This window comes from Barbus barbus (genome assembly GCF_936440315.1).
Source record: "Barbus barbus genome assembly, chromosome: 5".
Classification (NCBI taxonomy): Eukaryota; Metazoa; Chordata; class Actinopteri; order Cypriniformes; family Cyprinidae; genus Barbus; species Barbus barbus.
The window spans coordinates 38,055,613-38,126,637 of record NC_136733.1 but is presented as its reverse complement, the minus strand read 5'-3'; the positions used below and the strand labels follow the sequence as shown (position 1 = coordinate 38,126,637).

At 37.8% G+C, this 71,025-nt stretch overlaps 5 protein-coding genes and 1 pseudogene across 6 annotated transcripts in view; 3 read left to right on the top strand and 3 right to left on the bottom strand.

Moving 5' to 3' along the window:
• The window catches only part of LOC306869625 (forkhead box protein N4), a 5,723-nt gene extending 3,168 nt beyond the window's left edge, over positions 1–2,555 (bottom strand). The window contains exons 1-4 of the mRNA XM_079416437.1: positions 1,825–2,555; positions 1,018–1,106; positions 484–647; positions 70–161 (exon numbers count right to left, since the gene is read on the bottom strand). Coding sequence (XP_079272563.1) covers positions 70–161; positions 484–647; positions 1,018–1,103 — 342 coding nt within the window. The 5' untranslated portion in view covers positions 1,104–1,106; positions 1,825–2,555. The remainder of the gene's footprint in view (positions 1–69; positions 162–483; positions 648–1,017; positions 1,107–1,824) is intronic.
• An 8,495-nt stretch (positions 2,556–11,050) lies between these two features.
• Positions 11,051–22,047, top strand: LOC306870098 (unconventional myosin-Ih-like; annotated as a pseudogene). The gene is made up of 31 exons (XR_013785823.1): positions 11,051–11,287; positions 11,373–11,488; positions 11,595–11,793; positions 11,873–11,953; positions 12,036–12,215; positions 12,494–12,592; positions 12,682–12,795; positions 12,875–12,946; positions 13,035–13,154; positions 13,370–13,437; positions 14,182–14,287; positions 14,390–14,470; positions 14,585–14,676; positions 15,379–15,473; positions 15,580–15,626; positions 15,800–15,880; positions 16,312–16,417; positions 16,523–16,640; positions 16,748–16,861; positions 16,963–17,039; positions 17,122–17,190; positions 17,367–17,451; positions 17,638–17,800; positions 18,624–18,707; positions 18,811–18,904; positions 18,983–19,038; positions 19,145–19,280; positions 21,213–21,283; positions 21,381–21,478; positions 21,559–21,658; positions 21,733–22,047. The product of XR_013785823.1 is annotated as an unconventional myosin-Ih-like (transcript).
• Positions 22,048–22,091: 44 nt separating this feature from the next.
• LOC306870097 (BTB/POZ domain-containing adapter for CUL3-mediated RhoA degradation protein 3) lies at positions 22,092–26,836 on the bottom strand. The gene is made up of 7 exons (XM_079417168.1): positions 26,737–26,836; positions 25,735–25,948; positions 25,447–25,616; positions 24,412–24,498; positions 24,272–24,324; positions 23,987–24,182; positions 22,092–23,721 (listed from the first exon to the last, which is right to left on the bottom strand). Exons 1-7 carry the CDS (start codon positions 26,737–26,739, stop codon positions 23,503–23,505), a joined length of 942 nt encoding a protein of 313 aa, XP_079273294.1. The 5' UTR covers positions 26,740–26,836; the 3' UTR covers positions 22,092–23,502.
• Positions 26,837–27,460: 624 nt separating this feature from the next.
• Positions 27,461–41,430, top strand: LOC306869370 (ubiquitin-protein ligase E3B-like). Its single transcript, XM_079416122.1, has 27 exons — positions 27,461–27,555; positions 28,957–29,047; positions 29,259–29,433; positions 29,996–30,113; positions 30,223–30,282; positions 30,385–30,489; positions 30,647–30,743; positions 30,834–30,919; positions 31,199–31,281; positions 31,403–31,508; positions 31,627–31,747; positions 31,917–32,094; positions 32,219–32,388; positions 33,529–33,696; positions 33,984–34,155; positions 34,330–34,448; positions 34,634–34,748; positions 34,929–35,028; positions 35,210–35,329; positions 35,514–35,690; positions 35,782–36,030; positions 37,071–37,136; positions 37,254–37,312; positions 37,606–37,788; positions 38,308–38,419; positions 38,504–38,596; positions 38,692–41,430. Exons 3-27 carry the CDS (start codon positions 29,273–29,275, stop codon positions 38,881–38,883), a joined length of 3,210 nt encoding a protein of 1,069 aa, XP_079272248.1. The 5' UTR covers positions 27,461–27,555; positions 28,957–29,047; positions 29,259–29,272; the 3' UTR covers positions 38,884–41,430.
• Positions 41,431–46,452: 5,022 nt separating this feature from the next.
• On the bottom strand, positions 46,453–48,871 carry LOC306870060 (corrinoid adenosyltransferase MMAB-like). The gene is made up of 9 exons (XM_079417099.1): positions 48,658–48,871; positions 48,519–48,583; positions 48,310–48,403; positions 48,164–48,215; positions 47,489–47,561; positions 47,305–47,402; positions 47,004–47,068; positions 46,845–46,904; positions 46,453–46,715 (listed from the first exon to the last, which is right to left on the bottom strand). The coding sequence occupies exons 1-9, from the start codon at positions 48,759–48,761 to the stop codon at positions 46,631–46,633; spliced, it is 696 nt and encodes a 231-aa protein (XP_079273225.1). The 5' UTR covers positions 48,762–48,871; the 3' UTR covers positions 46,453–46,630.
• Positions 48,872–48,975: 104 nt separating this feature from the next.
• mvk (mevalonate kinase) lies at positions 48,976–58,471 on the top strand. Its single transcript, XM_079416157.1, has 10 exons — positions 48,976–49,206; positions 49,729–49,876; positions 50,023–50,161; positions 50,269–50,424; positions 51,241–51,344; positions 51,429–51,474; positions 51,637–51,727; positions 52,403–52,522; positions 54,410–54,563; positions 56,613–58,471. Exons 1-10 carry the CDS (start codon positions 49,123–49,125, stop codon positions 56,762–56,764), a joined length of 1,194 nt encoding a protein of 397 aa, XP_079272283.1. The 5' UTR covers positions 48,976–49,122; the 3' UTR covers positions 56,765–58,471.
• Positions 58,472–71,025: the final 12,554 nt, after the last annotated feature.

Here is a 71,025-nt window from a genome sequence, read left to right as displayed (position 1 = left end):
ATGGTTGTTAAGTTCTGAATTGATTGTATACGTAATATGAAATTGTTTGAAATCTGAAACGTCACTCACACTACTGATGGCCAGAGGACTGTGCTGCATTTCACTCTGTAGATGAATCGCTGATCCTGCTCCTACTGGTACCGTCATGCTATTCAGCTGAGCTGAAAGTTTCAGCAAAGTGTTCAGGCACAGCTTTCTAAAAAATCCTTTTTTTAATATTTATAAAAAACTGGGTCAAAGAATAATCTAAAGATTTGGTAAACACAAATCCTTAGAATGAAAGCATAATGGCAAGTATGCTAAAGACATATTTAACAAATAAATATGGATGCGAATAAACAACAGCCTTTAATTAAAGGCAAAGATGGCCAGTTTGACATCTGAGACGTTGTCAGACGAATTCATATTTTTCTTTCTTTTTTTTTTGACTGCCATTTTTAACTCAATCCATTCTAACCATACACGGTCTATAAAGCTCCTGACCTGTCTGCCGCTCCAGCAGGCTGTTCTGAGCAGAACTGGCAAAATCAGGTCGTCCAGATCCTGTCTGCTGCAGTCGGGGAACATCCACAGAGGTGAGCCAGGACAGGGACTGAAGATCACCGGGCAGCTCGTCCTTCAGCTGCGAAGGGTCAGTAGTCAGGAGTCTACAAAAACACAGTATAGCTCTCAGTACAAAAGCACAAATATTAAAGCCACTTCTCCTTGGTGACCCGTGGGGGCCCCCGCCAAGGTCCTCAATCCCTCCGTGTACCGACAGCGGGCGTGTAAACAGAGCTGATGCTTTCTGACAGATCCATTCAGAGCAAAGATGATGTATTCTCTCGCTCCTTTCTTTTTTCACAAACCCCAATTCCCTGCCTCTCAAAACACACCTTTATTTTACAGAATAGGGAAGGTGGAGATTGTATTAAGATTAGCAGCGCTGCTCCTCTTCCAGAAATTATCTTTTTATTCTCTAATCTGCTCAAGGTTCAAAAGCAGTGGGTTCAGCCATCAAAGTAAATCACCCCCTACCTGTAGTCTTGTGCGGAGGTGTGGTGACTTTGTACAGGGTTTTCATGAATTCCTGACATCCTGCTTGTAATTCCACTTTCAATCATCTTCTGGCAGATAAAATGCAAGTAAATGAACCATGCAAAGCAGAGAAAACAATGAATTTTAGAAATGTGCATTCAGTCCCGTGAAAGCGCAAACACACTTTATTTTAAGGTGTCCTTGTTACAGTGTAACTATATATTTAAGTACTGAGTAATATTAATTAGCTACATGTATTTGCTCTATGGTTAGGACTATGTTTGGCTTAGGGTTACTTGCATGTTATTATGCATCATTAATTTTTATTATAATAGTAAGTGCATGTAACATGCATAACAAGGACACCTTAAAATAAAGTGTTACCAAAAAAGCAATCGGACATGAGAATACGTTAATTTACAAATATTAATAAAGTAGGAAATCACCAACAAAAACCTGAGACACAATAACTGGGTAAACAAGAAAAAAAAAAGATCATGTAATTTTTTTTTACAATCCAGTGTTGACATGATATTTGCTTTGACGACTAAATTAAGATCATGAGACATCATCAGTCACCGTTACCTGTCAGTCTGCTCGCACGTCTCAACATTTCATAAAAGTAATGCTTAATTCAACTAAAAAGCGTTAAGTATTTCTTAATCTTTTTGCAGTTGTCTTCAAAACACCAGCTATTAAATAAAGTCAGATATTTAAGTCACACACGCATAATATGTGCAGGTGCGCATCCTCTTGGCTTATTTAAACATAACAATAATAAAAAGCATGCAATAAACCGCATCTTACCTGTTAATGCTGCAGTTGTTCTGCGGTATAGAAAGTCTTGGATAAAGAGACGGAGGAAAGCTCTACTGTTGGTCGGGGCACTTGTTGTCCCGCAAGAAAAAACCGTTTTTTAAATTTCCCTCGTCTGTGCGGTTCTCTCTTGACGGTCATGCGCACTGGTCCGAGCTCTGACTGACAGCTGTTGCCTTGCCTCCACAGTCACCTAAATTATCTGCCAGAGCATCTCACCTGGTTTCCAATGCCTTTATTTAATCAAAACTTTCTATCCTCAAAGATGTGCGTTTTTTCTCTGTGTTATTGCGCAGTAGTCCACAGGTGCGCAACTTCTTTTCCCCCAAAAAATAGAAACGAAAAAGCAGAGTTTAGACAAAATCCACTGTTTCTACTGGAAGCTTTGTTTGACAAATGGATTCCTATAAACTATGTAACGTTGCTCGAGACCTGTAACAAATTGAGCAGTGATTTCCATGTTCCTCTGTAGCCACAGGCAACACAAAATAACACAAATAAGAGTTCCTGATGTTGTTCACCTATTTATAAGTAGACGCATTATTTGTATACAGGTCTAAATAAAGACACATCCTCTCCGTGCGGGTCTGTGAGAGATTCTGTCCTGATAAGAGCAGTAGTGCAGTGTTCTGATCTTGATTTAACCGCCTTTGAAGCCGCGTCGTTTGCTACAATGCAGCGCGAAAAGCGCACTGAGTGGCGCGCGGGGCTTCACAGACTCCACACTCCTAAGAGCAAGCAGCAGAGAAGGCTCTCATGTGAAATAAATAGGAAAGACAGCCGATAATGATAGTGACGGCACACAAAGTGTGTTTAAAATCCGTTTACTGTCACATATTTGGACACTTTGTAGGCTATTAGTTACTTAATCTATGCTGAGTACAACAAATGAACATTCTATTATTTCATACTGCTGGTATTATTGTTGTAATTAATAAATACAAGAGTGCATAGTGGAGAGTGCATGGTGCATGCCACCCATATTCAATAAATTGATCATTTTCTATTTATCTTTAAACATAAATTTTTGAATTTCGAAATATAGGTTTCAAATCCTGTGGGGAGTGAACCGGCCGGTGAAGTTAATTGACTTGAACCACATGGGACACAACCCGAAGTCACAATGGCACCAATCAATGCGCATTTGCAACGGACAAAAAGACGCTCCTACAGAAGCGCGCTGGGTCCTAAAGCACGTGCGCGCTGTGCTTCTTTCAGCCTCAGCCACTTGCAAAGTTTATAATGTTAAGGCAAAGATAATGTAAACACAGCCTACTATATAAAACATGCCAGTTGGATTAATTTACCTGTCATGCAAAATAATTTTAGATTAAACAGGACGCTCCCAGACGCATTTATTTTACTGAAATTAATAGGCTACTTTTCTTTAGTTGCTGTTTTAATGTTACTAGTCAAGTTGTTTAGTTAGGCTTAATGTTTATAGCATTGTTTTAGTGTGTATTACCCTAATGGTATTTTGTCTCTTTGTTATTAGACAAGAAAGGCCAGTTTTGAGAGTTATTCTATTTTATGTCGTTTTTATGTGTGTTTATTTTAAGAAGCAAAGCTGATTTAGTGACCGAAATCAGTTAGATTATCATTATTCCTTAAACTAGATTTTCTACTTCTTAATAGCCTATGCTACATACATGCAACTTGACGTATGACGTTATATAATAAAAATGTATTTACTTTTGTGGGTAGAAACTCTCTAAGCGCTTTAGGAAACTTCCTCTTTATATTGTTGACAAAAACTGTCATCTTGCATTTATATGAAGCTTTTCACCAACTTTAGGATTGTCTTTTGACAGACAGGGCTATACAATTGGCAAACAGAAGTCACAACTCTGTTTTGCACTTCAGATAGAGCTTTTGATTTCTGATATTGTTTTAACTCAATCACTAGTAGAGTGAGGTCGTTCTTTGTCTGTTCTCACCTCTCACTTGGTTCTTTCTGTGTCTTAGACTAATGAAACCTGACCTTTTTAGGACTGCGGTCTCTGAGACTGAACCCAGGGCCACACTGGACCACAGCAGAGTAAGCCTAATTGTCTCAAGAAGATCTGACTTTGATGGGTCAGAGGGTTCATTAGGAAACCTTAAAGAAGGTTTAATGACCACATGGTCTGCTGAGACAAATATGAAAAATGTTAGCAACAGGTTTTGCACCCAAAAAAGAAAACAAGATGACAAGGAATACAAGTTTTAAAAAAATCTAATATAAACATTGTGTTTTTAGGTGAGTTTGATATTTGATACGATAATACTAAGGGGGGAATTTTAAAACTCTCAGAATGAAATGGAAATCAATTAAATCTTCTTAGCTGTATAGCAGACTATTGCATATGTATTAATAAGATGATATATAAATGATAACTCTGCAGTTTTTAGTTTTATTAATATAATGGTGATTGAGAGATGTTCCTCAAAGCCCTGATATCACAGACATTTGATACTCACATTTTTGGCATTATTTTTATGAAAATTATAAATGGATAATTAAGTAAACTTAATTTTCTTCAGTACAGCAAGTGTTCATTTGAAAAATCACTACATTACAGTTATACTAAAAGGTATTTTACCTGCTAACAAAATGTATAAACCGTTAATCAAATGACACATGGCATGTAGTAGGTTGTGTACTAAGTTTTTCAGGGACTTTAGAAATTTGCATATTAAATATGATACATTAAGCTTTATATGGCTAAACTACCTGAATAAGGAGAGATGAGGAAAGACTTTAAAACACTTTAGGTAATGTTTCAAAATTCAATACGTTTGCTCGTGTTAAACATGTGATTAAGCTTTACAACCTAATTCATAACATTAATTTAACTTAATCTGTATGGCAACATCACTGACTAGCAAAAATGCAATAGCCCTACATAGAAAACATTTGTAACTCTCAAATCAATTGACCGAGCCCCCTTGTGTTAGTGGTCACCTCCTATTCTTCTGTTTCTTTTCTGACCTTCAAAGTTCCAGTTCAAACACCACGTCTTGGGGGTCACCTCTTGACACTAGTCTTGACCTTTGGTCATATCAGCAGGTCATGGCTGATCTAAACTCTGACAGGGAGAGTGAATGAAAGTTTTCTTCTCTCTGCTATTCATTCAACACCTCCAAAAACGACTTGTGTCGTCCCACTTGGCTTATGTCAAAACGGTTGTCTTTTGGTTGATTTGTTTGAAGATGCCTTGGGTAACCTGTGTGAAAAAGTAGTTAAGGAATGCGCCCAATGGCACATGGAGAGTATCTTTAAACTGAAAAGACACTACAAATCAATTTTTCATAAGTAAGTCTGGAAGCTTTAATTGTATATTCATTAATTACCCACAACGCAAATGAAAATGAATCCAATGAATAAACTAAAGAATATGATAACTACTGTAATGGAGAATGCTAAGCTTTTCTATTTATTGTTTTTTTTTCTAGCTCTTACTGCTCATCAAGAATCCCACAGTAAAAGAACCGATGAAACATAGCTAATACTAAGAAAAGAGCCCATGAAAACGAGAGAGCGAGGTGGGATTTTCGGTGGGAACGCGGCAAAGCCGGTGTTATAATACACCCTTATTCTCCGCTTGGAATCTCTAATGGGAAAATCAAGTGCTGTGACTCCTGTATAATAGGATTTGCCGGGTCTCGTGCTGCATCAGGGCCCAGTGGGCAGCACAAAGCCTGTTAAGGCTGGACAAGCATTACTAGAAAGAGGGGGGCGGAGGGGAGGGAGGGAGGGAGGGGGGCAGAACGGGCCTGTGGTGTAAGGGGTGAAGGTAGCCTTGACAACAGAGGTTGTGAATGGGACAACTTTTAATATGACTGTGTGTAGTCCTACCTTTTACAATGCAATGGACTTGTTGTTTGCAATAGATACAGAACTATAAGTCCATTTGATGAGAGCAAGCAAGTTTAAAGTCATATTCTGTTCTCAATGTAAATGTATAGTTCACTCTTCTGTGGAACACAGAAACAATTCACAATATCTTATTTGTGACCCTGGCCCACAAAACCAGTCATAAGGGGCAATTTTTCAAAATTGAGATTTATACATTTACTGAATAAATAAGCTTTCCACTTTCCACTTTTTTGGCCGAGATACAACTATTTGAAAATCTGGAATCTGAGGGTGCAAAAAAATCGAAATATTGAGAAAATCACCTTTAAAGCTGTCCAAATGAAGTCCATAGCGATGCATATTACTAATCAAAAATTAAGTTTTAATATATTCAGAATAGGAAATTTACAAAATATCTTCCTGGAATATGATATTTACTTAATATCTTAATTATTTTTGGCATAAAAGAACAATCTATAATTTTGACTATCTGGTAATAAATTAAATAATTAATTTATTACCAGAAAAGTTAATCTCCACTTGTCCCTCTTTTTCTTTAAAAGTGTATAAATCTGGTTTACAGTGAGGCATTTACATTGGAAGTAAATGGGGCTGATGCATTATTGTTAATATACTCACTGTTTCACTAGTATAGACATAAACATTAGCATGGTTTTAGTGTGAAATTCATATATAATTTCTGTGTAAAGTTATATCCAATTTTACAATTGTATTGCCATGAGAGCAGAATGCCATAAACCGCTTTACAAATCAAATAAAGTTTCGACAGAATAATTATTGTAATAAGCATTTTTATAAAATTACAATCTTCGCAGTTCTGCGTTTAAATTCTTACAAATTAGGCCCATTCGCTTCCGTTGTAAGTGTATCACTGTAACTTCTGTCTAAATTTATTAATTCATTCATTTGTTCATGAAATGTGGGATAAGTTGCTAATGATTGAGCTTATCTGTATTGTACAGTGATTATTCGTTTAGTAAGGGGCAAGTTCATAACCTGCTCATAATAGATAATAAAAGCTGACAAGAAAATTCAAGTGCACTCCAGTGGAAACTGGCCTCACATGTCACCTTGTTGAAATTAGCAAGAGTGACACTGAACATCACATGCTTGTCAAGCTTGACACAGTATATCTCACACACTTGAGATTCAAGGCAAGTGCTGTAGGAAACTCAATCTTTTCTGCTGGATTATTTGGGTCATTAGCGGAGCGAAAAGAGACACCAGTCAGTCGTCTCATGCATGAGTCAGATAACAAAGACAAAGGAAAATAAGGTTGGGCTTCATAGTCATCACTGTGTAAGACCTCTTCCAGTCTAGTCCATCCAAGAACCACATGCAGTGACCATTCATAGGCCCTGCTACATTTCAGGACAAGCTGTGATTGAATGGCTAACATATGCTGGTTGAATCCTGAGCCATCTGGCTTCAAGTGGCCAAGAGTTTGGAGGAGTGCATGCCGTCTGCCCCGATGACAACTTTATTGAGCATCTCTCTCAAACTCTGATTGAGTGTACAGTGGTTAATTAGCCATTAATCTATTTCCCTAATCAAAGATCAGAAACAGGAGCTGCTCTGTTGTAATGTTTGGTTTTACCGTAGCGAAGGTAAAGGACTGGGGGAAGGGTTGATATCCACGGATTGTGTTTCTGTATCTTTGTGTTACACCCAGCGCAGTGGTAGACACCTAGGTAAGCACTGAATAAGATCTCTGGTTCTCTGAACCCCCTCCTGACTGGGCCATAAATCATTAAATACCCAGGTCTTGCAACCAGAACATGGGTCATTACTGCGAAGAGCGCAGCAATAATAGATGGGCATCCTCTCTGCGTTTCAGCCACCTTAGTTTGAACTGCTCGCAAGCCGTGTTAGAAAAACGGAACGTTTGATGAGTTTTTGGAGAAAATTTTAAGTCAAGATTGTTTTTTTAGATCCAAAGTGGAATTTTGAGGTTTTCCATGGCAGATTTTGGGATGGTAGGATTTGCTTGGCTCTAGCTGGACGGTTAAAGGACTATTTAGGACAGCGTTGGTCTGGATGTGAGCAGTTCCCATATTTTGATCAGCAGCTGACCAAAGATGCAGGTATGATCTGTTTGCATGTATCTAGAGATATTTGAATGAACATATTTATATTGTACTGAACATAAGTTCTAACATGCTATTATCTTTACAATCAGCCAGCAATGTTCTGCAACAAAGAAAACGATGGCATAGAAATAATAGCGATGATGAAAAGCAAATATCAAAAGAAAGATCAAAAGAAGCAATACTTTCAGAATTCAAAGTGATCATTAATGTGCTCTTTTCAGTTTCTGCTTCTGCTTTTTTCTGTCACAGTTGGTGGTGAAAGCTTTGGTGTAGAGCAATATCCAATATGTCACCCAGCTGATTAATCACAAGCTGTAAACTTGTCAAAACTTCAGGTTCCTTTACTCTGAGAAAGAGAGATGTAACAAGACCTCAACGTTCACTTTAGGAGAGTGCTATTGCCCATTATGTCTAGTCTTTCCTATTCTTGGCCAGGCCTTCTGAGGAGTAGGATGTCTTTGCTGTATCTTTCTCTCTCTTCCTCCATTCTCCCTTCTCTCCTTCCCTCCCTCTCTGATTTGGTGGAGGTCATCTCAACTCAGCCGCGACTGACATTTTAGACCAGGCTGAAGGACCATCTCTTAATTAAAAGACAATATCTTTTATAATAAAGAGGGGAACTAGTGCACCTGATGTGACATAAGGGTGACCAGCCTTGTGACTTAAATGTTTTGTGTCTTTATGTCTATTTTATTCTCTTTAGAAGAGAGACTAAATCTCCCAATTACTGCTCTCTTGACTGAAGAAACTGACCTCTTAACTTTGGGGCTCAATGTTGTTTTTATATTTCTTGCAGGCTATGCAATTATTAAAATGTGGTTGACCATAATAGTTTTGTCTAAGGTGTGACTGCTTACAGTGTTTACTTGGTTTAGAAATTGGTTGGCAAATATCTATGAAATCCTGAAATTAATTATATTTTCATATTTAATATCTATTTATTTATTTTTGCATGGGAACTGTAAGTCATTTAGCATCCCATGATTCACCTTGTGCAGTTGACTAATCTGGAATCTAGGCAAAGAGAAAAAAAAATACAAGTTTTGATTACTTTAACATTTTTCCATACTTTTATTTGTTTTTTGTTTTTTTTGGAATGGGTGAGTGTGTCCAAACTTCTGACTGTATATGTGAACCATACAGGTTCCTCAGATCTATGAGAGTAACATCTTTGCGAGAAGAGGAACAGGCTTTTCCTGTGCCGATGTACATGCGTCTTATCACACTGAAAGTGTCACACTATAAACATTAGCATCCCCTCTGTCCATTGTTCCTCATGTGACATTGAGTTCAGCTTGTTCCCATGTGGGGACAGAAACTAGAGAGGGGGAGTCTCCACAATAACGCCGAGATTGAGATTGGTTCTGACATCTCAAATGGGGGATCTTCAATGATATTGTTCACCTGCCCCTTTGGCTTAAAGCAGGGCAAGAGGGGGAGGGGCTTGTTTTGGGGTTGGCGGCGAGGACATGAAATAGTGGGAAGCGTGAAGTTGATGTGAGGAGGTGGGTGATGATTCACGACTTGCATGCGGTGGGATGAAAATTTTATTGGCGGACAGGTGGACGAAAATCACGTCCCCCTCCCAAACACAGCACTCTTGATTACGGTGTTCATATAACTGTGCTGTTCAGAACAATCCTCCATTGTGTGCCCCAAGGGCATGCTAAATGAGTGTCTCAGCAAGCAGCGGGACACAGACCGTTACAGCACAATTTAGTCTGTCCTGTTGTCTCAAGAAGGCCTCATTTCAGAAGCTCTCAGATCAGACAAATATAAGCAACCCCTCCCTCTCTCCCTTCCTCTGTCCCTCCTTCATATCTCCCTCTTTCTCTCTCCCTCTTCTGCTCCTTTGCCCTCTCCCCCTCTACATCCAACCAGCCCGCACCAGCCCAAATAGGCCAAATCTCATCTATTGTCCTGGGACTGCCCAGTGTGAAATTTGGTGTGACATTAAATGTTTTCTAATGAATAAATTTTGAAAGGATATGCAGAGAGAATATGTGTAATGGAATGTAGACTGCATTTTAAAAGCTTCTTCATTGTCCATCGTCTTTGGAATTTACAGGACAAAAAAACTGGCCTCTTTCAGAGCTAATGAGGTTTATGGGGGTGAAAGGGGGGCAGACGAGATTTTGGGGGCTTCTAGTCGTTAGAATATACTTTTTTCCCCCTTTTCTGTTACTAATTCGCTATATGAAAGTCGAATATCCTGTGTTCTAAAAAAAAAAAAAAAAAAAGTAAAGAGGACAAATTACAGCAAATTCTGAAGAAAAGTAAGAACCACTGGCAATCCTAAAAATATCTAGCAAGTAAAAATATGCAATTTTAAGGAATGGATTAATGCGTAATAAGTTTCTTTCACATATTGCAAAATTCTCTGTTCTCCTTATTAATACGCAATGACAGACACTGCACTAAGGAAGTAACTAGAGCAAATTCTGATAATTTGGTTTGAGGATTGTGGTTTTTGCAGAAAATAGTTCAATTGCTCAATTTCGGGCTAAATCCCTTCCTGAGTTGCTTAAAAGCTTAAGAAACCAAAGACTTCTATGTATTAACATTATATACTTTAAGTTTTTTTTTGTACAGTATCGAGAATAAATTGACATTTATACACTGCTAGATATTGGAATTGATTAAACCCGCTTTACTATTGATGTTGGCTTTGATTAAACCTATATCTCAGGAAATATTTCAGTGGAGTGAAAACAAGCACTCTTGCCTTTTGAAAGTATCTCCCAGAGCCAAGTTGGAAGATATGGCTGGCCGTATTTAAGATGTACTGAATGCTATCTGATATGGTCGGTGGAATAAATCCAATCACAACATGCTATTTGAACAGGTTTCTTAGCAAAAGCAAAGCTGTCAATCATAGGGACAGGAACGTGGTCTACTCATTGCAGATGATATCTCATTACAAAAGCCTCTACAATAGAGAGCAGCATTATAAAGTACTTAGTTAAACATCAGCAGGGGATTATGCGGTTGGATGATTGTGACTCAATCAGAGACCTTAGACCCCGATTTTCAGTCTCAGTCTCAACAAATCTATTAATGAAATAAAATCTATTAATGAAAATTTGAAGAGTCACTAGATGGCTCAGTTTTACTGCCGATTTTTATTGCTGAAGAAATGCAGCATCTATTAACCCTGCCATTTCTTCATCCAATTGCCAATATTTATTTTGAAATGAATCACTGATATTGATATTCAGGCCTGTTTTGCTGCTTTAAAAGCTAAGTTTCTGAACTCTGTGGCTGCAGAATGACACAATCCTATAGACTCTGGTCAGTGTAAACAAATTGCATTGGGTCATGGTCAGTGTTGTGCTTGTCTGATTGGCAGAAAGGAAAGGTTAAACTGGGTCAGTTGAACTTGGAGGGAGCCCTGATTGCCAGAGACCGAGTTGGCATCCAGGACTTTGTGCTTCTTGATGCCCACAACAGTGAGACAGCCTTCCTGGACAATCTGAAGAAGCGTTTCACAGGGGATTTGATATATGTGAGTCAGACATCAAAAACAAAGGTTACTTTGCTTTTTACATTGTGATTAAATTCATGACATCTCAGCATCTCTATACTCTCAGACTTACATAGGTACTCTACTGATATCTGTAAACCCATACAAAGAGTTGGACATCTACACCAAGAAACAAATGGACCTTTACATGGGGGTGAACTTCTTTGAGCTGCCTCCTCACATGTAAGTGTTTAACTTACCTTCATTGCCAAACTGGTTTGGTTACTGGTTTTGTTACTTGACATTTGTAAATAACCCCCCTAAAAAACACACATTTTGTCCTCCTCAGATATGCATTAGCAGATAATGTCTACCACACCATGCTATCAGAAGCCAACAACAACTTTATTTTGATATCTGGGGAGAGTGGAGCAGGTAAAACTGAGGCCTCCAAGAAGATCTTGCAGTACTATGCGGTTAGCTGCCCTAGTTCCACCTTACTGGACACTGTGAGAGACCGCATGCTCATGTCCAACCCTGTACTAGAGGTCTGTCCAACAATTATATTCTCAGAATGTGTCTGACAATTCACTATATATGCTTTACATTCATTGCATGTGCTTTTAGGCCTTTGGAAATGCAAAAACAATGAAAAATGACAACTCCAGCCGTTTTGGGAAGTATATGGACATCCAGTTTGATTGTCAGGTATCGACAAATACCTTACTACCTTCATCCCATTAAATAATATTGCATGTTAAAAAAGATTCACGCTTGTTTTAATGCGTAGGGAGATGCTGTTGGTGGCCATATCCTCAGCTATCTGCTGGAAAAGTCTAGAGTGGTTCACCAAAACCATGGTGAGAGAAACTTTCATATTTTCTACCAGCTGGTGGAGGGAGGAGAGGAAGACCTACTGAGGCACCTGGGCTTGGAGAAGGACACTAAACATTATAGTTATTTAGTGCAGGTATGATTTCCAATTTTAAATCTGATGTGCAATAAAAAGGGCTGTACGAGCCCTGTAACTCCTTAATGGCTCTGGACTATTATGTGTCATACTATGTCTATGTGTACTATTCATCATTTAAATATCCGGTATATTATTACACACTCCCCCAATTAACACGATAACGATATTTCATTGTTTAAATATCACAGTTGTTGCCAATGCTGGTATAAAGCGACACCCCCAAATAAGAAGTGAAATCTATGTAGAATCAGACTCTCCAGTGTTTTTTGTCTTAGGGAGAATGTTCGAATGTGAGCTCCATTAATGACAAGAATGACTGGAAAACTGTTAAAAATGCATTATCGGTCATTGACTTTGATGCTAGTGACATTGAGGTAAGGAGAAGCACAATTGTTGTGTATAAATGTTCTGATCTGCAAGTACTTTGATCATAAACAGATATATTTTATCTTTAATATCTCAGCACCTCTTTGGGATTATAGCTAGTGTGCTCCATCTGGGGAACGTGCACTTTGATGGAGACCCCAAAGGTTATGCTATTCTAAACTCTAATGCAGCACTGCGCTGGGTATCCAAGGTCAGTTTATTTATTGTATACATTTTCTTAATTATGTTAACAATGACATACTCTTAAGCTCCTTTGTGTTTATTTTTAGCTGTTAGGGATCCATGTACAGGTCCTTCAAGAAGCTCTGACATTCAGGAAGATTGAAGCCAAATCAGAGGAGGTAAAATAATTTTGTAATGTGATGATGTACTGTCTTTTTATCCAAAATGATTCTTGAAGCAGGTGACAGCTGTCTTTCTGGCCTCCAGGTTCTGAGTCCATTTACTGTTGATCATGCTATCTATGCCAGAGATGCCCTGGCGAAAGCCATCTATGGCCGTGCCTTCACATGGCTAGTCAACAGGATCAATGAATCTCTGGAGAATAAAGTAAGAGGACAACAGGAAAAAAAAGTTCAAATAATTACCATTTGAGGCTAATGTTACATTGCAAATCTCCTGGTATAATTCATTTGAAAGTCACTGGATGTGGTTTGGTCCATTTTAAAGAGATTGAAATATTGTTGCTTTTTACTAAATTCTACTAGACAGATTTAGAGGAACTATCATGGAAGTCAAAATGACTTGCCTTTTTTTTCTCTTAGGATTCTCAGAGGAAGACAGTCATTGGATTGTTAGACATCTATGGATTTGAGGTATTCTCTGTTAACAGGTATGTGTTTGGAAATAAATGGGACAGACAGATAGATGAAAGACAGATTGATAGATAGATAGACAATATTGCCAAAAGTATTGGGACACCCCCTTCTTATGAACGGGTTTGATTACTTTAGCAATTTCCATGAGTAAAAATCTTAATGTTTAAGCATATAATGATATTCTAGATTTCTATTCTAACCTGACAAGGATATTCTAACCTGTGTATAAGTAAGGCAAGGTTCAAAAAGAAAAGACTGATTCAGTCAGTCTGGAAGAACTTGACTGGTCTGCAGAAAGCCAAGTCCTGATCCCATCCTCTGGTATGACTTTAAATGCAGACATTGAGCCAAAAACTCATCACCAAACACCAATGACTAGTATATATGGGTCCAGTTATTTTAGTCATATAGGTCATTCTTCCACACTGACTGGATAATTTCAGTTTGAACCTTGCCTTATACACAGAGGCACTGTCATGTTAGAATAGAAAAGGGTATTTTCCAAACTGTTGGAAACAAAAATTAGAAAAATAAAATATCATTATATGCTTACACATTAATATTTGAACTCATGGAAATGATTAAAGTAGTCAAACTTGTTCATTAGAATGGGTGTCCCAATACTTTTGGCAATTTAGTGTATTATTATTATTATTAATATTATTATTATTTAGTCATTTAGCAGACGCTGTTATCCAGTGACTTAGTGTAGATAGATAGATAATTTGTGTGCATGATCTTATTAATATTTTGCTTAGTTTTGAGCAGTTTTGCATTAACTACTGCAATGAGAAGCTACAGCAGCTCTTCATTCAGTTGACTCTGAAGTCTGAACAGGAGGAATATGAGGCAGAAGAAATTGAGGTGAGCTAAAACAAATCGATCATTCATCATCCAAACATTATTATAGAATGATATACTGAGCTTGAATAAGAGAATGAGGGTCATGCTCTGTCACTGTTTTAGTGGGAGCCGGTGCATTTCTTCAACAATAAAATCATCTGTGATCTGGTGGAAGAGAAGCACAGAGGAATCATCTCTGTGTTGGTATGGAATAATAGTGTAACATACTGAAGATAGATATAATTTACTTCTCTGAAACTTTTTGAAATAAAAGATTGCTTGTTGGAGCATTTGCTTAAGAGAAATTTTGGTATTCAGGATGAGGAGTGTATGAGGCCGGGTGATGCCTCGGATCTCACTTTTCTTGAAAAGCTTGAAGAGAAAATGGGCAATCATCCCCACTTTGTAACGTGAGTTTGTGTTTTATCATTACCTCAATATAGTATGTGGCACTAAACAAGAGTTCTTCTGCTTTAATTAATTCAGTAGTGCTAGAAACTATCAGCAGCTTGGTTCTTCACTACAAGCCTCTGATGAGGAAGAATCAGCCAGGCTTTGTCGTAGTTGAAACTGAAGCATTCACCCCCTGGTTTGGCCACATTGTCTCTCTTAAGCCTTTCATTGACTGACACCTGATGAAAGTGCACAGCAGTGTGAGAGACGGAGAGATTGTGATGTTGTGTTACTCACTCTTTATCCGGGTCAAATACAAATGAAGTACCTGAATTACTGAGTGAGTGCCAAGGACCACGTTATTGTACTTAGCAGGTAGACCGTAGCACTAGCAATGCCAAGGTTGTAGGAAAACCTGCATCCATAAAACTTGCAAAATACATGAGAAGAATTAAATTAACTACACATTTATTGCATTGTATTTATTATCAGTACAGAAAATAAATATACAAACACTATTTATTATTTTAACGGATGTGCAATTTAAGCATAAGTCAATTTTACGCAGTGTGGAGTCTCTGCTATATTTCTCTATCCACCTGAAACTTGGATGGAATAAAAAGGATGAAGACTTCCGCACTTCATTCAGACATTTTTAGTGACTTGATTTTAATTCTGTCTAATGAGAGCAATTTCCTTTACTGTTCTATGAACTGAAGGCATAAACTGGCTGATAAGAAGACCCGCAAGTCTCTGGAGAGAGGCGATTTTCGTCTTCTTCATTATGCAGGGGAGGTGACCTACTGCGTTGTGGGTAAGAGAAGACACGCATAAACACATTTCAGATGTCAGTAAACCTCGGAAACATGTTTTCCGGCTTTCACAACCTTTTATTTTTTATGATCTATTCTTTTCAACAGGGTTCATTGACAAAAACAATGATCTGTTGTACAAGAACATCAAAGATGTAAGTGCACACGGTGTACAATAAAGGATAATGCTGGTCAGGGTGGATGAAAGGAAAATGGCTCATATTATTTGCATTCTCTTATTTTTGGCCCTACAAGATTAATGGCAGTAATGTGTTGTGCACGCATGTGTGTTTCCTTATATGTGCATTTGTTTGTGTGTAACCAATAGGTGGTGCGTCTGTCAAAGAACCCTATAATACAGGAGTGCTTTCCAGCCACTGAGGGAGACAGCAGGAGAAGACCTGAGACAGTGAGTCCACTTGCTGTGCCAAAAATACTGAATTACTATACACTAAGCTAGTAAGGATGGTAATTTTTTTTAAAGATGAAATGGAAGTTGTACACATTGTATTGTTAGTAGCCATATGTCCTATTCATATATGATTTATACTTTTATTTTGGATGTGATTAATCGTTTCGAAAGCCCTAAAATAAAGACATAGGAAACTCAGTTCCAGATTGGATTCTGCTAATTTTGTATGTGATCAAGGAATTATTTCCAATACACACAATATTGCTGTACTGTATGAGTACTGTAGCCTACTATTTTGAATCAAGACAGCTGAAACAAACAAATGAAATATTAATTTTTAAAAATATAAATAAATGCTTCTTTGACAGCTCACATCATATCTAAGTAATGGACATAATCTCCTTCAATCTGAATTGTGAAATCTGTAGGTGGCTACTCAGTTTAAGAACAGTCTTCTGCGGCTGACGGAGATTCTGACCGCTAAGGAAGCGTGGTATGTGCGCTGCCTCAAGTCCAATGACAATAAACAGTCAGGTGAGAAACTTGTGCATGTGAATGCTAAGAACTCGTGTGCACATTGAATTTGTTATTTCTGGTAAAGTAGAATGATGTTCTTTTACTCTGTTTGTCCTCTCACAGGCAAGTTCGATGAAATTCTGGTCAGGCACCAGGTGAAATATCTGGGGTTAATGGAGCACCTCAGGGTCCGACGAGCTGGATTTGCTTATCGACGTAGATATGAGGTTTTTCTACAAAGGTACAGTAATACCATTTAATACCATCACATACTCAAATATGAAAGCTGTTTGACTTTTACACTTAATAGACTTAAAATGCTCATATAAAATGCTCAACATTCCTAAGGTACAAAGCTCTTTGTCCTGCCACTTGGCCCCACTGGAGAGGCGTACCTGCAGAGGGGGTGGAAAAACTTGTGCTACATCTAGGCTACAAGCCTGATGAGTATAAAATGGGCAGGTGAGCCCTTTCAGGCCTTCACAATTTAATACTGAAAAATTAAGATCTGTTTTGTCATCACACAATTCTGAACTACCCTTCATATTCTGTCATATTCAAAGGACAAAGATATTCATACGATATGCCAGGACACTTTTTGCCACAGAAGATGCCTTTGAAATCTGCAAACATGAACTGGGTAAGCAACAAGAATTCAAAAGAAACATTTCAATTTTTTTCCCCCCTTTTATTATAAGCATTTGTTAATGTTGCTTTTACAGCTACAAAATTACAGGCCAAATACAAAGGTTACAAAGCCAAAGGAGAGTTTCGAAAACAGAAAGAAGCTGGTAAGTAACAGTATTTATTGACTTAATAGTTTAACTGATATTTATAGTATATTACAGAATATTATGACACTTCATTGCAACATAAAGTATATTTAATATAGCATACATATATGCGCTCTATGCATTTTTCAGTGATTCAGCCTTTTTCATTTTTTTTTTTTTTTGCCAACATTTAGCTACAAAAATTGAGACGTGCTGGAGAGGAGCGCAGGCACGCAAAGAGAGAGATCGCAGAGCCTGGGCTGTCAAAATCATTAAACAGTAATATTACTTAATAAAATATTTGTTTAAAAAAAAAAAAAAAAAAAAAATATATATATATATATATATATATATATATATATATATATATATATATATATATATATCAAAACATTTTATTGACCAGGTGGGGTGAACTATACCTTTAAGGGATGAGATGAAATGAAATTATTTTTATCCTTGCAGGTTTATTAAGGGTTACATCACACGTCGAGAGGCAAAAACTACTGACAACTCTGAATACCTGGCCTTTGTTCGACAGAGCTACCTAAATAGACTGAAAGTCAACTTACCGAAGACTGTCCTGGACAAGACCACATGGCTGACACCTCCTCCAGTCATGACAGAGGTTTTCAGAAATTCTCTGTTACTAAAATCATGAAACAGATACATAGAGAATAAAAAATCAATAAAAAACAACACATTTAACAAAAAAAAAAAGTAAATCAATAAAAAGATTAAATGAATCATATATTAAATAAGATCTATATTAAAATGAAGAGGCATACTAAAAACATAAGAGAAGAGAGAAATAAAATAAAAAAGTGGAGTGCGATCAGTAACAATGCTCAATCAAAGAATGCACAGCTAAACAGATTCGTTAAAGGGATAGTTCACCCAAAAATGAAAACTCTGTCATTAATTACTCACTCTCATCTTGTTCCAAACCCGTAAAGACCTTTGTTCATCTTCGGAACACAAATTCAAATATTTTTGATGAAATCCAAGAGCTTTCTGTTCCTGAACAGACAGCAACACAACTGACACGTTAAAGGCCCAGAAAGGTAGTAAGGACATTGTTAAAATAGTCCATATAACATCAATGGTTCAACCATTTTATGAAGCAACGCGAATACTTTTTGTGCGCAAACAAAACAAAAATAGAACAAAGATGAACGAAGGTCTGGAAGAACATGAGGGTGGTGAGTAATTAATTATTTTTTTTTTTCTTTTTTCAGATTTTTGGGTGAACTATCCCTTTAATCACTTCAGCCACACTTAAAACTATGAATTCCATTGCATTAAAAGTCGCATCACAATTAGTGCCATTTGACCTAATCTTCAATTTCAAGAGCTTTATTGTCTGAATACTGTTTGAGGCCACTGTATTCAAACGTTCATGTGTAGTATTATTTTAAACTGGGATGTCTTTGGTGCTGTTGTGATTGTAGACCTCGGAGATTCTGCGCCAGCTGAACACACGAATGATGGTGAGGAAGTATGTGCGGGGAATTACACCACAGAAAAAAGCACAGGTCACTATCACTGTTGTCACAGGCTTTTGAGTCTTTAAAATAGAGTTTCAGCTAATTTCGCCATCTTATTTTGGTTAATAATGACGAAAATGTCTTTTCACAGCTTCAACAAAAAGTAGTAACCAGTGCCATCTTTAATGGAAAGAAGGACAGCTACGCTTCAAGCATTGCTGTTCCTTTTGTGGATACTAGAATCAGTCAGTAGTTTACATAAACAACAATTAGTTTTGCACAGATCCTTTTGTGTGTCTTATGTACTTTCTTTAATTTACTAGATGAACAAGACATCGATATGAGGGTCCTTCAGACTATACGACAAGAACGTATCAAGGTAAATCAGAATCTTTCTAATGTATGAAGTCCAACTGTCAATCATGCAGAATAGTATAATAACGTTTTTTCTACATGTCACCTAAATACACTTTCTCTCGCTGCAGTACAGCGTTCCTGTGGTGAAGTATGACAGAAATGGATTTAAACCCAGACCAAGGAAACTTATTCTGACTCAGGCTGCTGTATATTTGGTAGAAGAGGCTAAGATCAAGCAGAGAGTGGACTATGTTTCTCTAAAAGGTGGGTTTCAAAGAGTAGATAGATATATGTAGTCCCTGTAGCATTCCTTAATATTCTCACCAGGGTGGTCTCCTCAAAGGTATAACTTTGTACCATATTTACCCCTAAATGGTGCATATTAGTACCTTAAGGGCCTACAATGTACTCCTAAGGTACCAATATGCACCCATTAGAGGTAGATAAGATACAAAGGTGTACTTTAGAGGGCATGTTGTACCCCTAAAAGTAAAATGTTCGTGTATTGAGAACAACTACAACTTTTCCCTATTGAGAACATTCTGGGGTCAGTAAGATTTTTGTTTTTTGATAAAAGTCTCTTATACTCACCAAATATATATATATATAAATATATAAAAGAAAATACAGAGAAACTATTACATATTGAAATAACTATATAAACAACTATAACTACAACCCGAATTCCGGAAATGTTGGGAAGTTTTTTTTTTTTATTTGAATAAAATGAAAACTAAGACTTTCAAATCACATGAGCCAACATTTTATTCACAATATAACATGGATGACATTACAAATGATTAAACTGAGAAATTTTACACTTTTATCCACTAAATGAGCTCATTTCAAATTTGATGCCTGCTACAGGTCTCAAAAAAGGCAACAAAGGGCTGAAAAAGCAAGAAATTTTGAAAAGATTCAGCTGGGAGAACATCTAGCAACTAATTAAGTTAATTGACATCAGGTCTGTAACATGATTAGCTATAAAAGGGATGTCTTAGAGAGGCAGAGTCTCTCAGAAGTAAACATGGATAGCGGCTCTCCAATCTGTGAAAGAGTGCGTAAAAAGATTGTGGTATACTTTAAAAGCAACGTTCCTCAACTTCAAATTGCAAAAGCTTTGCAAATCTTATCATCTACAGTGCATAACATCATCAAAAGTTTCAGAGAAAATGGAGAAATCTCTGTGCGTGACCTTTGTTGGATGCCCATGGTCTTCGGGCCCTCAGACGATGAAACTCATCGGCATGATTCTGTCATTGACCTTACTAAATGGGCCCAGGAATACTTCCAGAAACCACTGTCGGTAAACACAATCCACCGTGCCATCTGCAGATGCCGACTAAATCTCTATCATGCAAAAAGGAAGCACATGTGAACATGGTCCATAAGCGCCGTCGTGTCTTGTAGGCCAAGGCTGATTTAAAATGGACTGTTTCAAAGTGGAAAAGTGTTCCATGGTCAGACGAGTCCGAATTTGACATTTTTGTTGGAAATGACAGACACCGTGTCCTCTGAGCTAAAGAAGAGGGAGACCTTCCAGCGTGTTATCAGCATTCAGGTCAAAAGCCAGCATCTTTGATGGTATGGTGGTGCATAAATGCATACGGTATGGGCGGTTTGCATGTTTTGGAAGGCACTATGAATGCTGAAAGTTATATAAAGGTTTTAGAGTAACATATGCTCCCCTCCAGACGACGTGTATTTAACAGTAATTAGTTTGGGATGGCACGGCCCGTGAGTGTGGCACGGCCCCTGTAAACATGCCCCCGTCCCAACTATTTTGAGAACTGTAACATGCATCAAATTTGAAATGAGCTCATTTTGTGCATAAAATTGACAAATTTCTCAGTTTAAATATTTGTTGTTATCTATGTTCTATTGTGAATAAAATATTGGCACATGTGATTTGAAAGTCTTTTAGTTTTCATTTTACCTTCCTCCGTTTTCTCTGATTCTCTGAGTTCAAACGAACAGCTTTTTTTTTCTTTTTTCTTTCTGCAATAGAAATCTTTTGTAGCATTATAAAATTAAGATCAATTTAATCCATCCTTGCTAAAATAGAACTATTGATTTCTTTTTTTTTTTTATCTTACTGACCCCAAACTTTTGAATCATGTGCATATGTTTTATTGTAACATTTATTTGCAAAGCAGAGAGAACCAAGTCCACAATGAATCTATCTTGTGCACACAGGTGTTTCTGTCAGTAATCTGGGTGACTCTGTCATGATCCTCCACGTTGCTTTGAATGATCCAAAACAGAAGGTGAGCAAACCAGGCTTCATGCTCATGTAAATTCTAGACTTTCATGATACACAAATCCATGTATTTGCAAGTGCTAATGTAGTTTACTGTATCGAAGGGGGACTTGGTACTTCAGTGTGACCACCTGTTTGAAGCTTTGACCAAACTGGCTATGATTGCAAACAAGCAGAGTAACATCAAGGTTGTTCAGGGAAGGTAAAAAGGCCAACATCACTTATTTTCCACCATGTAATGTTCATTTGCACACAGCGTGTTAACATTTGATCTTCTCACAGCGTCAAGTTTGAGATCCAGGCAGGCAAGGAGGGTGGTGTGGATTTCAGCACTGGTCAAGAACCTATGATTTATAAAGGAAAAAATGGTCACCTGATGGTGGTAAGTGATTATTTCCATATTTCAGCTTAATTTAACATTATTGCTCCAGTACTTAGAAGCTTTCATTATCAAAGGTGGCTCCACGGGTCAAGTCTCGATGATCTAAAGGAGGGGACCAAGTCTGTGTATATTTCATGAGGGAAACCCTTATGGAAGAAGATATCTTTCTCCATCCCGCAAACTGTGACACACACACTTAATACACTCTAACAGCTCAGTATATGGAGATTCAAAGCAGCACTCTGTGTACTAATGGAAAACTTATTTAAAAAAAATATATATTTTGTTGTTTTGATAAATTCTGCCGTTACAGTTCTTGACATTTCTTGTAAACAGTTTTATTTGGTCATGTTCTTGCTTTGTTGAGCCATATTTATAACATTGTTTTATACCAATGCATACAAATCACAAAAAATAAAATGCAAAGCAAATGCGCAGTTTGATCTACAAAATTTGTAGAAACCTTTATTTGTGATAACGTGTGAATAAATAATTGGTATGCAAAACATTTTTATTCATGTGCACGTCTGTACAAACTTCTCTATAGTATTACAGATTTCTTTTTTTAAATACACCTTTAATAAAACTAGTAATCACAAACCATCTGTGACGCTGCAGCAGAGGAGAGCCCATACTCTCGTACTTCCTGGAGTTTCTTTGACGTGGTCTGGTCTCTGATTACACACTCATAGTTGGTGTCCATTTCCCAATTACAGATATACATCCGAACGCTTCTGACTACATCTCAGTTTCATTGCTTGAATGAGATCACTTACAAAACCCAGAAGCATAATTAACTTGATGGAATTTAATACAGCGCAGTGGAAAGGTATTTAATAGCATAATCTATTTTACTGATTGTAGATACAAGGGGACAGAAAACTTGACAATTACTGCTTTTAAAAAGTGCCTCTTGTACATGGGTGAAAACCCCATACTACACTGCCCTCTATTGGCCAAACTCATACAGACCGGTCATAAAATCCAGCACATACACACAATCCTCAAGTGACAAAGTGCATAAATGTTTTTGCGCACGCATAATAAAATGAAAATTGACAGATTAAGAATTTGTATGACACTCTTCTCGGAGTGTAAAAATATGAGAGTTAAGGATTGAATTCTTCTTTTAAGGCAATAAGAATATCCTCCTACAATTCACTGATCACTTGACTGTCAAACCACACTGACATATTCAAGATCGGTTAAACTTCCTGAATGTCAGTAAGACACACTATCAGCACTGTGAAATCCTGGCTCTAACACTTCAGAGCGACAAAAACTAAACTCAAAAGCCACAAAAATCCAACGTCTATCACACAATACACAACAACAAAAAAAAACAATTAATCTATAAGGCACCAGGAACCCTACAGTCTTCACTCGAACAGAATAATGTCAAATACAAAAATACTACGGCAGACAACTAAATTTTGAAAATATCCATTTGCTGCAAACCTACAAGTAAATGACAGTTTAGCTGATTGATATATTCATTGGAATTTGCTTTATGAATAGCAAATAGAGCAACATGTTCAGGAAATGTCATGAACGCAGTAAAACTAACCATCTGTTGTGCACTTCTGCTCACATTTACACCATCATAGTATCTTTTTAGTGAGGTCCTCAAACATGCACAACTGACGTTTGAGGTCAATGCTGCACTGCCCTATATGCCACATTCATGTAACATTATCAATACTAGCGATTCTGGGAGTATCCCTTCGTCTCTCTAAGGAAGTAGACTCGGGATAAACTTAACTGACGTGTCTGTGTGCAAACAGAGGGGCGTAACCGAAGCGCTGGTAGTTTTTAAGGCACTGAAAAGAGGAGAAACTGCAGGGTCACTGGTGATGGTGAGTGCGGTCATCAGGGCGCTTGATGTGGATCCTCCGCACTCTTTCAATGCGCTCCCTCTCTTCGTCCTCGTCGATGTGGTGGGAACGTCCTGCGGCACCCCCTGTGGCCTCCAGCAGTGCATTGTCAGGTCCGCGGCCATCTTGAGACTCATAGAGCAAGATGTTGAGGGTCTCTTCATAGATGCGAGCCTCTGGGAACTCAACCTGTGATGGAGGGAATAAAAAAAAAAGTGAGTCAAATTTATCTTTAAGATAGTTAGGTCAATTTGAGACTTTAAAACAAAGTAAAGAAAATCCAAAAAATAAATTACACAGAACAATACAGCAATATGCTCTCACAATGAGGAGTTATGTTTCAATACAAGGTTTGAATATACAACTTCCAACAAATATTCAATACTTATTTTAATTTGCACACAAACTTGCTCTTCCTCAGTGCCAATCATGTGACGGACAGATGACCCTTTACCTTTGTCTGCTTCTTCTCAGTGGCGTAGACTATTGACGTGCAGCACACCTCTGCAATCTTCCTGCCCTGGCCGTAAAAGGACCAGCAACAAATCTCATCCCCAATCACATCCTTGATGAAAAGCACTCGGCCATTGAACCTCAGAGACAGCTTGTCAAACAGCTCAATGTTCTTCAACATGTTATCATCAGAGTTGCTAAAAAGAGAAAGAGCAATCCGATCAGGTAAAAGCTCAACTGTAAGCTTCTCAACAACCCAAACTTTATAAGAAATTAAACTCTCTACCTTGTATATGAATATTTATTGTTGCTCCTGTTGTACAGCAGTTTGACTGTAGGCTGCAAATACACAGACAAATCAAGAGTCTGTTCTCGATGAAAGCGAATAGCAATTCCTTTAAGACTGACATGATAAAGCATTTGTACCTTATTAGCAGTAGAGATGAGCCTCTGTTCCTCCTTAGATGATGTCACCAGTGGAACTTTACAGAATGGTTCATACGCATCTTTGTTCTGAAAACATTTGTAAACCAGAAATGTAGAATGTAAGTCTAAATAAAAAAATTATTTAATATTGTAACATATATGCTTACTTAAAAGGATAGCCAAAAATGGAAATTCTGCCATCATTTACTCCCCCTCATGTCTTTCCAAACTCATAAGACTTTCATTCTCCTTAAGAACACAAATTAAGATATTTTGAATGAAACCAAAAATTTGATGCTTCAAAAAGTTATAAAACAATTGGGTGATTTTATCCAAGTCTTCTGAAATATTCCAAATATATCCAAGTCTTCTGATATTACGCTATAATATTTAGGCATATATATGCCTATTTTACACAACCATTTATATTTTCATTAACTCACAAATGCAAACACAAACATTTAACTGAACTGTCTGAAAATTGCAAATTCTATATCCTGTAGACATCCACAACACTAAAAATAGACTTTCGTTTTTTAAAATAATACATAAAAAAATTGCACATGGGATCATAGATCACTGGCTTGTGCAATGAGACATGCTTTGATGACGGTTAAAAAAAGTCTTACAGTGTTCACTCTAAAATGTGCACATGTAGTATCCCCATTAGGACATACACACAACAAAATGAGGTACTCCGGTTATGGAAAAACAGAAGAAAAAAAAATTTGACAAAACTCTTGACTGCTCTATGACAATTATATATTTTTATAAAAGTCAGATAGATAGATTTTGTATTTCGAATCTATAAATCTAGATTTTTCACGCATTGCATCGATACATTGAATCGTCATTTGATTGATGCATTGTTATACCTCTAATAAATGGAGCAACATAAATATCTCAGGTTTCATAAAAACATTTTCATTTGCATTTTGTAGATGAACAAAAATGGGTTTGAAACGAGAGCTAAATGACAGAATTTTTATTTTTGCACAAACTATCCATTTAAATGTGTTGTAGCCGATACTCTACCTGTAATGCCGCCTGACACTCATCCACCAGGCCCTGCACCAGATAATACTTTGCCTCTGCCAGTAACTCCTCCGTCTCCCTCCGGCTCTCAGGTAATGGGACGACTCCGTCTCTCAAGTAGTTCAGGATGGTCCCAAAGTGCTTTCCGCACCTGTCAATCAGAATCCAGCCTGGAGAAAGATCAGAGATGAAAAGGGTGACTTGGACACTGCAGATGCACATGTCTGTATCGATATGAGTCATAATATTACATTAACTCTTCTGCAGTAGCTATTACAGTACATCTACCTTCACTATCAGTAAGGACCTCCATGCGGCCACTGAACATGGCCTTCAGCATGGTGTCCTGCTTGGTCAGGGTCTGCATGGTGGTGTAGTACAGCGCTCCTCCAACATTCAGCTTCACATATTTGGAACTGGGACTGGACCCCTTGAAGGAGGTGGTCCGTGTTGTAGCTGCCGGCACAGCCGAGCTCACCACACTTTCTCCTGACATCTCTTCCTGAAAATCAGGAAAGAAAAGTATGAAAATGCAGGACTTTCATTAAATATATAATACATGCGTGTTTGTGTGTATATATATATATATATATATATATATATATATATATATATATATTACACACACAAAATATCACTTTTGGACAATTTCATGTACAGTATTTATGTAAAGTTCTTGTACAGTCTCAGATTATGTGCGTTTATACAACTATTAACAGTATATGTATAGTCAGATGGTTAACTGTTGTATAGGTTTATAATTGTTTTTCTTATACTTCTATTGTTGTATGTTTATATTTATGTTTAACTAGTAGACATATTCCAATATTATGTCCACACATAGCAGAATGACAATAAAGCTCTACTTGAATGAACCACATTAACAAACTGGTAGATTGTAAAACTTTAAATCGTGATATTAACTCATCTGTCCTTCAATGAGAAACTCGTTCACAACACAATGAGACTGATTTAATGACCTCATGTCAAAACCTGCGGTGATCTTTTCTCTTAAACCCAGTTTTGTTTTGCGTATATAACGTTACATGATTAGTAACTGACTACGAAAAAAACTATTTAAATTTAAAGTTAGTTAAATAAGAAATGGACAACTAGAGGAGCTAATGCGCTAAACTAGCACACCAACTTGTTCTCTCAATTTCTTTAAGGATATAAACACGAATTTACTAGTAAAAAAGCTAATTACACGGCACAATAATTAATAATTAAAATATACACCAACAGAAGCATACAAATTAGATGAAACATCAGACAAATGTCGTTATTTACCATAGAAATTCCCCGATTCTTTCGGGCCTCTTGGAACGGGAATTAGATCACTCACTTCCGGTCGCGACCCATACTCGTGCACGAGGCTTCAGGCAACGCGCTTATTGGCTGTTTGGGGCACATTCATGAACGCGCTTTTTATTACAGTACATGGGAAGTAACTCCACCTGTCCAATATCCTGACTCCTGTCATTTAATTGTAACTATACACTAATTTGTGAGTGTTGGGGGTTTTATATTTAACAAATATTTAACAACGAACTTTGTGTCTGATATTAGTCTTCCGAAATTAGATTAGATTAGATTTCCGACATAAGTGCATTAGTAGAGAACAGTTCACAGGCACTTTTTAGGTGCCATAATAATAATTTTTTTTTTATGTTTAGGATATACTGCGTCTCCAAATATCTTTAAAACAACATATCACAACAACTAAAAAGAACAAAATAATTTGAGACAAATTTAGCAAAATATACTTTGACATTTAAAAAAAAAAAAAAAAGTTGTTTGTTGCATGTCTCCAATATATGTTTACATGTGCATCAACCGAAGACGAGCTGTATAATAGTTCCGCTTGGTACAAAATCCCAGCTCCCCCAAACCTCAAATTAAAATTGTTCAGTGTAATATTGCTTCAAAAATTAAACGATATCAACGTACAATTAAAAAAAAAAGTACGATCTAAATATCTTGTGTGAATGCGGAACGAAGATGTTCCTCCGGAAGGATTAGGAGGTTACACCGGTCATGGATTAGAGCTGCGGCGTCTGGGTCGCTCTTTTGTTTACATCAGTTTTCTTATTATTCTCAAACGCTCAGGTAAATGAAACCTTCGAGAAAACCCTAAAGACTTTCTTTACTTTTCATCTGAAACACATTTATCAAGTGACAACATTTCCCAAGCGTTGCCAGCTCTGTGTTAGTATTTGCTAGCATGATAGCTAGTGTGAATGTTATTGTCTCTGAAGGTACAATTAATTCACAGAGCACTGTTTTTATTTTGTGTAAGTGTTCTACAAATTTAAACCAGATGTTAAATGTTAATTTAGCTTCCGTGGAGGTGGAAATATTTGTCCGTAGCAAGATTATTTTGATAGCGGCTGGTTCTGAAATAGATAACTCACCATCAGAGTATATGAGTGCGTGATATAACTGCATATTTAGCAAGAATTCACATGTTGAACATATTCAGCTAGCTAATTTAGAAAAAGATCACTCAAATCAGAATGTGAAAGCTATGATGACTGCAGTGGAAGTTATATTTCTCCTGTTCCTTCTGACTATTTTCTACTTTTTTCATCAACTGCATGATATAAACTCGCAATTGCTAGTTAAAAAGTCATAATTATGAGATATAAACTCGCAATTCTGATAACATACCAGTCCCCCCCTCCTCAAAACAGGGTTTAGACCAAACCAGGATTAGGCTCTTGTTCAATTAGGAAATGTAAGTAATTTTTTTGGTGCATCTTCAGACAAAACAAAGGCAGTGATATATTTTAGGATCAGTCAATGAAAGTTTGTTTCAGTTAAAACAGCTCAGATTTACACTTTAGACTGGGACTAGGCTTAAGCCTTGTCTGTGAAACCAGGGGCAAAACTCAGAAAAAAGTTTATATCTCACAATTCTGAGAAAGAAAAAAAAAAAAGTCGCAATAGGCTTTTTAAATTTTTTATTCAGTGGCAGAAACATAGAGCTGTGATATTTCAAACGTACTGAAATACTTTAGAGTAGACGCGGAGTGGTGTTTCAGATATCAGTGAGCACAGAGAGGAGTGATTATTGAATGGAGGGGATATTGTTGATCCTCCCCACGCTCACATACTCTGATCGGACACCGCCACACAAATGTGGCTTTTTGTTAATGACTGTCACAGGATTTAACACAGAGTAACAGCTCACTACCAGTTACAAAATACACTGTAACAGTCAGTCACGGGCTTGCATTTTTCATCAATTAATTTCTTAAATTATGCTTCTATGTTCATAATGCTGCCAGAAACTCTTGGTCTTGATTTCATTTTCTGCTATGTGATCTGTTGATGTGTCTAAAGCTGTCTTTTATTTTAAAAAGCCAGTAATTCCAGAGTAATTTTAATACAACAACATTTGACTGTTGTGCCTAAATCAATGGATCATTTGTGCTGTTTTAAAGAAGGGCTATTGATTTTCTTACATTAATAAAATGTCTCAAAGAAAATTACTCTTCTGTTCTGTAGAGTCCAATGGACAACAAAAAGTGTGAATATGTGATAGTATTCATGTGACCTGTGGAAGCAGAAGAATTACCAGTCACTACATTAGGGCAAGGTAATTTGTGTGTGTGTGTGTGTGTGTTTATGTAAGATAGATTTGAAATTGTAATTGAGAGACATTCATTTTCTTAATTATCTATCATTGTTTGAAAATAATTTTGAATCCACTTTGTTTGTACTCGCATGCATAGCTTCTACTTTGGGTTTGCTCTCAGGTGTGATTTTTGTTCATGGCTATAACACTTTTTATGATGTTTAACCCACAGTTTGGAGTGAAAACATGTTCACCGCTACCCAAATATCCAAATCCCATTTCCTGGATAAAGCCAGGATAGCACGGGAGGAAAGGAAAGGTTATAAAGAGAAAGAGAAAGCTGCCACACAAATCCAGGCTCTGGTCAGAAGATTTCTCTGCCGTTGCAGACTGCAAAGAGAAATCAGGTTTGGGCTGAAATGAACCATTCTTTGCAATAGTTAAAACTATTCAGTCAAAGGTCTTTGTTGGCTAGATATAAAAAAGTAAACATTAGGACTAAATTGTATTAAAATACTTAGTTTTTTGCACATTGATATCTTGAATAATGATAACCCTATTTAAAAAACAACATAGCTGTTTGTTTGAGCCAATGTTATTTTAGTACTATTAGTATACTATTTTAATTTTACTAATATTTTGAATGTGGTTTTTAAATTTTCAGATTTCATTTTAACTTTAGATACATTTTTGTGTGCTTTTGTCATTTTTATAAATTTTTCTTTTTTTAATCTTTCTAAAGAATTTAAATTTTTTTATTTCAGTTTTAATTTTATGCTATTCACAGTAGTTGCTGTTTGAAAATGTATTGTCAGCATAGTATGCACCAAGGGTTTGAGAGTAACGCAATTTCAATAATTTGTATGTATGTGCTGTACATGTGACAGAACTGACAATAAAGCAGACTTTGGCTTTGATAGTGATGTACCCTGACACAGATTTATCACTTTTTCACGTTTTCTGTTTCAGGAAAGAGGTCGATGACTTCATTGCAGTCAGCGATGCAGGTTCAACAAAAAGAAATGCATTGTCCATCTTCAAAATTGCTAGAAAATTATTATTTATACTGAGCAAGGAGGATAAGTTGGTGAGCATCACTTAATGTTAAGATTTTTATAGGAAGAGGATTTGATTAGTTACTTTTTTAATACTGTGTATTATCATTGATTGCATTTTTTTTATTTTTGCTTACACAGAGGTTTGAGAAGCTGTGTAGAATCATACTAAGTAGCATGGATGTGGAGAATGAACCTAAAGTACGTTTTTAACCAAGCAATGACTGAAACATAATTTATCATATCGTACATTATAATAGTTCAGCAATTATGCATTGTTGTGACAAGCTGTTATTTTTCTAGGTATGGTATGTATCCCTGGCCCTTTCAAAAGATCTCACCATTCCCTGGCTGAAACAAATCAAAGATGTGCTCTGGGTCTCTTGTGAATTTCTGAAAAAACTGAAGGTATTTCCTTGTGATAATCTTAGCTAATACACATCTGATCTGTTTGTTGAATATCTTTTTAAATGACTCTGTGTGAGTTTTTCAGTTATCTGTACATACAGGTCAGGAAGTGCTTCTTGAAGAATGCTTATTACCTGCTTTCCGTTTCTCTCTGCAGCCTGACATACTGCAAGATAATAAAATGGTGACGCTGTATCTGACCATGCTGATAACCTTCACTGACACATCGACATGGAAAATCATCCGAGGGAAGGGTTCGTATCACGTGTGATCAGAGCTGGTGAGATGATTTACAGGCTAAAATACTTAGAATCCTACCTAAAGCTCCTCTCTATTTTCTTAAGGAGAGGCCCTCAAGCCTGCTTTAAACAGAATTTGTGAGAACATCATGGGACATCTCAATCAGAAGGGCTTCTACTCTGTTCTTCAGGTACTGCTCATCCAATCAGAATCTTGTCACAGACTGGTATTATATAATTTGAATACATTTTAGTATGTTGTTAACACTGTAATTTCTCTCAAACACATAAAAAAGTGTTTTTTATTTGATGTGAAAAGCATAAAATAAATGATATTTGAATGTGATTTATGAACTGTTAGTAAAACAGTAGCATTCATTTCTTACTGTGATCAATGTTGGGATAAGTTGCTTCTTATTATTTTTGTGAAAAAATATACGTTTTTGGTGCAACATCTTTGTTGTTTGCAGATTCTACTTACAAATGGATTGGCAAGATCCAGACCTTCCCTTTCCAAAGGAACCCTCACGGCCATTTTTACGCTGTCACTCAGGTCGGTTGCCATGAGAACTGGCTTTGCTCTCTGAGACATCTCACAGTCTGATTACATCAGTAGCTCTATTTCTGTGAAGTGACCGATAATGTGATGAGCTTTTGATTCCGGTGTGTTTCAGGCCTGTTATCGCTGCACATTTCTCAGACAACCTGCTGAGGTCTTTCCTTCTCCACATCATGTCTGTTCCCGCATTCATCTCGCACCTCAACACGCTCACTCCAGATGTAAGAAATAAACACATGCAGATAGACAATAACACCTCATTTGCACTCACATCTTACAAAGTCAAAACAAAAATTGTGAGAATATGATTTCACCTGTATGAATTTGTGCTCTTTGCAGTGTATAGTCACCATCAAAACCCATGACCTTTTCCGCAAGTTTGTCTTGTTTTTAAGTCGAGAGGAGCAGTGCTTGGATATCTGTGTTTGTCTGGAGGGAAGCCACAGTCTGTGCTTACTGGGTAAGCATGTGTGTTTTAAACACACACTTCATGGAGTGTGTATTCGATTCGCAGAACAATGGTGGACTGGTGAACGGAATAAATTTTTAGGGTGCAAGGGGCCATTTTCATTCTTAGTTTATAATTTCTCGATCATTTATCTCATCGTCTCTCTATGTTTTGTTTCCAGGTAACCTCATTCAGCTGGGATACTTTAATGTAAAAGTTCTAGAGCAGGAAGCAGGTCACTTTGTCAGGGATCTGACAGATATGTTGTCATACTGTCAGAGATACGTGTCTCAGAAGAAATCCAATCTCACTCACTGGCACCCAGTGTTGGGCTGGTTCTCCCAGACTGTTGACTATGGGTATGTCAATGTTATATTGACAAAATACACCAATTGATTATACTTTCTGGATTTCTCTGTTGTGTCATCCTATTAAGCATTCTTTCTCCTTCACTCCCTTGTTTTCTTTTTTCTGCCTCTTCAGGCTTAATGAGTCTATGCCGTTGGTAACAAAGCAGTTACAGTGTCTGTGGGGAGTTCCAGTGATCTGCACTCTCTTCTGTGATGTTCTCAGCAAAAAGCTTGAAACTCAAGATCCCACTCCACCTCCCCCTCCTCCGCCAAGCTCATTACAGAATAATCTGCCTGTCAAAAGTGAGAAACACCTATTTTTAAACTAGTTCCTAAACTTTTCTATTGTTACAGGATGCATACAACAAATGTTATTTGGTAGATGATTGCATATGAACTCTGTCTTTAATGGTTATAAGAAGCCCATTTGTAAAAAAAACCAATCTGCCCTATTTAAGACCACTTTTTAAACTAATACTTAACTATCAGTTGCCTCAAGCAGTGGTGCTCAATCACATGGGCCAGGACCAACTAGGGGGCCTCTGCACACTTCCAAAGGGTCACAAGATGGCTTAACATTATTTGAAATAAGAGAATACAAGGTTTAAAACTAAAGCTAAAACAGCTTAAAGTCAATCCTGTTTCTTCATATTTTAATGAATTCCATTAAAAATGGTAAAAAAAAAAAAAGTGTATTTGTATTTGAAAAGTTAATGCAAATTCTGTCAAGCTCTATAATGTTTTTGTTGGGTGGAAATTACTGTTTGGAAATAAAAATATTTTATAAACCTTATCACAAACTAGACAAGTCATGTAAATTCATTGTTAATAAAAAAAAAAAGTAAACCATGAAGACCATTCAGTTATTACGGTGACGCATTGCTGCCACACGAGATCAAATGAGATATGTAGTTTTAACAACGATAGATAATATCTCCTATAATGGGAAATACATAATTTTTATGACAAAATATTTTGTTGTTTTTTAGAAAAAAATTTTTACCAAAAAACAAACAAACATTGTTTTAACAATATAACATCTTGTTATTATGAGAAAATATTGTTTTAATGTCGTTTTAATGATATTTGTGTGGCAGCAATGCATTACTGTAAGTTATTGTGATTATGGAAATTAATTATTTATAGTTATTTTATTAAAATATTTGTTAGATATTGTTTATACTGGTTTCTGTGAACAATAACAGTAGTATCAGAAATATCTTGAGGGGCCTTCAAATATTGTCTTTAAAAATTTGGGCCCTTGGAGTCAAAAAGGTTGGTCTAAACAGGGCCACACTGCTGTCTCTGAGTCTGTTTTAAGTGCTCTTTCCCTGGTTAAAACAAGGATACAAAGTTGTAAAACTGTACTGTGTCATAAGTCATAAGCTCTCTCTTCATCCTGTTTTCACTGAGGAACTCTTGTTAAACTGTCTCCACGTATAGATCTGTTCAAGCGAGCGTTCCAGAAGTCTGCATCTGTGCGGAACATCCTGAAACCAGTCGGAGGGAGGCGTGTGGACTCGGCTGAGGTCCAGAAGGTGTGCAGTATTTGTGTGCTGTATCAGACGGCCCTCACCACACTCACGCAGATCCGCCTGCAGATTCTCACAGGTACATGCGTTTCATATGAAACCATTTATGATGTCTATGCTGTTTACACACCTATGAATGCACATTCACACAAGCTTCAGTAATGTTTTATCCTCATCCTTGAAAAAAGGTTTATACTTGTATCAGATGTTTTTGCAGAATATTAGTTGTTTGTAGGGTAGGTCCAAAACCACTGTAGAGTAGTGTCCAGTGAAACAACAAAATAATTATTGGTCCTTGAGATATTGTATGTCATAAATTTGTTTAATTGATCTTGATTTTATGTTTCAAATTAAACTTGGTTCCAGGGCTGACATATCTGGATGAGCTGCTGCCTAAGCTGTGGGCATTCATCTGTGAGCTTGGCCCTCAGGGGGGACTCCGACTCTTCCTGGAGTGTCTCAATAATGACACGGAGGAGTCCAAACAGCTTCTGGCCATGCTGATGCTCTTCTGTGACTGCTCCAGACATCTCATCACGTAAGTGCTGTATAGTCCACTGGTGACAATTCTGGATTTATTTGAATTATATATTGATATGTTTATTTATGCATTACATTTTTTAATTAAAAAAAAAATCTATCAGCACAACACTGTAAGTGAAAAAATTTATTTGAAAATTAAAGCAATATATTACAATTTTTTTAATTCCAGGATTCTGGATGACATAGAGGTGTATGAGGAACAGATTTCTTTTAAAATAGAAGAGCTTGTTACCATCTCCTCGTTCCTCAACACATTTGTTTACAAGATGATCTGGGATGGTATTTTAGGTGAGCAGGTATTATTTAGCCCTTGTGTTTGTTTCTGCAACAAGGGATTTTTTGTGTATGCACTCTTTTCTCCAGCCTTGTTCTCTTGTTGTTGCTTCATTTAGAAAAACCACAGCTGTTTGAACCATCTGTATATGGAGGCAGTGATAATATGCTTTCTTTTTGTGGTCATTTATCTGTTTCAGAGAATGCCAAAGGAGAGAAGCTGGATTTATTCCACAGTGTTCACGGCTGGCTGATGGTTCTGTATGAGCGGGACTGTCGCAGGAGATTCACACCTGAAGATCACTGGCTCCGCAAGTGTGTCAGCCTCACATGCTGTATATATTTGAGTCAAATAGTTTTCTTGTTTTACTTTATAGTTGGAGCTGGGTTCATTCAAAAACAAATGACTGATTATTCTCATATAGGGGAAAGATAAATGCCCCGGCTTACAAAATAGGTCTCATTTGTTTTCTTTTCTCTGTATGTGTAACACAGGGACCTGAAGCCCAGCCTGTTGTTTCAAGAGCTGGAAAAAGGCAAAAAAAGAGCACAGCTGCTACTTCAGTACATTCCCCATGTCATCCCACACAAAAATGTAAGAATCAGACTCAAAACAGAAGATTATTAATGCTCTTGGCTCATAACAGGTCATGAATGCAAAGGATCATACAAAGATTCAGTCTTCCTTTCATAAAGAATCCAAGTTAGATCAAAATCATCGTCATTTTATCTTTCAAAACAAAATCTGAAAATGTACGGATTTGCTTTTGTCACAGAGGGTGCTGTTGTTCCGTAACATCGTGACAAAAGAGAAGGAGACTCTAGGATTGGTGGAAACAAGCTCCGCCTCTCCCCATGTGACACATATAACCATTCGTCGCTCACGCATGTTGGAGGTAATAATCATTCTCAAATACTGATACACAATGAACATAATGTGTATGACGTCTGTTAGCAAACTAATAAAAAGTATATGTTGAATGCAATGTAAATCGGTTTCAATAAAAGCGTCTTCCAAATGTATAAATGTAAACTAAGAATAATAATAATGATCTCTCTCTTTTTCCCTAATCTCCATAGGATGGTTATGATCAACTGCGACGTCTGCCTGTCAACTCCATTAAAGGAGTGATCCGAGTGAAGTTTGTGAATGATTTAGGCGTGGATGAGGCTGGAATTGACCAGGACGGTGTGTTTAAAGAGTTCTTAGAAGAAATCATCAAGAAGGTTTTCAACCCAGCGCTCAATCTGTTTAAGGTATTCACTGCTCTCTAAAGGCTAAAGGCTGCTGACAATCATAACACCTACCTTACTTTGTCACTAAAAATCAGCAATCTATCTCTTTCAGACCACCAGTGGGAATGAGAGATTATATCCCTCCCCAACCTCCAGCATCCACGAGAACCACCTTCAGCTGTATGAATTTGTTGGGAAGATGCTTGGAAAGGCCATGTATGAAGGCATAGTAGTGGACGTGCCATTCGCTTCTTTTTTTCTCAGTCAGGTTTTGGGTCACCATCACAGCACCTTCTACAGCTCCATAGATGAGCTGCCCTCTCTTGACTCAGAGTTTTACAAAAACCTCACCTCCATTAAGGTCAGTGCCAGTGTGACTACCACAACATTCGTACAGAGTTTGGAAAGATTTGAACTATTATGTTATACCCAAATTCTCTTTTGGTGATTTCTAATCTCATCTGCTTCATACCCCAAACACATTTTGGTCTGTTGTGAACAGCTGCACACAGACAGCAGTGTCTCCAAATCCGACAGGGCAACATTAGATGTTAATTAAATCTGTTACCCTCATCTATTTCACACAGAATAGCTTTATTTACCCAAATTCACTCTATTGATGTCTAAACATTTTTATTTTATATCCTAAAAAGCGTAATGTTCTGATTTGAACAGCTGCAGGTATACACCAGGGTTACCAAATATGACAACATAGCATTAGGAGTTACCGAAATCTGTTACCCCTCTCTATTCTACACAGAATGGGTTTAATGGTTTTTAAATTCACTTTGGTGATGTCCAAACTCTTTTGTTTTAAAACACATTTTGGTCTAATGCAAAAAGCTGCACACAAACAGCAGGGTCGACAAATCTGACAAATAAGCATTGGACATTACCAAAATCTGTTACCTAAATCGGTTAATCCAATTTATTTCACACACAATGCCTTTAATGTCACCCAGATTTACTCTGGTGAAGTCTAACCTTCTCTGTTTCATACCACTAAAAGTATTTTGGCCTGACATGAACAGTTGCAGATATACAGCTTAGTAACCAAATCCGACAAGGCAGTATTAGAAGTTACTGCTCTCTATTTAATTTTTTTTAATACAAAATGGCTTTAAATTTTTACTCAAATTCACTCTAGTGATGTCAAATCCTCTTGTTTCATACCCTAAAAAGCATTTTGGTCCGATACCAACAGCTGCACACAAACAGCAGGGTCACCAAATCTGACAATGTAGCATTACAGGCAACTGATACCCTTCTTTAATCTTAAATGTATGTTTGTTATATAACTAATTAATGAAATAAAAAAACAGGCTGTTTTCTTCAGTTTGTTTCATATTTGTTTTGATCTTGTAGTAATATCCATGACCACTTATTGATTTGATTTTTCAGCGTTATGATGGGGACGTCAGTGATCTGGGTCTGACTTTGTCTTATGATGAAGAGGTGATGGGCCAGGTAAGCAACTTTTGTTTCAGCTGAAATTCTGAAATAATTTTGTTGGTTCTTCTGACACTATCAGCTTTCCTCATTCTCTCATACACTCACTCATTTCCTTTCGTTGTCTCTTCACAGTTAGTCTGTCATGAGCTAATTCCTGGTGGAAAGACCATGCCTGTCACTAATGAAAACAAGTGAGTTCATTTTGTCTCTTCGGTCAAGTGTAAATTAAATTTTCGTGGCAGTGCTGCCTCCTATTCACATCCATTACAATAAGAAGAAATGACCCGATGAAAAAACAAATTAGTATTGGAAGCAGAGCGGTTCAGAAAGCAATTAGGGATTTGCAACTACAGACAAATACTTAACTTATATCAGCGAGTTAGAATAGAACACAATAGAAGATTGTTTTTCAGTTCATGTTTTGTCATTAATCTTTAAAAAAAGTCAAAACGCACTGTTTATTTTTTTGCTAACCATCCTCCAGGATCAGCTACATCCACCTGATGGCCCACTTCCGCATGCACACCCAGATCAAGGAGCAGACGGCTGCATTCATCAGGGGCTTCCGCAGCATCATCAACCCAGAGTGGCTGCACATGTTCTCCACCCCTGAGGTCCAGAGGCTCGTTTCTGGAGACAACGCTGAGATAGACCTGGATGATCTCAAGTGAGTCTGCACATTTTAACAATGGCTTGGAAGGATTTTGCATATCAGTTTGTTGGACTAAGAATGATGCAGTGCATCAAACCTACATTGCTCTCAATATAGTCAACCAGGCTGGAAGCATCTTGAATGCATCACACCTTCAGTGAACAGAAATTAATCATCAATGGAATAGGTCTGAAATTGTCACATTTTCACTACACAATTATTGTGGGCATGTTTCTCAATAACATTATTATTTGCGATATCTACAAGTTTTGAAAAATAAATAAAAATATGCTCTGTCAAATACATTTTTAACTATAGCTAATTTTATGTTCTCCCTTTTTTAACTGATGAATTACAGGAGTGTAGGGTGGTGGAGAGAGAGTTACCACGATTATAACCACTGTGCAGATCTTTCCCACAGTCAGCACTCAAATTGTAACGATGTCCACAAGTAGCACTAATAATCACATGCTGTGAAGAACAGTCTTAAAAAGGTTACTCAGGATGATGCATGTGATTTTCTGTCTCTCCCAGGAAGCACACTGTGTACTATGGAGGTTTCCATAGCAGCCACAGAGTCATTCTTTGGCTGTGGGACATTCTCTCCAGTGACTTTTCCCCTGAGGAGAGAGCCATGTTCTTGAAGGTAATACTTAACACATCTTGAAGGTTTTATTTGGGTTATTTAAAGGTTTATTGCCATCTGTAATGTGGCTGTATTACTCCTCAGTTTGTCACCAGCTGCTCAAGACCTCCTCTGCTTGGATTTGCCTACCTCAAGCCCCCTTTCTCCATCCGTTGCGTGGAAGTGTCAGATGATCAGGTTAGACGTCACCCCATCTTCTTATTCCATACATTGTCCTGCAAAGATTGTGTAGCTTCTTCATCATGCTTCTTTGTGTTTGATTGCATACGCAGGACACAGGCGACACTTTAGGTAGCGTTCTGCGAGGCTTTTTTACCATTCGTAAGAAGGAGCCAGGTGGTCGCCTCCCTACATCCTCCACTTGTTTCAACCTGCTCAAGCTGCCCAACTACAGCAAGAAGAGCATCCTCAGAGACAAACTCCGCTACGCGATCAGCATGAACACTGGTTTTGAGCTTTCATAACCCACCAAGCACATTTGTGTGCTGGTTTATTCCACCCATACAAACTCATACATCTACAAATAAGAAAACTGTCAGTGGCTGAGCTAAAGTGGCCTCACAAAGGTTGAAGTAGGAGACCTAATGATTACAATCTTTCTTCGTTGACATTTTGGCCTTCATCTAAGGCCCTTAAACTTGAGTTGCTCAAGGATAATTTTTTTCATCAGTTTGTACTCTGTCTTGTCTACCAAATGGCAAGTGAATGAAGAAACGTACTAACTTTTTAAAATTGTGGAACTGAGCTAAACGTGTCCAGTCAGACTTAGAGACTTGGAGAAGATCAACCATAGAAGTATATTAAAAAGTCTTTTTGAACCACTTAAAGATTCATATTTAGTGTCACGTTCTTCATTCTCAGCATTTGAAGCCAAAAGAGCTCCAAACGCCTTATACAATCAGTTTTAAACCAGCTCAATTTAATGTTGTCAAGTCAGGATCCTTCTGGATTCATCAACTCCATTTGTTCATCCAGAATAACTAAATCGGGCTTCTGAGCACAGCGTCCATTCATTGACAAACACTCCTAAACCTCTTCTTAAAGTTACAGAAGATACAGTGGTGGATGTACAGATCTGCAGAAACAGTTCAGCGTTGTCTCTCAGGTCTCCGTGGCTCACTCCCTAGGAAGGGAACAGGAAAGCAATACTAATGCACTGCAAGCCATGCAACTCAAGACACAAAGGAGGCTTTTGCCTGTTTGTACAGCAAATGCTTTCCAGCCCATTGCATGCTAAACTTCTGCTGGACTTGAGGATCGAGCTTTAAGAGGAAACCCAGCACTGTTGATCGACTACAGCATGTCAGAGCCAGCAGTATGTCAGACAAGAGATGTCCCTGCAGAGATACACCTCTCCTTTCCTGCTTTCTCTTCACATACACTACAGAGCCCTTTCCAGAATCGGCCTAATGTCATGGTGACATTTCTTTTTGCTCATGATATTATACTCATTATTCTGCTCTTGCTTTTCACTCCTAATATGCTGTCTTCTTGTCAAACTCATCTGTTCATTAAGATTAATTTCTTGTCTCGGACTTTTTAATTGATGAAGGCTAACCACTACAAGTAATTTTACTCCATCTTGGAAGTAACCAGTCATCACATGACAAACCGCTCTCCCTGTCATCTCCTGCTAACTCTTTGCTCACCGTTGCAGTCTATACTACTGGAATTAAGCCATACAGTAAAGACGACTAGCTATCAAACCAGCTCTCGTAGGGACTTTTTTCTTAAAGGGAGAGTGTTGCAGTGACTTCGCTGAAAGGTCAGTGGGCTCAGTGGAATCTCATGAAATGTTATTCCAAGTAGACAAAAAAAATAAAAAATCTCCCTTTGCATGATGTCACTGGATGATTCAAATGATTCCATGTCCGTGTCACAGAGGTCATAGTCTGCTGTTGATATCGTTGTGTTATTTGTTCTTTTTCTTTTGTTTTGTTTTGTTATAAAGAACGTTAGGGTTAATTTGTTACGAAATTTCTGGGTTGTTTCCCCCAAAAACATTTTTAAAGGAAAAACATTGAGAAAATATTGTGCAAAAAGGAAGTGAAGCCTACTTTTTAAGTCCGTTAAGATTTAAATTGACCATCAAGAAAACGTCATGGTAGTATTTATTCATGGATGTTATTTGAAACAAAATTATTTGGTTTTAATCATTGTATCAAGCTTCATTTTGTTAATGCAAAATATAATTTCTTATTTTGCTTTCCTTTGATTTTGAGGTGAATTATGTCTTGGACATTTCTTCATGAGATTCACCCTTGGTTTCAGGTCTCTAAAAAGCTGTAATCGGCTGTAGTTATTCCAGAATATTTATTGTATGCAAACCCTCTTTCCCAATGTATGCCGTATATGCAAAATTATAGGGTTGAACATTATCTGTCTGCCCAGCCTCCCCGGCTCTCCATAAATCAAGGCATGGAATTATCTTCTGATGTATAGAGTCTTTTTTAGATTTGGAAAACTTGCTTTAAGCTCATGTAACTTTTTTTGTATGCATTGCTGTTAATGTTAAGTTATAAATGTACTGTCCTAATGCACAAGGGCTTAGGCTGAGTCCAATAGCAGAGTTTTACATTTAAATTAACTGATATTAACATGCTATTCCCTTTGAAAGATGTTCAAGTGCTCTGGTTGGTGTTGTGGATGAGGAATGTGTTTGGCATAATGCTGTAAATGCAAAAATATTCACATGAATGAAGAGTCTTTATGGACTGTGCTATGTTTGGTGAAACGACTCAGCTGAAATACATGATGTCACAGAATCTTGCTCTCTCACTCAGATAGGGACGCAACAACCTTTAAAGTGTCTGTTCTCTATTTCTTTGCCTGATGGTGAAGTGTCTTTTGAATTTGGTTGCACTACATGAACTGCAGGTTGGTATATACTCAGTATATTACAAAAGCAATGGCATTGTAAAGTTCTTCATGTGTACAGTAATATTTCCTCTGTAAAATGTAAACTTGTTGAACAAACTTTCAAATTTGAATATCTAAAAACTTTACTAAACAACAAAGAATGTGCACTGTCATTTGTTATTAGATTATCAAGTGAGACTCTTGATAGTATGTTGAACTAACAATAGAGTGATACTGTATAATGCAGAGACAAAATGTATGAAACTTAAGTCTTTAAAGGCATAGTTGACCCAAATATTCTGTCATTTACTCACACAACCTGTATGAGTTTCTTTCCTCAATTGAACACAAAAGAAGATATTCTGAAGGATGTTGGTAACCAAACAATTGACTATTGAGTATTTTTTTTCCATACTATGAAAGTCAATGGCTACCGTCAGCTGTTTGGTTACCAACATTCTTCAAAATAACTAATTTGGTGTTCAATGGAAGAAAGAAACCTGTGTGTGTGTGTGTACTAACTCTTCAAAGTAAATGTGACAATCTTGTTTACAGCGATTTGTTCCAGGTAAATCAGTTTATGTAACATCCCTAAGCTGTTATGCATTATTGTAACTTGCTGTGTCTATCAGACAGTTTTCCCTCAGTCTGTTTGTAGAGCACCGCCAGAGGCTGAAGTTACGCTCACCCATGGTGCACTGCTGGTTGTGATGGGCTGATATTTGAGCTGTTTTTAAAACTGAAGAACCATGAGCTCCCACCAAGCCCTTTTCCAACCAGGTGATTCGAAGCCCTGTGGAGGTTCGTATGACTGAAAAATGTTTGTTTTTTAAAAGACGTTTAAAATGAAAAACACATTGGTGTTAGTTATCTTCAGTTGTTTTTAGTTTGTTTATTAAATAAAAAAAATCCCCAAACTACGTTTATTATATAAAGTGCAGTCATGAGTATAAAATACGCTCTTTTAATAATAGAATCAATGAGTTCCAAGGCTGAAAAGAACAGTAACACAAAGCCTCACATTGTGTCTTGTCACAGCTAGCCAAAAGTAGCTTATGACGAAGGCCATAACTGGTGTTCTCTGTCACAAGATTAGCAAGCTATTAGTATTTGCCTTTACAAATGTGCCAAGCAGTTAAAAGACGAAGATTGTAAAATTGCTTTTTTATGACCTTCGGGTTACAAGTCCAACTCTCTATCCATTAGGCCACGACTTATGTTTATAGCACATAAACAGTGTAAACGTGTTAAAAAGTATAATCATCATTTTGGATTTCATTGCCATGGTTGGTGCACCACTGGACACAGTAAAAACACTCCTTGAATATAAAAACTATTTTTTTAAACATATGTGACCCTGGACCACAAAAGCAGTCTTAAGTCGCTGGGGTATATTTGTAGCAATAGCCAAAAATACATTGTATGAGTCAAAATTATTGATTTTTCTTTTATGCCAAAATTATTTTTAGGACATTAAGTATGAAGATATTTAGTAAATTTCCTACTGGAAATATATCAAAACTTAATTTTTGATTAGTGATATGCATTGCTAAGAACTTCATTTGACAAATTTAAAGGCGGTTTCTCAATATTTAGATTTTTGTTGCACCCTCAGATTCCAGATTTTCATATAAAAAATAAGTCCCTAATATAAAAAATAATAAATAAATAAAAAATACAGACTTTGACATGAACACAATAATGTTATTTTTGTGCCTTCGAGAAACTATTCACATGTGCATGGGAACGTTTCGCATGCTTACGCATTACAATTTCTAGTTTTATATAACCTATTTCCTTTGTTTATCACTGCCATCTTACTATGAATAAAACGAGAGCATGGATGCAAATGAATTAACAGAGATTTACCCACTCAAAATGTTGCTGTTCTTATGGTAGTACCTCTAATATCAAGGCCTAATGTCCAATTTAACACATCCTTTGTGGTAGTGGAGAAACCATGACACGAAATGGGCTGATATCATAACATTTGCCAAGTTCAAGGGTCTATAAAAAAGACTGGTACTGTAAAAAAAAGTGTTTAAGATTTGGCTTTCAATGGGGCAGTATGCCATATTTCAAGGCCTTAGGTCTCTGTGTAAGACTGTGGCGACCACATGCAAAATGGGCTGATGGCACAACAGATGGCTCAGTGTGCATTGTCCTATATGCTAAATTTAATGGTTCATTGTGCGCACATAAAAGTCTGTATATTTTTTATTTTTGCAAAGGTCCTTGAGTTATGTAATACGGTGTTAAGAATATAGTGTGAAGAAACCCAAAATGCTTCTAACTAGGGCTGGGCAATTAGGCAAAAAATGTAAATCGATTTTTGTTTTTTTAACCATTTTTAACTAGTCAACTTGAAAATGTAACTACAACATGATTCAAATAACTTTTCCTTTACTAACCCTCTAGTTAAAGAAAATTATATTCCAAGTGCAGCACACACGAGGTTGCCAACATGATGTAAATGTTAAACAAATCACTTGATAAATATCTTTGCAGAAAAGATGCATGAACTACAACTAGAGTCGTGGTCAGAATTATTGGCACCCTTGGTAAATATGATGAAAAAAGGCTCTGAAAATAAACCTGCATTATAAATCCTTTTGATCTTTTATTTAAAAAAAAATCAAAAACACGTTGGACACAATTATTGGTACCCCTAGAAATTCTTATGAGTAAAATAATTCTTATGAGTAGAAACTGCCTGGAAGAGGATGTGTGTCTATATCGTCTTAATGCACGGTGAGAAGGAGAGTTTGAGTGGCTAAAGACTCTCAAGGACCACAAATCTCTAAAACTGCAGAAAATAGTTGAGTCTCGGGGGCAGAAAACCGTCATAAAAAATTGTCAAACAGCACCTACATCACAACATGTTGTTTGGGAGGGTTTCAAGAAAAATTCTCCTAGCTCATCCAAAAACAAACTCCAGCATATTCAGTTGTCAGACACGACTGGAACTTCAAATGGGACTGGCTTCTATGATCAAAGCATCTTTTTAGCATCAAACACTCAAGATGGGTTTGGTGAACACGGGGATAAAAAATACCCCATGTGTACAATGAAATATACTGCTGTATTTTTAATGCTGTGGGCCTATATTTCTGCTGGAGGTCCTGGACATCTTGTTTAGATACATGGCATCATGGATTCTATCAAATACCAACAGATAAAATAATCCAAATACAAACCTCAAAAACAAAAAATGGGTCACTGAGCACAAATCCAAGCTTCTGCTATGGCCATTCCAGTCCTCTGACCTGAACCCTGTAGTGTAAGGCTCCACCCATCCGGCCCAAAGAAGGTCTCCGATGGTGGATGAAGGTTTCCTGCGTGCTCGGTCTTTCCAGTGTGCACAGTTCTTCAATTTAAATTAAACTTTAATCTGACTCCATTTTATCATTTAATCTGACTCCATTTCTTTATGACCTCGTATTTAACTTGAAATACAAATTGATTGCTTGTCCATTTCTAATTTATTATTCTGATATTTGATTATTCTAGTTAACTCTTGACTTTATATTTACTCGTTCATTCGGTTGCTCATGTCTTTAACAAGGATGCAACGTAATCTACTAGAGTCAATAATTAGAGTAAAACAGAATAAGGTCAAATGTAACAATTTATTATCAGTCAGGTAAATACTGTATGTATTATGTCAATTCCACAGCAATTCAAAGAGATCAACTCATATCAATACAAAACATAGAATTCTCAAAGATAAATCTATGAGTAAAGAATGCATACCTGACTTTATAGAAATACATAGTGTAAGGTATTACACTACGGGCTCCTGACTACAGAATCGCGCCTGACCTTTTGCCACATTCTCCTTAAGTACTTCAGACCAGAATAAACATCCCCCAAACTCGAGACAGGAACTAACAATTGTAATTTGCAATTTAATCAAGCCAAGTTGGCACCTTTTGGGACAGAAGGTAATTTGCATGAAAACCACTAGGTGTTGGGCTCCACCCTCTACAGTATGCAAAATGTCTCTGAACTCTTAGGATTTGTATTACCTTTTAGTTTACTTCTTATAAGAATGAGACCATTGTGCCAGTCGCCCTGAGACAATTCAAATGATACCAAACATGACTGTAAATAACACTTGCATTAATGTAGAATATTACATTCTTCTATTAATCATTCTGAGTGAAGGGAAGGATGGGGGAAGGAAGGGGATGAAGAGGAACTGATGCATATGTGAGAGAGGCATTTTCTTGTATTCTCTCTCAGTGGGGTGTGGAGACAGATGTCTGTATGTTAATGCACTGTGTGTGTGTGTTGTCCATCTCAGGAGTTCAAAGTGTCTGAGGTTCTGTAATCCTTACAGTAGATAATGAGTGAGGTGAACTGAAGAGAAGAAGCTGTGAATCTGAAGGATCTGGAGTGATTCTGGATGAAGGAATGGTCTCTGATCTCTTGTCAGGTGTTCTCTAACCTCATCAGGCATTATAGGAGAACATTTAGATCTGTTAAACTGACAAATGGAGGTTTCAAAAAGTATTGAATAAAAGGGTGCCGTTAATTGTGGCCAATGTGTATTAGAGAAAAACATTTATTTCATAATGATATTTCCCCTCATTTTAAATTCTTATTATCCAATGAAAGGTTAGATTTTTGTGAATTTTTTAAATAAAAGATCAAAAGGATTAACAATGCAGATTAATTTTCACAGCCTTCTTTGATCATATTTACCAAGGGTGCCAATAATTCCACCCACGACTGTACATCTTGTTCAAACTTGTCTTATACATATTATGTGTTCAGAAATAATACGAGGAAAATGCTTAAAAAAAAAAGGTAATTCAAAATGACTGAAGGTATAACACCAGTAGGCTATTATTAACTATAAATGTTCTGTAAAAATAACAGCAGCTTTCAGCCTGTCACTATGATGCAAACATGAAATACTGGACATACAGAAGTAGTTCTTTACGTCTCATGCATGAAACGGCAGTCTAAAAACACTGCGCTCAAGTTAAAGACATTTGTAATGCTATATGTAATACATGTATGTATGTGTGTATATATATATAAACCCTAAATCCTAAAAATACTCTTTTTAAACTTTACATAACGGTACAATATGGGATCATGACTATAATACAAAGTTTCATTAGAAAATATTTAGCAACTCGATCTAAATATGACTGCAGAATGTTAGAAATTCTCCTGAATAAACATGTTTATTGTTCCCTCTATAGTTTTTCAAAAACAGAGTACAGTGTCCTCTGGGACAAACTGCCTGACCAATGTTTTTGTATTTAGACATTAGGACTTGGAAACAAGAGCAACACGGTTCAAGTTCTAGATGAGACTCTGAGATGTTTTCTTCCTCCCCTATTCAGGTCTTTTGTAGATGGTTTCTCCATTGCCCTCTTTCATTGCAGCATATCTAGCCACCGTGAACAAGTAGTCACTCAACCTGTTAAAGCAAACAGCGTTCATTGATAAAGCTTATATCAATAAATTAAATACAATTCTCAAAAGCACTATTGAATAAAATTCACAGATCCAAATTCAAAATTAAATATAGTGACTAATAGGTTCATACCGGTTCAAATATTTGGCAACTTCAGGATCTGTCTCACCCGAACGGACAACAGGGGCAACACTGTAATAGATAATGTAAGACCTGTGACCTTTGATACTGACACAGTGGTGAGGTAACACAAGTTGAAGTGATATTAAATATTGCGTATGTCAGACTGACCAGCGTTCAGCCCGTCGACACACTGCTCTGGCCACATGTAAAGCTGCACTGCTTTTCCCTCCTGACTGCAAATTGAGTGTGAGATTAAATGGCTTCTCTTTAGCAATTACTTTAATGGCAATATTATTTGTCATCAACATGTATGTAGCAACCCAAATGGGCTACATTATATCAATATTTCAGGTACTCTGTGGAGATTATGCAATCAGAATTTGCTTCTATTGTCCTCATTTGTAAGTCGCTTTGGATAAAAGCGTCTGCTAAATGATTAAATGTAATCATATATATTTCTGGAACATACAGGAAGAATGAAGTTAGTGAGTGGAGGCAGCTCCTCTGTGAACGAATCAATCCATCTCTCCAGCTCAAGCACAGCCTGAGAGCTGAACTTTGTCTTATCTATTTGAAACAAAAACATCATAAGGGTTATGTTTTACTATCCTTTACGATTAAATACATTAGAAATGTCCTGTGATTCTGCTTACTGATATGACTGTCTCTAGCTGATGACCGGGGAGTGGCAATATTTGACCCTACGTCCTGTAGTACACACTGGATCTGTACAGAACAGAGAGGTATACGGACGCTTAAGCCATGCAAAATATAAACCAAGTGCCATTTATGTGAAAACATTTCAAATCTGAGGTCAAATTACTTTGTACATCCAATAAAATCAACTTGATACCAGCTGGTTTAAAGTAATTGCAAAAATCACTCCGAAAAGGATTTTTTACATTTATTTGCAGATTTTGTATAAAAGCAATACAATTTAAGCGTTTTAAGCGTGGCTTCAGTTTTCAAATGCTTTCAGGGCCACTTTAGTAAAATGAATAATTCACCTAAAATGCAAAATTGCTGAAAATTTCACACCCTCAGGCCATCCAAGATGTAGATGAGTTTGCTTCTTCATCAGAACAGATATGGGAAAATTTAACATTACATCACTTGCTCACCAATGGATGCTCTGCAGTGAATGGGTGCCGTCAGAATGAGTCCAAACAGCTGATGAAAAAAATGATAATGAAGTGATATAATGTTAAACTTCTCCAAATCTGTTCCAATGAAGAAACACTCATCCACATCTCAAATGACCTAAGGTTGAATAAATACATTTTATTTAAAATCATGCTTCTTATTAAATGTCAGAGAGAGAAAAGTACCTTCTCCAGCTGATCAGTAAATGAATGGCCAATGCAAAATTCTCTGGCTAACCTGAAAGAGAGAGACTTTTTTTTCTTTTGCTGGAAATGAAATGGATTTTAGTCATTTGCCCCACACACTACACTACATTAACTCTATCCATTACCCAATTGCTGATGATAATTCATCTGTTGTTCCCAAAGCCTCAAATATAAGATCCTCCTTTGGTCTCCTCTCACCTGTGAAGGTACTGGAGAAACCTAATGAGGTGAGACAGAGAAAACAAAAACAATGTTTACACAAACCCTACACTTCCAACTGAACATGCAACACATGTTAGTCAATAATCACGTCTGTAGTATGAAATTAAATAACCTTTGTCTCCGGTTTTTGTGTATATCTTGGGAATTCGTCTGTTTTCTTCAGATGTGCTGTTATACCTTAGAAAAATGAGAGAACACATCCAAACTGATAGTTTAGCCTGAACACATGGGATTTAACATTCTTTGTTTACCTTCTTTCATCCCTACACACAGGCTGCATCTGCTTTATGCTCACATATGTCCCTAAACGAAGGGCACGGTGAACACCCGTGCACTTAGTCACGAAAAACGACATCGTTGACGTTACGTAAAAACATTTCCAAACGCGCTTTTGTGTTTACTATTATCTGTTTTGATAGCTCTTGCTGCCCGTAGAAGGTCGTTCTATCACGCAACCGATGACACGATGTGGTGCGAAATGCGATTGGTGTTTTGAGAGTCGGTGACTGTGAGAGCTTCGTCCTGATTGGCCGGTTTAGAGTCAGCGATGTGAGAGGTTAATTCTGATTGGTCCAGGCTACAGCGACAGTTCACGTGTATGGGTTTGACGCTAGTAGTGGATTTATCTTGGTGGATGAACAGAAATATGAGATTTTAGCAAGCTTTGGTCAGCATGCACTGATACAGTTGTTCAGAAATATCTTCTAACTGTAATAATGAAGATGCAAACAGGCGAGTTTCTGGTTTCTGCACCAGGGAAAGTCATTCTGCACGGCGAGCATGCTGTCGTGCATGGAAAGGTGGGTGTTTAGTCATCTGAGACCCAAACAATGCGTTTAAGTGATGACTTTACCCTTTTCCTCCATTAAACATGTTTTAGATAGCCACTGGTTTAGAAAAATCATAGTAACTTAGTGAAGCATATTTTGGATTAACTAAAGACAAGTTTTAAGGTCTGTATTATTTACTTTGTGTGAATATTATAGAAAAAAAATTCAGTTTATGTAAATATTTAAATAGTATGTCGTTTTTTAATGTATAGTTTTCTATTTTGCCATTGGAAATGGGTATTATGTTGGTTGACATTTTTGGGAGATGTAATAATTTATCATTAAAAATGACATTCTGTATTTTTTTTGTTTTTGTTTAGGAATCACCATTATTTAATATGTAATTTATTTTTTTTCATGTCAGAACTGTTGCTGTGTTACAGTTCACAGTGTCAGCTGCTATTTTATTTTTGATCCAATATTTATTTAATAGTTATCATTTAATTGCTTAATCAGTTGTTCTAAAGTCTGTTCTTAATCAACCTTAAACAGGTTGCCTTGGCTGTGAGTTTGAACCTGCGCACGTTCCTGCGGCTGCAGTCCACATCATCCGGTGAAGTGCACATCAACCTCCCAAATATTGACACTTTTCTGTCCTGGGAAATAACTGCACTGCAGCCTCTTCTAGCAGGGTGCAAAGGTGAGTGGAGATGGACGTTTGAATTTTATTAAAAAGAGAGTTCACCCAAAAATGAAAATTCTGTGTATTCTGTTTGGACTGTTCATTGAAGTAATAATGCAATCATCTCCGGCCCATGTTTCTTTGACTGTCCGTTGTTTCAGCAGAGCAGGAAGGCCTGAAGGAACTTGATGCAGATCTTTTGAAGAGACTACGTGAATTCACAGGGATTTCAGAGGATTCCACAGACACAAGAAGCATGGCAGTGTTGGCCTTCCTCTATATATACCTGTCTGTGTTTGCAGAGTAAGAACACCATTAAACTCTCTGTAGCATTCATTTGAAAGCTGCATTTGAACATTGTTGGAAGATAGACTTTTGACATTTGCTGCTGTTTTTTTGTTTTTTTCCAGGTCTCTGGCCAGTATCACGGTGTCTGTGTGGTCAGAGTTGCCCACAGGAGCTGGTTTAGGCTCCAGTGCTGCCTATAATGTGTGCCTGTCTGCCGCTCTGCTGTCTGCTAGAGGAACCATATCATATCCTCTTACACCACAGCAGGAGTCAGCCAGGTAACACTTCATTACAATGGATATGGGGGCTTTTATGTAGATAATGTAAGTAAGGATTGTTCCATTTGCCTTTAACTCTGTAAAAGTGACGTACAGTCAATTATTATAGGGAGTGTCCTCCTGCAGCCTTTTGGTTACCAGCCCAGATTGCTAGCAATAAGGCTACACCACCCTTGAAACGGCAGCACCCCTTCTGATTCAGATGATAGATTAAATAACCAAGGACCAGAGATTAAGGCTTGCACTTTGTCTGTCCTCTCAAAATTTGAAAATGTGTGGTTCAAAATACACTTTCCAGAGGAAAAAAGGGATGAAATGTAGAATTGCTCTGCCTGTCATAATCACATTTAGCTGCAGTGCTTCTGCAGGTGATCACCTTTATTATTTTTTCCTGTCCTCTTCCTACATTATTGTTCAATAAAAATGGCTAAAAACAATGGGGAGGGGGGGGCAAGGATTGGAATAGGTCTTTTTTTTCCCACCAAGGATGATTTTATTTGAATAAAACACAAATAAAACACATTTTGAAATATTATTACTTTTTATAATTTTTTTTAATGTAATTTATTGAACAAAGCTACATTTTTAGCAATGCTGCTTAATATTTTAGTGGAAAAAATAATTTTTTTTCAAGATGCTCTGATGTATAGAAAGTTCTGAAACAAAAACATATGTTTTAGTAGTATTTATTACTAGCATTTATTTTTTTATTGCTTTTTTTTTGAGGCTATAGTACTTTTTTATATTGAAGCAGTCTACCTGTTAACTGTATTAGTATTAAGGTAATTCAAAATCTTTCATCTGTTGGTGTTGCAGGTGGAGTAAAGAGGAGATGGAGCTGATTAACAGGTGGGCGTTCATGGGCGAGAAGATCATCCACGGTAACCCTTCAGGGGTGGACAATGCTGTGGGCACATGGGGTAAGACTCAATCTTATACATTAATCTATCTATCTATTTATTTATTAAATTTATGCTTCATCACTGTATGCTTTTTTATAACAGGTGGCTTTTTAAGATACCATGCTGGGAATATAACTCCACTAAGATGGTAAAACTGTACTCTGCAAAAAAATGTTTTCACTATATATTGTGTGATTATTATAAAGTAACTGTTCCAGTTCATTAGAAAAGTATATAAAAAGTTATTTCAGTGAAATTACCGAACCAGCAGAATTTTCTAAGTCTGTTATTGGGTTCATTTCCTCCCTAGGGTCCCCATTCTGAGAATCCTTCTCACTAACACCAAAGTACCACGTAGCACCAAAGTGCTTGTTTCTGGAGTGAAGGACAAAATTAACAAGGTAGTAAATGGCTCTCCTCACCCCCCCTTCCATGTTTTTATTCCTGTGCCCTTCAATTAGCATAATGGCCGGTGTGTGTGAGGGAGGAACACTCCAGGGGCCCGGTGCTGAGTGCCTTTTATAAGAGCTCCAAATGCAACACTGCCAACGCTCCTGTGCTCCGTTACCTTGACAACGGCAGCAGGTAGCCTCACTGCTGGCACATCCTGATTGGTGAAGTGGAATTACGGTATTATCGGGATGGAAAACAGCAAAGAGTCAGGACAGACTTTAAAGGGGTCATACTCTACACTTTTGTGGCATTATTAGTCGAAGCAGTAAGTCATAATCAATTGAGATTTAGTTTTACTGTTTCCACCCTCTTTTAGAAAAAAAAACATTACTCCCGCATCGCTTTCAGTTCAGAGTTGAGAAATATCAATATCATGGATGGATGAATGCATAAAAAGTCAACATAGTACATTGGAGTCTTTCTATTATTATCAAATAGCAAGAATTTGAGTAGCAGATGTATGGGGATATCTTGTTTGTCTAAGGCTTATAATAATTATAATAATCTTTTGATGTGACAAGCTTAAGCTGATAATTTTTCTTGATATAAAATGTTTTTCTCACCTGTGTTTGTACAGCATCTGTATCTGTCCTTATAGTCTTTTGTGCCGTGTTACTTTGCAGTTTCCCTCCGTCATGAAGCCAGTCCTGGAGTCCGTCAGCGCTGTGTCCTGCACCTGTGAACAGACTCTCACAGAGATGGCCAAGCATGGACCTTCAGCTGAGCACTACAACATACTGGAGGTACAATCAGTAGTCCCCAGCTAGGTAACTAGTTATGGGTAAAGGCTAGAAGGGCGCTACTGGGCATACGCACATCAATACAGTGTAATTTTTGTCACATTGTACAACAATAGTTACTATATTTTCATTCCTGTAAGGGGTAGGTTTAGGGTTGGGGTAGGTGTATACGTTAGTGAAACACAATCTAATAGGTATACAATTAATTTCATTGTTCATTTCCGGTCAGAGCTGTATCCCTTCTAGTCACAACCCTAGTTATGATATAACTGGGGACTACTTTGAGGCGCTGCGTAATATCATTGCGCCTGCTGTACCCATGGTAGAGCAGTAAAGTTCCTTGATTATTACGCAGGAATGAGAGTATAGTTCCTAGCCATATCGGCCTAGAAAGTCGCAACTTTTCATTTTCCGTCGGTCTTAGTACACGATGTAACTACACAAGAGTCGAGCTTTAAATAGGAAAATTATCAAAACTCTTTGGACATTTTTGAGCGAGATGCTAATGGTATAATCTGATTCAATGATCTATGCTAAGCTAAGCTAAAAGTGTTATCGCCAGACCCGGAGATCGGCTGAATGGATTCAAAAACGGTAAAACTCAACTGTTTAACTCTTGGGGAGTTGGAAGGTGAGCCTATTTCCAAAAAAAGTGGAGTGTTCCTTTAAAATGTTTTTTAAAGGAATTTCTTATCCTCACCAAATCTATATTTATTTGATTAAATATTTAATAATATTGTGAATTATTAATGCAATTTAAAATAACTATTTTGCTTATTTTAATATATTTTAAAATGTAATTTTATTCCTGTCGTGGCTAAACTAAATTTTCAGCATCATAACCCCAGTCTTCAGTTTCACATGATCCTGCAGAAAAGCATTGTATTATGCTGATTTGGTTCTCAAGAAACATTTCTTATTATTATTAATGTTGAGAACAGTTGTGCTGGTTAATATTTTTGTGGAAACGGTGATGCATTTTTTTATGAATGCAACATTCAAAAGAACAGCATTTTTTTAAACTATATATAATTCTGTACTGTCCCCTTTGATCAATTTAATGCATCCTCTCTAAATAAAAGTACTAATATATTTTAAAGTTTGACCCCAAACAGTTATATATTGTTATATTTTTTTGTATTTAATTTTTTTGTGTTTTGCCATTTTATTTTTATATATTTTTAAGTTTTATTTTCCAGGCGAAATGGAACTAACATTACTGCAAAAGCTTGCTTGTGTCATCATTTAATTTTTGCATGTAATTGAGGGTGTCAGAATAGACATGGGCTGGTGACTTAAAATGCCCAGGCAGCGCTATCAATTGTGACCAAATCTTAGCTAAGACATTTGTCATGCAGTCGGACATAAATGGGTCACTTGCAACTGTGTTATTTAATGAGCTAACATGAACTAAAAGTAGTATTTTTTTTTAACAAAGATTAATAACTTCTGTACCAAATGTAGGTATTGCTCATTGTGAATGTTAATGTATTAACTAAGGTTAACGAATGAGATCTTATTGTAAAGTGATACCTATTGGTCTTTATAATTCTTTTGCACTTTAATCCGTGTAATATTTACCGGCATATCACCCTGTATCAGGAGCGGTTAATTCACTGAATTCCTGCAAATCTTGTAATATTAACAAGAGCATAGATGCTATTCTGGTGTGGGACACATGGCCTAGTAGTTTGCACATTTACTTGTTGATTTGTGGCGTGCATAAGGGAGATGCAAGTTTGAACCTGTCTCTGCCCATACATTTCTGTCCTCCCTTGACTTTCATTTAAATAAAAAGTGGCAAAAAAGCAAAGAAATTATCAATATTTTTATTCGGTGAAAGCCCTGATGGATGCATTATTTGTCATGTGATGTGTCATTTGTCGTCAGGAGCTGATTGATGTAAACCAGCACCATCTGAACGTGATGGGTGTGGGTCACTCGTCTCTGGACACACTGTGTAGGGTCACTCTGGCCAGAGGCCTGCATAGCAAACTTACAGGGGCAGGAGGCGGCGGCTGTGGAATCACTCTCCTACGACCAGGTACCAGTACACATTTTTATTTATTTAGTTTTTACAATATATTTATTGCAAAGATATGACTGGTGCTTGACCTCACAAACATCACTGCCTTGATGAGTGGTTGCTAGAGCATTTGTGTGGACAAAAAGGATAACCTTTTGTCAAATCTGACTCCTGGCTTATTAAAATTGTACCAATCGTTGTTGTTTTTGTATGAAATGTCTTCCTGGAACCCTACAGTGTGTATTTTGGATATGCTACCTGTGGTTAATCAGTCTGATTGCTGTGCATTGTTTGAAAGGTCTCCATGAGGGTGGCACCCTGCAGACTGCGTGACTGTTTAGCGTGATTCGTGAGGTGAATCTCACTTGTCACTCTTGTCTGACAAAGCTAACAACTTGACACAGCAGCTGTCAGACTGGGCCACACTCTTTGTTTATGCCTGAAGCCACTAACGCATTGAATTTTAATCAGGATCTTAGAAGCCTCCAATAAAGAGGAGACAGAATGCTGGAAGAAGCCAGGCAACGTGTATGATGTTTGTGATGCCGATCAACTTGTGACATTGTCATTTCTAGGCACACCTTGTTAAGGCTGAGTTAAGATTTTTGAGTTAAAGTCCTCTTGCTTGTTTAATTTGCAAACAGAATTGCTCTTACTCTGTGTTTCCTGTTGCTCTTGTAAATGAGGTAGTTTACTACCTCAGCATTATTTAAACCAAAACTGGATTCCTACCTTTCAAAAAAGACTTTGAATTCTTTCTCCACTTGACATGGCAAGTGGTCTGTTTTTGTATTTTGCATGTAAAATTGCACGTAGTTTCATCTTCTAAAACTCTAGAGGAACATTATCAGCCACCTGGTGATGCGCACACACACACACACACACACACGCGCACGCACACTGATCCTTGGGTTTCACGTTTGAGGGTTTGTCAGATTGTCAGACCACCTGCACATGGTCAGTACTCCTGACACAAACAAATGTGAACAAGTTGTGTTTCAGCTGGAAAGTATGTTAAGACATGAGGTACAAACAAGATTTTCATCTGAACCAAGTTTGTTTCCTGAACAATTTTTGACATGCTCCTGATGATAAGTTGTGCTGTTTATGCAAGTGACACAAATGCAAATCCAATATAATATAATATAAATACCTTATCACAAAAACCAGTCTTAAGTCGCTGGGGTATATTTGTAGCAATAGCCAAAAATATATTGTATGGGTCAAAATAATCGATTTTTCTTTTATGGCAAAAATCATTAGGATATTAAGTAAAGATCATGTTCCATGAAGATATTTTGTAAATTTCCTACTGTAAATATATCAAAACTTAATTTTTGATTAGTGATATGCTTTGCTAAGAAGTTAGTTTGGACAACTTTAAAGGTGATTTTCTCAATATTTAGATTTTTTTTGCACCCTCAGATTCCAGATTTTCAAATAGTTGTATCTCAGCCAAATATTGTCCTATTATATTATACTATATTATATTACGCAGAAATGACCAGTGTTGGGGGTAACGAATTACAAGTGACGCGAGTTACGTAATAATATAACTTTTTTCAAGTAACTAGTAAAGTAACGCATTACTTTTTAATTTACAAGAAAATATCTGAGTTACTCTTTTCCTATTTATTGACTGACAGTGCACTGTGTGAACATGTTACTGTAGTTCTAGACTAAATGTGAATGTGCATGAATTCATCCCACTCGCAAAAAGCAGATTTAGTATTCATCAAAATGAATTAAAACGGTGAAATGCAAACTCAGAATACGACGCAAACCTGCAATAATTAAATATGTTAAACAACACAAATGTATCTAATCCCATTTAGTATCTAATAATGCTTTACTTTCCATAAAAAGTAGCTAAGTAATGTAATTAGTTACTTTTTTAGGGAGTAACGCAATATTGTAATGCATTACTTTTAAAAGTAACTTTCCCCAACACTGGAAATGACACATTTTCACAATTTAGCTTTAACTCCGTGGAGCTCCTGTTTCATTGAGTGTAATTTTTCTATGTCTTGCTGTTGATGGGGATGTTTTTGTCCTTTCTGTTTGCAGAAACAGATACTTCAGTGATTCAGAGCACAGTTGAGGAGCTGAAGGCCTGTGGCTTTGACTGCTGGGAGACCAGCATCGGAGCTCCTGGAGTCCAGCAGCACTCTTCAGCTGCTCTCAGTCAGGACATACTGAAGATCCTCAACAGCTACTGAAACATTAAGAAAGCACACATTAGCACAGATGCTCATTGCTGCTGTTACTCTGGATCCTGGTTCAACAAATCTAATTTATAATTATCCTGCAATTTCTTTTTATATATATAATTGGAAAATGCTCTAAAACATAACCTTATCATCTGCTGAATGAAGATTTTTTTTGTGTTTGTATTATTACTTTCAGAGTGCATGCATTCTAAAGTTGTACATGCCACTAGGTGGCAGCAAAGTGTAAAACAGATTTAATACAGTCAATTTTAGACAGAATGTATGGTATGCAAATAATAGATAATTTAATTAAATATGATACTAAATTAATTTAAAAATAGCAATTAATAAATTTCAGCCTTTTTCATGAAAAGCTGTTGTGCACAACATTATTTTTCCTGTCTGTGTATTTCCAGAAAATGTAGTATGATCATCTCATTTGCCAAAATGTTTCTCAACATGGATCACATTTCTGACCAGAACTAGCACAGCTTGGAGCATTTTGGACTGAATACAGCCGTTGTATTATTGTCACTAAACCCAAAGTAATTACTTTTCAGTTCTTTGCACTTTGTCAGAATATTTTGCACCGGAACGGTTTTGAAGCCAAGGATGGGATTCTGGGACGCATTTGGCTGTCGATCAGACGCAGTCCAAGTTGATCTGTGAAGCGTGGTGATGAAATAAACGCTCTGCACTTAGAGCGGAGCACATTTCTCCACAGTCCCAGGAGAGGGGAGTCATTTTAGTGGTGTTTTGTGAGGAACAGATAAAGAGGGCTATCTTCAGCACACAAGACCTGGAGCTAGAGAATAGGAAATGGATTTGCACTGAGATGAATGTGTTCCTGTAAACCGAAGGCCGGCAGAAGGACAGGCTGTTTTATACTTGAAAAAGTCAACTTTGAGAAGACCTAGAGAGGTCAGATTCACCTTTATAAGTGAGTGTTGTTGGTTTTGTAAATGTGAAGCTGTGAGTATGCTTGATTCAGGTGCATAACCATCATTTCGGAAGTGAAGGGAACATAATGTGCAGACCAGTTTTCCTGGCAAGTCTTATTTCTCTTAAGTCTTAATTCCATTTTGAGCGTATTTGCATTGTTTTAGGCTATTTATGTTTAGTGCAGATTTTTGTCCACGAAGTGCAAGTCAGTGAAGTTCAAAACCTGACTTTCATTAGACATTTTTGGTTTAACTTTCACTTCAAGAGCTTAAACGTGTCTTTTAACGATGATGTTGATGTTGTATTTAAAAGTTTGAAGGCCTAAGGTTTTTAGGAATATTTTAACTAGGGTTTTTTAAATTAATATTTGTATTCAGCAAGGATGCATTAAATTGATCAAAAGTGACTTTTACCTTATTATAAAAAATCCATTTCAATAATTGCTGTTCTTTTGAACTTTATATTCATCAAAGAATCCTGAAAAAATTCACAAAATATTACGCAGCTGCTTTCAACACTGATAATAAAAAATGTTTGAGCACCAAATCAGCATATTAACCCGATTTGTGAAGGATGACATTGAAGCTGCTGCAAAATTCAGCTTTGCCATCGCAAAAATATATTTGATTTTAAAATATATTAAAATCGAAATCACTTAGTACTTCACAATACTGTTCCAGTTACTGTTTTTCTGTATGTTTGAGTAAATTAATGCAGCCCTGATGAGACATTTTTCAAAAACATTCAAATAAACAACCCCCAGCTTTTTAACAGAAGTGTACTTTTTTGTTGCTGTGTGGAGCAGATCTACATCTTTGGAGTACATTGACGTTTTAAGAGGGAACAATCGCAGCACTCTAAGGAAGTGACCTCAGACCCCAGAAGTGAGGCGTTGTCTTCTTGTCAATCACGGCGTGTGGCATTAACCCACAAGCAGGCCACCTACCTGTACATGCACGCTATGAATATTGCTTTTTCTGATGCCATCAGCTCTCAAGGGTAAAAATGAGTCGCATCATCTTCCCTTCCCATTTTCCCCTCGCTACCACATTCACTTTGGCCCGATCCATTTTGGATCTCATCCTCGGACAGACTGAGGAATCGCTTTTCAATCTCTGATCTGCTGTAATGAAAAGAGAGAGGGTACTGCCTGTGAATGCGGTAACCGGATTAGCGGAAGGAGGAGAGGGCGGCATCGGCCGTTCGAGGGAGAACAGATGAATGAGTAAAGCTGGCTTTAACCAGACGAGGGGGCCCCCGCCACTGAAATCCCCCTGACCTGCTACTAGTCATGCTCCTCGTGTTTGTGCTGACAAGCAATTTCACAAAAACGGATCCCCCAAATGGTTATTGACTCTTCCTCCTTCCTTCCATCCCGTTTCCGAACATGAGAGCCCTTGATAGGGCCGGCTATGAGTTAAACACTATTGGCAGTTTTGAAGTCTGTCCAACAAACAACTGGCAGAGGATGTTAGAGAGAAAAGGTCAGTTTGTGGAGGGGAAAAAATCTGGAATAATTTATTTTTTTTCTTCTTTCGTTCCCTCTCTCTGCTGTTTTTATTCATTTCTTTAAATGTCAGAAGGCTTTTGTGCAGACAGGTTGTTTGAATAAATGGGAACTGGCTGGCCAAGGCTGCCTTTGGTGAACCTTGACCCTCCGTGTGGCATCCTCTCTGCGCATTCTCTGTTGTGTCGAAGCCACGTCTTCGGCCCCAACCGTAACCCCAGCTTGAATTTAATTACCACTGAGCTCTTCAATTTAAATTGCATTGATGAAGAGGAATGAGGGGGCGAGTCGTACCTCTCTGTCTCTCCTCCCTGCGAGGCACAGATGGTATTTTTTATCAATGTCAGCGACAGCTTCTTTCTGCACTGATGAATAGATTCTAAGGATGGCCTGACATTATTTCAGATAACAGAGGCAGCCAAGGAAAGGGGTCAAGGATGGAGGGAAACGGCAGAGCTATTGAAATATAATTAAAACAACAATTCAGGCATTTTCCTCTTTATTCTGTTTGTTTGTTGCCAGCCGAAATGACCCCCCCCCCCTTTGTATGGTGCTGTTGTGACTCGTTCTCTGCAGGGATGTGACACTGTTCGTGATAGATATGAACTCTGTGTTTGTCTGTGTGACACTAGTAAACGGATCATAGCAGAAGAGCACGCTGCAGCGAGTCGCACAGATAAAAGCCAGCGACTGACCAGCTGTGTGAGTGTCTTCTCAGCAGGCTTTGCCTTGATACCACTTTTACAGGGAAAGTAACATCCATCACCCCTCTTTATTTCACTGTCCTTTCCCTTTCCTCTTTCCATTCATTTCCTTCCTTTCCTTTTTCCTTCGTCATCTTATCTTTCTTTTCCATTTCTCATTTTCTATTTTTACTAATTCCTTTTATTATTTAATTGTTGTTGTTGTTTCCTTCTCCTTCCCTGTTCCCCTTTCCCGTTCATGTTTTGACCTTTTCTTTCCGTTCTGTTCCTTTCCGTTCACTTTTCCCTTGTATTTCTTTTTCCTGTCCTGTTATTTCCTTCTTCGCTTTCATGTTTTGTCATTTGTTTTTCTTTCACTCTCCTTATTTTCCTTTCTGATCCTTTCCATTTCCTTTCCCCATTCCTCTTTTCCCGTTATTTTCCCCTTTTCAGTTTCATTTTTTCTTTTCCTCTCCGCTAAATTCCCCCTCTACCTATTCCAATTAATTTTAATCTTTCTTTTTTCCTGCTCCTGATTTTATTGTATTTTTTAATTTCTCTTTTCCTCTCCTTCTTTTTCCTGTACTGTTACATTCCCCTGTCCTTTTAATGTTTTTGTCATTTTCTTCTTTCCACCTCCTTCCCCTTCTTTTCCTGTTTTTCTTTATTTTTTGGTCCTTTCCCTTTCTTCTTTCTTTTCCTTTTCCTCCTCTTTTCCCTGGCCTTTTACTGTATTTCCCCTTTCCTTTTCATATATTGTCCTTATTTCTGATTCTTTCCTTTCTCCTGTTCTGTAATTTCCTCTCTTCTTTCTATTTTCTCTCCTTTTCTCTTTCCTGGCATTTTCCTCTTTCCTTTTTCTCTCCTCTCTAGTTCATTGGACATATTGATTTTTAACCCTAGCAACTTTAGTAAAATCGAGGCTGGGGATATTTCACGGGTAGAGCCTGGTGCAATTCCAGTTCTCGAGAAGGCTTTCGTCTTGCCCACCGGTGACCTCTCACCTTCCTTCAAGAGCTTGTGGCTCTGCAGCTGAGCCGGGCTCTTTTCTCTGCTCCTCTTGAGAAGATGCTGCAAGGGTCAGGGTCAAGGTGGTGTAAAATGAGAGTATGTGTGGGAGTTTGTGTGTCTTTCAGAGTGGAGAAAGGCATTCCCCTTCTGCCTGGCCCTGGTGAGAAGTGAGAGCAGAGGTCAGCTGACCCCATTAAGGCTGTCGGCTGCAGAAGAATCTGGCACAGACCTGCACATGTCGAGAGGATGAAGCGTGTGTGTGTCTGTGTGTGTGGGAGAGAGAGAGAGTAAAGAAGTCCTTGTGTGAGCGCATGAATAGGTGGGATAAATCGGTGAGAACAAAAGACTTCAGCATCTTATAGACACTTCAGGTTGATGAATTCACTTAAGGTCCGGTCTTGATGAATGAGCACATTTGAACCAATATCATTGTTATTCACAGTCTCAGTGAAAGCATATCAGTTCAGTGATAAATGATTCTGTGTAGTATGTTAATAGAATTCGTAATTGAAGTTATTTTTTCACAAACAAAAACATTCCGTCATAACATAATAAAGTCATGGTATTCTTTGTAGTACCATGTAAATACCATAGTATATGAATATAAAACAGCAATCAAACAGTATGTCATGCTTTATGGGTTGTTGGGAATCCTGCGGTATGAAATGTAGTACTATTTTAAGTATCATTTTGATCATTCTTTTATAATTATGCTTGCAAATTTTATGATCTCATATTAATGTAGAGACTGGAGAACCCTTTTCATACAAATTTGAACTTAAAAAGTTCATGAAACGTACATTAAACATGAATCAACTTCCCATATGCCACATTTTATAGTTGTTACTTCCAAGAATACTATGATATTCCATCTGATACTCCCAACGACACAGTCCTTTTTTGATCGCTAAGGGTTTGTAGCAGAGAAATTGCGTAACATTCTTTATTATGGCAGTGCTACTGTATATATACCATATTTATTTTACAATATGAAATATCTGAACTGTACTAAGTGTAGTGTTTGGGTGCTCAAGTCTACAGATCTAATTGCAGAGTAATGCTTTTGTTGTACTGTAGGTTTTGAAGAGCTTCATTGATTTTTGTAGAAATGCTTATTTCTGCTCGGCTAACGCTCAGAGCATGAAGCCTGTCAGACTTTCCTCAGAAAAACTCTCAGCAAATCAAAGCAGTTCAGACTCAGAGTGGAGGGTGTCGGGGAAGGGCACCTTTACCTGCTCTAAACACAACCACACACACAGACACACACAGAGACACACACACACACACACACACACACACACACACAGACAGACACAGACAGAGTAAAGAACCTTCCCAGAACATCAAGAGATGTTGTTGCTGTCTGAAGCTCTGTTCCAAAAACTAGTGAGCTGCCCTACATAGGCATCATCCTAACTGAAATCAAACTTTATGTGTGACTGATTTGGAGTGCACTAGAACGGCAGCAACTTGATTTGAATTGGGTTTTGTCAATAACTTAAACCTCTAAACATAGAGCTATTGTGAGTTTAATCAGTGTTATATGCTTTTGTTGAAGCAGTCAGTCACAGTTAATTTTTTAAAGAATCCTGTTTAAGAGCAGAATTCCAGGTGAAAGACTACATTATGTATGATTCTACAAAGCAAACTGCATCATTCTTTAACATTATTATTTTTGTAGTTCTTTCCCTCATAAAAGTCATTAAATCCATAGACGTACAAAATTTTCAATTATTATTATTTTTTTTAAGTTTGTAATTCTTCAATTCACCTTATAGATGGTTGTTTGGTTCATGGCATATAACTCTTTTTTAAAAATCCCTCCAGAAATAATTAATGGATAATATACAACTGGAACCAAGACATAATGGACATGCACATTTGCACAATGCTCCTTATAGAGTTTGCCATCAGCATGTTGTTAAACTAATGCTATGATACTCCTGTGTAAGTGAAAGTCCATAGCGCACACAAATACTTCAGAAAATAATACATTTCTAATTGCACCAAACTATTAGGCTACTATCATTTTATTTTGTTATTGTTATAATTAACATTTCTCATGTCTCATCAGCTTTCTTGAATGAACTTTTTTCTTTGAGCTTGCTTTCTCCATACGTCGACAATTTGCCCAATACAAGGTATTTTAGGAGCCAGCATAATTAATTGGCCTCCATTTTGAACCTTTGCTTTGGTGGCATGCCTGTGATGTCTTAAAATGGTTTTGGAGCAGAGCTTGAGAGTCCTGCTTTTATCCACATTGCACTAATACACAAAATAACTCCTACTCATTGCAATGTCAAACCAAATTTCCTGTACTTCACTGTGAATGACAGCTGAATGCATGGTGGATTTTCAGGTGTTCTAAATGCAGCCTTTGTGGATGGACCGGACACGGCCGCGTGTCGGAAATGAATTAGCGTTTGCTTAATCCAGTAATCCGACATTCCGCTTCATTCTTTCACTCCTTTTAAAATGCAGATGTTCATTCGATAAGACAGCATCCTCTGTCTGCAGAGATAAGCATAATTTAATCCAATGCAATTGCTTGAGCGCTTAATGGAGAATATAACATCCCGCTCTGATTTCGGGCCCATTTAAATAAAAATTGAAACAAGCAGTTTGCATCTGTGCTGACTTCAATCCCATCTCGTGCAGATCAACCGATTTGATCTGCATTTGGATACATTAAAGTCGAAACTATACCATCTTGATGTAGGGCAGGCTATGAAAAATCATCCATAATACTTAGAGCGATTGAACCATTTCATCTCCAGCTATCAGTTTCACCGGTAGAGATATACATGATAATTCTGTGGTTTCGTTCTCCATCTATTATGACTCGGACCTGGAGCTGGGATTTGTCCTGCGGTCACCTTGGCTTTAAATTATGTGTGCAAATGACCTGCGGTGGGCCCTGACCGTGCCGGCGCTTCGCCTTCCTGTCTGCCCCCACTCGGCTGCTGTAATTAGAGCCGCGCAGGTAGGAGTGTTCAGATTTCATCTGCTGAATTCCTGATAATATCTAATAATCTGAAAGCATTTTAAAATTGGTCTCTTGTGCTCATGCATTATGCATGAGCTTCTGATTGCTTCTTTGCATAGATTAGCAATCATTTTACAGATATATATTTTAAGAGGGAAAAACGCTCATAAGGACGTGGAGACTTTAGGTTTCGCAATGGCTTGCATTCGAGATGCTAGTTACAGGTAATTTAGGTCCCTCTCCAGCTTGCTCGCTCGCTCTCTTTCAGCCCCTGATTTCTGCCTCCGTGCACATCATCAGTAGAGGAATGTCTCTAATTTCTTGTCCTCTTTTCTCTTGATTACTCACTTGTTGAGCATCCAGGCATCTGGAGAGCTCGTCGTGTCCTGCGCCGTTTCCCAGAGTTCAAGTGCTGTTGAGCAATCAGCACACATTAGTCATCAGGAGGCACCGTCATCTGCATATACGTGAGGCTCGTTTCGCCGTCAAATACTTTAGCGGAGTGACCTCTCCCTGCCCCCTGCGCCCGGCACAGATCGACGTGAGACAGAAGGTGCGGGTATGGTCTAATGAACGGGAAAACGAAGCTGTAACCTGGCTTCCCAGGTGAGCTGTACCGGCTTCGTCTTCCCGGCAGCCATTTGACCTGCTCGCCGTTGGGTGCGTTCATCTATATTAATGCTTGAGGTGTTAAATGCTCCGAGTCACCTTGGACTTCAATCGCTGTCAGGAGGAAAGGTGCTGTGACATGACAGTGAATTTCTGTAATGAGAAAAAATGTTCCATGGAGCTTTCAAGTGGATTTGAAAGCGTTTCTTAACGTAATGTGTCACAATATGAGTGACACGCGGTGGGCCCACAGGAACTGAAACCTAGCGCAATATGGACTCTTAAAGGAACATAACGCCGTTTTTTTTCCACTTCAAAAACAATAGAAATCTTCATGATTTTTGACAAATGTGACCCTGGACCACAAAACCAGTCTTAAGTCGCTGGGGTATATTTGTAGCAATAGCCAAAAATACATTGTATGGGTCAAAATGATTGATTTTTCTTTTATGCCAAAAATCATTAGGACACTAAGTAAAGATCATGTTCCATGATATTTTGTAAATTTCCTACTGTAAATATATCAAAACTTAATTTTTGATATGCAATATGCTTTGCTAAGCACTTCATTTGGACAACTTTAAAGGCGATTTTCTCAATATTTAGATTTTTTTTTGCACCCTCAGATTCCAGATATTCAAATAGTTGTATCTCTGCCAAATATTGTCCTATCCTAACAAACCATACATCAATGGAAAGCTTATGTAAATCTCAAAAGATCTCAACAAATTTACCCTTATGACTGGTTTTGTGGTCCAGGGTCACAAATGTTTAAAATCTCTGAGCAGTTGAAAAATACTCACTTTATCTTGGTAGCCCCCTCATTAATAGTCACAACTGATAAGCTATTAATGAATATAATGTAGGAACTTTAATTTTCTGTAAAGCTGCTTTGCAACAATTTGCATCGTGAGAAGCGCTATACAAATAAACTTGAATTGAATTGAATTAACTTGTGGAATAAATGAATAATTATTAATTCTGTGAATAGAGATGCTGTAGTTGAGTTGCAAACAGACACATTTCGGAATGAAGCAGTGTACTAGCGCTTGCGTAGCTGGAAGCATCTGCATTCACATGCTTGCACTGTGTATGTTTTGGCCTTAAATGAATAGTTCACCCAAAATAAAGGGTTGCAGACCATCCAAGATATAGATAGCACAATGGATCCTCTGCAGTAAGTGGGTGCCATCAGAATAAGAGTCCAAACAGTTGATAAAAATCACAGCAATTCACATGTCTCCAGTCCATCAGTTAACATCTTGTAAAGTGAAAAGTTGCAGGTTTATAAGAAACAAATCCATCATAGGGTATTTTAACTTTTAAGTCGTCACTTAGTGGCTAGAGTCAATAATAACACTTCCTCCAGTGAAAAAGTCCATCCCCTGTTGCCTCCTGTCACATCAAAATCCACCAACATATTTGATTAGAATTATTTTGGACTGGTTTTGCTTGAAACAGTGCTTGAGCTGTGCATATTTATCTCCTAATTTGCACAAGATGATTTTGTCACTGGAAAAAGCAATATTATGGATAGTTGAAGCAATGGTTTAAAGGGGTCATCAGATGCCCATTTTGCACAAGTTGATATGATTCTTTAGGGTCTTAATGAAAAGTCTGTAACATACTTTGGTTAAAATTTCTCAATGGTAGTGTAATAAACGCCTTCTTTACCCTGTAAAAATCAGCTCTGTTTTCAGAACGCTGTTATAATCCATGTTTCTTTAAACCCTTTTGAGCTCCGCTGACCCCGCCCCTCTCTTCTGTGAAGTGACGAGCAGACCATAGATATGTGTAGATTCCATATTCGACCGCTCCATTTATGTTGGATATTAATAGGATATTCAAAGATATACCAGCGTATAACTTGCTGTTGTAGACGCACACAGTCAATATGCTCAAAGACTCACAGACCGTTCCAAAAATGGCGGATGGCTTGCGTATCGCTGCCCATAGAAACAGTCCATAATGAGGCATCTAGGTATATGATGCCACCCCCCACACACAGAAGCAGAGTGACATCAGATGTCTGATGTTTTTTTTTTTTTTTCTGCTATCCATAGTGTATTGTATTTTCATGACATTAATCATATTTCCTCAGAATGACTTGTTCTCTGTATGTCATTTTTTATGAAGTGTTTGGAAGCTGCACTTAAAAGATACAAGAAAATTACTGCTATCTTTTTTTACTGTTACTTTAATAAATCGTCATCACCACACTGTTCAAGATATCCTAAATCCGTTCTCAATTTAACATCTTCAGTATATTGGCATCATGTTGACACAGTATGGTGTGAACTACTTGTTTCTTCTTGGAGGAGTATGAATTAATTTACAGCCTGATTTTCACAAAAATTGACATTCAAGCAAAGATCGCTGGCTTCCTGTTGGTCGTAGCTAATGAGTGTAAATTAGAAAGTTGTTCGGCTTGATGAGAAAGAGGGATAAAGTCTTGCATAAACAGGCCAAATACACACTGGAAAAGGAGATCAGAGTGGCAAAGAGGAATTATTCTGAAAAACTAAGGAACAAATTGTCTTCTAGTGATTCTGCTTCAGTGTGGAAAGGTATGAAAGATATCACCAGTTACAAGACACCATCCCCCAGCACTCTGGAGAATCAACAACTGGCAGACGATCTGAATTAGTTCTACTGCAGGTTTGAAAAAAACACCCCACACCCTGAACACCTCTCCACACAACCATTAACACCTCCAGCAATTCCCCTCTCCCCCCACACCTGCAATTCAGATCAGTGAAGATGACGTGCGCCAGGTCTTCAGAAAGAAGAAAAGAAGGAAAGCACCAGGCCCAGACGGTGTGTCACCAGCCTGCCTAAAAACCTGTGTTGATCAGCTGGCCCCCATCTTCACACAGATCTTCAACAGATCACTGGAGCCGTGCGAAGTCCCGTCATGCTTCAAACGCTCCACCATCATCCCCATCTGAAAGAAACCCAAAATTACTGGACTTAATGGCTACAGACCTGTGGCTCTAACGTCTGTGGCCATGAAATCTTTTGTAAGACTGGTTTTGGCTTATCTGAAGGCCTCCACTGGACCCTTACTGTACCCCCTGCAGTTTGTCTACAGAGCAAACAGGTCTGTGGATAATGCAGTCAACATGGGACTGCACTTCATCCTGCAACACCTGGACAGACCAGGGACTTATGTGAGGATCCTGTTTGTAGACTTCAGCTCCGCTTTTAACACCATCATCCCGGACACCCTTCAGAATAAACTAACTCTGCTCTCCGTCCCCACCTCCGTCTGTCAGTGGATCACCAGCTTCCTGACAGACAGGCAGCAGCTAGTGAGGCTGGGAAAATACACATCCAGCACCCGCACCATCAGCATTGGAGCTCCTCAGGGCTGTCAAGCTCCTGAAGTTTGCAGACAACACCACACTGATCAGCCTCATCCAGGACGGTGACGAATCTGCTTACAGACAGGAGGTTAAGGAGTGTCTGGTGCAGTCTTAACAGCCTGCAGCTTAACACACTCAAAACTGAAGAGATGATCATGGACTTCAGGAGAAACCCCCCTGCTCTCCCCCCACTCACCATCATGAACAGTACTGTGACTGCAGTGGAGTCATTCAGATTCTTGGGCACCACAATTTCTCAGGACCTGAAGTGGGACAATCAAATTGAGTCCATTGTGAAAAAGGCCCAGCAGAGATTGTACTTCCTTCGCCAGCTGAGGAAGTTCAACCTGCCACAGCAGCTTCTGAAACAGTTCTACTCCGCCATTACTGAATCCATCCTCTGTACTTCAATAACTGTCTGGTTCAGCTCAGCTACCAAATCTGTCCTCAGAAGACTACGGAGGGTAGTCCGGACTGCTGAGCGAATCATTGGTACAGCCCTCCCCACTCTCCAAGAACTGTACTTATCCAGAGTGAGCAAAAGGGCTGGTAAAATCACTCTGGACCCCTCACATCCAGCACACTCCCTCTTTGAACTGTTACCGTCTGGTCGACGCTACAGGGCTTTGAGCTCCAGAAACCAGACACAGAAACAGTTTCTTCCCTCAGGCAATCCATCTCATGAACACTTGACATTAAACGTGGAACACACAACACTATTATGCATTATTTATTCATAACACATACTTATTTTTTCATTTCAAATTTGCACATATCAGACCTGTACACACATAATTGTCTAAATTATATATTGTTTTTGCTATTTCGTACATTGCCTATTTGTATATTATTCTTTTATTATCTGTGTCCTGTCCTGTTGCTGTCTTTCTGTTGCACTGTGGAGCTTCTGTCACTATAACAAATTCCTCGTATAAGATTCTCTTTCCGGCTCTGACTGCATAGGTTTAGCTTATGAGGCTGTCATGTGAAGAACGAACGACTCAAAAAACCCAAAGACTTGAAACAGGTGAACTAATTCAGTGCAGAACCTATAGGATGTTGCGCATGTGCGACTGAACGAATCACTCCTCGAGATGACTTGTTCTACCCGAGTCACAATAAAGATTTGTTCAAAATAAACGATGGGAAGAACGACCCATCACTAACTACGTCATTCTGACAGGAATCTCAGAACAGCCTGATTTGAGAAAGGGAATTTTAAAATAGGCATTTAAAAAAGAGTGAATTTTTATAATTGTAGGATGGATGTGTACGCACACTTCCAACACACATTTATGTTCAAACAACTTGAAAAGTGAATTTTGCATCCGATGACCCCCTTTAAAGTTAAAAATGTCTTGATGGATTTGTTTCTTACGAACACACAGTTTTTCATTTCACAAGAAGTTCATTGATGGACTGCAGTCTTGTGAACTACTTGTGGATTATCGTGATGTTTATATCAGCTGTTTGGACTCTCATTCTGACGGCACCCATTCACTGCAGGGGATCCATTGATGAGCAATTGATGTAATGCAGAATTTGTTCCTAAGAAGAAACAAACTCATCTGCATTATGGATGGCCTGAGGGTGAGTACATTTTCAGCATATTTTTATTTTGGGGTGAACTATTTCTTTGTTTACATTTAGCTGGAAAGGTGAAAGTAGAAAATAATGTCATGAACTCAACTCAGGCTCAGAGAGAAAAAAGATTTCTACAAAAAAGATATTACTTTGCTTCTTGCTTGTTTCATGAAACTGCAAATGTCTGGTGAGTGGTGCTAAAAGCATGTTCAGTTTTCTATAAAACAGATGAACGTGAATCTGACAACGTTTTATTAAGTTGGTTGTAAGTACACGCATAATTGGTGCTAAAAGGTTATTGTTCTGTTGAGCTTGACAATAATGTAAACCTTACTAAATCCTATCCTTAACTTAACCGATAGTGTTAACAAAGCAAATGTGAAATAAGTTATTTTGAGTTCTTCTGTGACTCGTGTTTCATGGTACTCATAACCAAGTGCCCCTGTAATCAATATTTGTTTGAAAAGCAATACAAGCTGTTGCCGTTTTATTGCCACTAGTATTTGTTTGAGCTACAAACTGCAGTGAATTTGTATGTATAGGTAGGTTTTTGGAGTTTTGTAAAAATGTAGTTAGTGTTTTCCAATGAGTCTGTGTTGCATAAAGTTGTTTCATATACAGAAACCTTACTGTTGGTGTTTATATGCATTTGCATCTAGCTGAAAATTTCTTGCCAGCAATAAAACAAAATGCTGCGCAGCTTCACGCTTTCATTTATCTGAACTAAAAAGTCAGCTGTTGTATGAAAAAGTATATCCAGGCAGCTTTGAAATAGTGATTTGGGATGCACTAATTCTTAATGTTAATTTTGCCTTCCGTTTAAGATGCATAATACAGTATGTGAATTGGGATGCAGGGTCCGTTTGGAGTAATTCACCTTCAATGACGAGTCTGCACTCTGGGTCACATGATCATCACAGCCTCACCTTTACTCCCGAGCTCCATTCCCTCTCATCTATTGCGTCCTCTGTCTTCTTTGGAATCTCTGGCTGTCTGGGGTGCGACCCTGCGGAAGTCACTGCCCTCTCCCTGACAGTCCATCACTGTACTGTGTCGCCAGAGCAGGATTCTACCCGCTGGAGACAGAGTGTGATTGGGAGCAGTGTGAGAATGGCCCTGTCACAATCGATAAGCCGGCAGGACGCCCTGAGATGGGGACATATGGCATGTTTGACAGGCAAAGAGAGGGTGTGAATGGCACAGAATGATAAAATGGTGTTTTTTCCCCCTTTGGCAATGTCATGCTTTCAGGGAAGAGAAGCGTGCAGAGGGGCTGACCGCTATTCAGCCAGGCGCAAGACCGACTCAAGCCCACAAATGACATCTCCTTCAAGGTCCTGAGGTTGCCTCTCTCCTCTTTTTTAACTCTCTCTCTCTCCTCCTGTCTTTCTTCTTCTTCGTTCTCTGTCTCCCCGCTGACTGGTGGATTTGAATGGCACACATCACACAAGATCCCATCATACCCTGAACTCTCCTCATTGTCTCTTGGCTGTCAGGTTCAATTATTTCATATCAGGTTAGTGTTAGAACAAAAATGGGCTAAATGAATAAGATCAATGCGATTCTGCTATTTTACCCTGCAT

Bases quoted from the DNA above. Each gene is read 5' to 3' on its own strand.
- LOC306869370 (XM_079416122.1), top strand. From the start codon at position 29,273: ATGTTCACCGCTACCCAAATATCCAAATCCCATTTCCTGGATAAAGCC. The intron at 37,789-38,307 runs GTGAGTCTGCAC...TGTCTCTCCCAG, and splicing joins ATAGACCTGGATGATCTCAA to GAAGCACACTGTGTACTATG. The intron at 38,597-38,691 runs GTTAGACGTCAC...TTGCATACGCAG, and splicing joins TGGAAGTGTCAGATGATCAG to GACACAGGCGACACTTTAGG.
- LOC306870060 (XM_079417099.1), bottom strand. From the start codon at position 48,761: ATGTCGTTTTTCGTGACTAAGTGCACGGGTGTTCACCGTGCCCTTCGT. The intron at 48,584-48,657 runs GTAAACAAAGAA...CATTTTTCTAAG, and splicing joins GTGTGTAGGGATGAAAGAAG to GTATAACAGCACATCTGAAG. The intron at 48,216-48,309 runs GTAATGGATAGA...TCTCTCTTTCAG, and splicing joins GAATTATCATCAGCAATTGG to GTTAGCCAGAGAATTTTGCA.
- LOC306870097 (XM_079417168.1), bottom strand. The intron at 24,325-24,411 runs GTACAAATGCTT...GTGTATTTGCAG, and splicing joins TCATCTCTACTGCTAATAAG to CCTACAGTCAAACTGCTGTA. The intron at 23,722-23,986 runs GTAAAGGGTCAT...CCTCCATCACAG, and splicing joins CTGAGAAGAAGCAGACAAAG to GTTGAGTTCCCAGAGGCTCG.
- mvk (XM_079416157.1), top strand. From the start codon at position 49,123: ATGAAGATGCAAACAGGCGAGTTTCTGGTTTCTGCACCAGGGAAAGTC. The intron at 50,425-51,240 runs GTAACACTTCAT...TTGGTGTTGCAG, and splicing joins CCACAGCAGGAGTCAGCCAG to GTGGAGTAAAGAGGAGATGG. The intron at 54,564-56,612 runs GTACCAGTACAC...TTCTGTTTGCAG, and splicing joins AATCACTCTCCTACGACCAG to AAACAGATACTTCAGTGATT.